This window comes from Natrix helvetica (genome assembly GCF_964273705.1).
Source record: "Natrix helvetica genome assembly, chromosome: 1".
In the NCBI taxonomy this organism is placed as follows: domain Eukaryota; kingdom Metazoa; phylum Chordata; class Lepidosauria; order Squamata; family Natricidae; genus Natrix; species Natrix helvetica.
In genome coordinates, this window is record NC_138548.1 from 287,897,863 (window position 1) to 287,969,951 (window position 72,089).

The 72,089-nt window shown below is 37.3% G+C and overlaps 2 protein-coding genes across 5 annotated transcripts; one reads left to right on the top strand and one right to left on the bottom strand.

The window, feature by feature from the left end:
• Positions 1-8,797: 8,797 nt before the first annotated feature.
• Positions 8,798-30,646, bottom strand: FAM114A2 (family with sequence similarity 114 member A2). 4 transcript variants are annotated; one of them, XM_081934964.1, is made up of 15 exons: positions 30,612-30,646; positions 30,038-30,146; positions 26,881-27,089; positions 25,847-25,946; positions 24,373-24,468; positions 23,816-23,928; positions 20,732-20,866; positions 20,393-20,551; positions 19,306-19,435; positions 17,846-17,925; positions 14,603-14,737; positions 14,260-14,399; positions 13,050-13,122; positions 11,881-11,934; positions 8,798-10,610 (listed from the first exon to the last, which is right to left on the bottom strand). In XM_081934964.1, the coding sequence occupies exons 3-15, from the start codon at positions 27,073-27,075 to the stop codon at positions 10,509-10,511; spliced, it is 1,512 nt and encodes a 503-aa protein (XP_081791090.1). In that variant the 5' UTR covers positions 27,076-27,089; positions 30,038-30,146; positions 30,612-30,646; the 3' UTR covers positions 8,798-10,508. The 4 variants fall into 4 exon arrangements, with proteins under 4 accessions (XP_081791090.1, XP_081791091.1, XP_081791088.1 ...); XM_081934965.1 differs by having other exon boundaries at positions 26,881-27,249; XM_081934962.1 differs by having other exon boundaries at positions 30,494-30,618.
• On the top strand, positions 30,614-39,484 carry MFAP3 (microfibril associated protein 3). The gene is made up of 3 exons (XM_081934966.1): positions 30,614-30,747; positions 33,066-33,479; positions 35,880-39,484. The coding sequence occupies exons 2-3, from the start codon at positions 33,197-33,199 to the stop codon at positions 36,635-36,637; spliced, it is 1,041 nt and encodes a 346-aa protein (XP_081791092.1). The 5' UTR covers positions 30,614-30,747; positions 33,066-33,196; the 3' UTR covers positions 36,638-39,484.
• The last annotated feature ends 32,605 nt before the right edge of the window (positions 39,485-72,089 follow it).

Here is a 72,089-nt window from a genome sequence, read left to right on the forward strand (position 1 = left end):
CCAAAGAACAAAGAATGCTTACCAACAGGAAATATGCATGTGTAAAGCTTGTAGCAATTATGGGTAGCTAGAAAGCTGATAAAAAGTAACAAGAATTAGACAACTTGCAGACCTCAGCTAGGAAGTTAGGAACAGAGAAGGCCTGCAGCAAATGAAATGTCTATTAGATAACTCCTGGGGCATTCATTAGCCAAGGCTTAGGAATGGGACACCTATAGACCAATAGAACAAATTGTAGAATTATTGCTAAAAAGTGTATTAGATGATATTTCTTACTATTTCACCTTGTCCCGCCTTCTCCTTTAGTGAAAGCTTTCTTAAGCCTTTGTTCTTGGCCTTTTGACCAGGAACCCTTTTTCTTAGAGTACTCCAATAAAAAGCAATTAGAAAACCTGCACCTCGTGTCAGGTGTCCATCATTGGCTTCAGCACCAGGCTGAGACCCGAATTGGGGACAACAATACAAAATTTGAATTTACATTTTCATTCTTAGTGCAATACTGTAACCTATACATCACACTAGAATGAAAAGAGATAAAGAGCTCAATTAGGTCTACAGAAAATGTTATGCATTATAAGGTCACCCTCAAAAAGTGATGGAAGGCATGGACATTTTTTTTAATCTGAAGCCATTTCTATTCTTCCATTCTCATCTTACCTTTTTCTCCTTTTTCTCTTTTTTCTTTTTCTTGTCCTTTTTGTCTCCATCCTTATGGTCTTTGTGTTCTTTTCCTTTGTCCTTTTCATCCTTCTTGTCTTTGTCTTCTCGCCCAAATACTAAGAATGACAATGAGATTTCAGGATATGGGAAAATCAGCTGGGATATTCACAGATCAGAAAAGTAGAGAACAAAGGGAATAATCTATCCTATGCCTTGATTTCCTACAAGGACACTTTCAAAGGTTTTTTTTTTCAGTGCAAGCCAACGTTTTCCTGCATGCTTTGTGTTGTAGTGCTGACTAGCTATTCAAACTTCATAGGAAAGATAGAGCTTTGAGGACAGAAGACCAACAACTATGATTGATTAGGTAGATGTGTTTTGTTTAACTATTGCTTGTGGGAAACAGGTTAGTGCCAATTGAAATGAAAGAAAGATTACTCTTTAATGGAAAAATAAGTTTTACCTAAGATTTCCAGTTAGGCCCTGCATTAGATAGTTGCACAAAATCATTTTTACGTTGCACAAAAATGCTTTCTCCACGTGCAATACGATCTCATGCATTAGAATAGCTTTATAGTCCATACAGATAGGTTGTTTAAAGGGCCACAGTCTCCTATTTTCATGGACTTACAAAAAGGTAAATTTGCACTACATTGGAGACTAGTCTAGGTGAAGAATATGGCATCAGCCATTCCTTATTTCAACACTAATTCTGTTTCCCCACCCTTCCATCTGAGAGGATTATGTCATTCTACCGAGTAAAGACACAGCCCTGAAACTGATGTATGAAAGGTGTTCAGTACCATTAACTATGCAGCTGAAATTATCTCAAAAGTCCTTACCTTCTCTAATGACTCCTATTCCAAAGACTAAAGTTAGGTAACCCTGCTGAGGACCAAGCAAGAACCTGGCCAAACTTGGCTAAGTTATATTCAGCATGAAAGCAGCCTATAGCTTTATGGTCAGAGTCTGAATATCTCTGAGTACTTTTGCCCTGAGTCGAATATGCTCCACTGGTAACAAAAGGTGCTTGTTGAAGGTCCCAGTACTAAAGGAAGGCCATCTTTATGGACGCTTGATCCTTCTCATTAGAATTATTTACTTCCTGGATATTCGATGGCCTCTCTCCAAGAAAGAGAGCAGAGAGTGTAATAACATGGCTCCACAGAAAGGCATTCCTTGGGTCTATGGATTAACCTACTGCAAATGTATTTATGTATTTAAAATATTTGTATAGCCATTCATCTTGAAACAACTCTGGGAGGCTTATAACCGGTAAAACAATTAAAATAATATAAACAGTAACAACCAAGAGCAATCAAACCAAAACAGAAAAACCTGGCACCATAACCACACTTCCCTGATGCACCTGTATTCTTATCCCACCCTGACCTTAGCCCAATGCCTGAGGCAAGAGCCAGGTTTTAAGTGTTCTCCAAAAAGATGGAAGACTGGGGGCCTTTCAAATCTGTGATGGGGGTGTTCTCCGGGGCAGGGGCTTCCACAGAAAAGGCAAACTTCTGAGAACCCACAAGTTGGCAATGTTTAAGGGAAGGGATCTGAAGCATGCCCAACCTATCCATTCTGGTGGGACAGAGAGATGTTATCAGGGAGAGGCAGTCCCAGAGATACCCTGGTCCCCTGCCATACAGAACTTTAAACATAAAAATTAGCACCTTGAATTATACACAGAAGATAATTAGGAACCAATGGAAGGTAACCAATGCAACAGGCATATATTATAAGCAAACTTAGAGATGCCCAACACTGCATAATGCTGCATTCAGAACCAATTGTAAATTCTGGGGCAGCCCCAGATAAGTACATGGCAATCATCCAAATGGCAAGTGTCTGCGGTACAGAGTTACTATGATCAAGGCTACCCAGCCCAAGAAGGAAAGAGCAAAATTGGTGCGCAAGACAAATGTGTGCAAAGGCCCCCTAGCCATAGTAGTTCACCAGATTGATTGGTTATTGTTCTATTAATTGGTTTAGGTTTTTAATCCTATTATATTAAACTGGTGAGACATTTAGAATTAATAGAGTGGCATATAAGATAAATGAATAAATAATATAAAAACTAAAGCGTTAACAGGAAGAAATGAATTCTTTGTTTTGTTTTTCTGCAAGGATCTAGATTAAAAGCAAAAAGAAGCTAGTGCAACAGAAGTTAACCTGTTGTAAGAAGTGAATTACTAGTGGCTCCATAAGGTCAAATGTAACTATATCTTCATCTCTAGCCCTTTTTGTTGGTTGATTGGTGGGTTGGGTTTATGAATCTCATTACTTTTTATACTGAGGATAAGCTTATTTCATATAGAATAGGTTACACCTCACTTTCTCTAAGAACCTTGCCTTCTCTAAGAACCAATTCCAGTGCCTGTGCATTCTGAGAATATTATAGTAACAAAAATTAAATTTAAAAAATAAAGGAACAGAGCCTCAAAAAAGGTGCAGCAAAGTATTCCTTTGTATATTTATGGGATTTTCTGGACACATAAAAGACACCTTTATTTTAGCCTTGAAATTTCCACAATCCTTCCTTGGGAAAGAAAAAAAATGGATAAAATGATGGAAAAACATAGGAAGGTTATAAATCACTGGACAATAAAATCAGTGAATCAAAACTAAAGTAACTATTGTTTAACCTTTACTACTATTACTCTTTTATCTGTTAATTGCTGAAGTTCAGTGTAATGATTAACTTTGTTTTTTATCTATAAAGAAATTACAGCATTCTGATGAAGAGACTGAATTTCTACTGAAAGTAGTGTCATTCACTAATGATTTGGGAAGAATGTTAAAACCAGCTTATCAGTAGAAAAACATAGATACTCAGAGGTGGTTATTCAGCCAGTTCTGACAGGTTCTGGAGAACTGATAGCGGAAATTTTGAGTAGTTTGGAGAACTGGCAAATAGGCTGGCCCTAGCCCCACTGCTGCCTCCCAGCTGATCTTCTTTTGTTGCCCTGAACAAGAGAACGGAGCTGAGGCAGGTTAGTGGGGTGGGGAGGGAATGGGCATTTTGCAGTATTCTTCCCCTGCCATGCCCACAAAGCCACGCCCACAAAGCCATGCCCACAAAACTAGTAGTAAAAATTTTGAATCACACCACTGGATACATCAAAATGGAACACAAAACTAAAGTGAAGAAAAGAAAAAGTATTTGCTCCAAATACAGTACTCTTTTCTCTTATGTAATATTCTAATTGATGATTTCTTAAATATAATTACATTTGTATTATCAATACTTAATCGAGTATTAAATGTTGCTGCAAAATTTGATCTCTGACATCTTTTTTCCTGACAAAGTGCACAGGAAGTGCACGAGTCCCTTTGGGGAGAGGGGGCGGTATAAAAATCGAAAATAAAAGTAAAGGTAAAGGTAAAGGGACATCCCTTGGAATATTTCTTCATTTCTTCTTAAAAAGACAAGAAAATAGAAGATGACTTTTAAGTCGAAACTATGTGGGACTCCCAAGATTATGTGATACAGAAATAGCTAAAATGAGATAGGAAGGAACTGAGGAATTCAAATCAGAAAACTCCCCTGAATAATGATACTATTTTTATTCTTTAGAAACATTCACGTTAACAACTGCCCATTTTCAGCATGTCATATAGTAGTTCATGCATAGCTAGATATGCAGAATGCAAGACAAGAGAAAACATAATAAATTCAGTATCAGTGCTAAGAAATAAAGGGATTATTTATTTACATCTCATATGACACAAACATATGGTGATTTGTTTTCTTTTCTTTTTCCAAATGAAAAAAGAAACCTACCTTTTAAGATTGAAGACATTGTTCAGTAAGAGTACAGTTATTACAAAATATATAATTAATTTGTCAAGGCTCCACACTAAGTTTCTTAGGTCAGATCAGTATAAATTAAGTTGAATCTAAGCAGGACTGGAAGATACCTAGGATAAAAGGAGTAAAAATGGTTATGGATTTATTTGTTGTCTATAAAGAAGTTGCAAAAAATCTTGACATGAAGTAAATACAGAGTAGCTTTAAAAAGAACTCACAAGTCTTGCTTTAGAAGATCAAATAAATAGATAATTCAGATTTCTAAACCTCTGTTTAAGAATCTGGTTTTACCAGTTTCCATTTTGCCTCACCCATCTTCAGCCCCATAACAAACAATACAGAGAATTTGTAAAGGTTCTCCATGCTTAGGTTCTTTATGCAGAAAATTCAAATATGATAAATATGATTCTCTAATTATGAGACTTTAATGGAAAGAGTTTGGTTTCTCATTCATCTTCCTTAATTACGGAGCAAATAAGCACTCATACCGCTTCTACAGATTTATAAACTGCCTGAGTTTTCACAGCCACTATTCATGCACCAAATAAAATTTGACAAGCCCTAACGTTGATTTCTCCTATGGACTTGCTCTTCCTGAGTTTTAAGCATTACTGAAATAATTGCTTGCTTTCCTGAAAACTGAAGAGATTAAACATCAAAGCAAAATATCTTCACTCTGATTCATGCAGAACCCAATCAAGACACAGTCTTCTAAAGTGCTTTCTATCTATAATACCAACTGGGGTAGAAAAAAAAATAATCCACCGAAAAGAAAAAAGGTACAATATACAAGAAAGCCCTCTCACCTGGGGAAGTAGAAAGAAAAGCAAGCCTTTCAATGCAGACTTGACTAGCAGAAATGTAGCTCCTGCCGCGGAGATTCCTCCCCTTTTATCAACTGGGAAAGAAGAAAAACTGGTTCCAGCCAGCATCAGCCTTATATGACCAACATAAAATGAATGGGCAGTATGTATACAGTTGCTCAGACTAACTTCATTCTTAAATCTTGATTATTCCAGCCAGTTTTGACAGGTTGTCTTTATTTGGCCAGCTTACTTCACAAACGGTTATTAAATCCTATAATCTCATTGAGAATATAATGGCTATTAAATCCTATAATCTCACTGAGAATAATTCAATGTAGAATTTGCGGTGCAGCACAATATGTTGATCGAGAACTTATCAAGTGCAATTATACTAAAAATTGCCTAAATTATTTTACCATCTAAGGCAGGGGTGTCAAACTCAAGGCCTGGGGGCTGAATGCGGCCTGCAGAGTACTGGAAACAATGAAGGACCGGCCTTCCCGAGCTCCGTTTTTGCTGGCAGAGGGTTGCAGGACACTGTTGCAGGTAAAATTGGAGCTCGGGAGCCCGTTTTCACTGGCAGAGCCCTCGGGCCTCTACAGGCACTGCCGACGTGAGTTACTTAGACCTGGCCACATCCACCATGGCCATGCCCACCTTGTCCCTCCCCAAGGTCAAACACAATCCTGATGCAGTCCTCAATGAAATCGAGTTTGATACAGCTGATCTAAGGGGGGGGGGAATCCAGCAAATTCCTCTTTGGGAGTAATATATATATCATTCATAATCATAGCCTCAGTTATGATTGTCATGTTCCTGACACCTAAAGTCATACCTTATTTACTTTTTGCAATATGACCAAAATAGTTTTCACTCAAAACTGAATATAGATTGATTTGGGAACTAGTACTATTTTGCCAAATGTCTCACTCACCATTCTATTTTTACCTCTTTTTTTTTTTGCAAGAGATTTGACCAGAAAAGAAAGAAAACAACAGAGGTTACTTGATATGTCTATTTCAGCAATCATTCAAAATGTCAGCAAGACTTAGCAAGTAAAACATTTCTACACACATATCTTGAAAGCAACTAATTTTGTAATTGAGATTCTTCCACAGCTTAGAAGATAGGATTAATGGGCTATTGTTACTTTAAGAGAAACTTATATTATGATTGTTGGGAGGTGAGGGGGTACAATATGTGAATCAGTAATCTACTTTAAGACAGGGGGGAGGGGAGGGGGTAAAGTATTTGGTATAATATTTGAATGAGAAATTTTTGGGGGGTTGGGGGGAGGGGAGGGGGCATAGTATCTGTATGTGATTTACATTGTATGGTGGGGGGGAGGTTAAAAGGGGGAAAATTTGTTTGTATAAAACTTTTTCAATTAAAAAAAAGAGAGATTCTTCCACAGAGATAAGAATGAGTTGAGTCAGTATTGAAGAAGTGTCTTGAAGAAATCTAAATATACACATGTGCAAAGTTACATATCACATTGAGATCAGAGTAAGTCTTCTGGAGTAAATAATAATCAATTTCTTATATAACTATTTGATTGATCCTATTAGTATTTCAAATTAAGCTATTTGATTATTTTTATCAGAAGTACTTGAAATATACCTCATACTATAAAGAATAGTACAATAATTGAGAACCAGTTCATACTTATGTAGAATGATCAAGGTGAAAATAAAAGTATAAATAGGAAAAGCCCAATATTAGAGTTATGTTGTTTTATGATAATTTAGTCATTAATTTCCCAGAGCATCCATGAAGATTCTTAATTATTCAGGTCATGGTTGTTCCAAAGATGTTTTTTAAAAGACAACTGGACTTTCTTGGTTTTTTTCCTTTAAAAAGTTTCACTTTTTCACTTCACTTTAGAACTGAAGAAACTTCTTGGATGAGCAGTAAAACATTTTCGAGGGAAAGAAACCACCAAGAAATTCCAGTTGCCTATTGAAAAGCATTTTTGAGACACTTGCCTGTTAAAAAGCACCTTTGGGACACCTCCCAGAGCTGATTTCTATTTTTTTAAAAGAATAATCATGCTTTTCATTTTTAGTATTAAAATTTACATATCTGACATGCCAAAGACGAGGTTTGAAAGGATTGCTGCCCATTTTCAGCCCCAAACATGTTGCTAGAAGCCAAGATGGAGACCGATGATCATGCTGTTAGTATATATTTGAAGTGGGCAACTTGTACCTCTATTGGTCTTGCAATTATTCCTATAATAATTTGTGCAATTGGCTTCTTCTGCTACATTTTGTATGCTTATCAAGTCTACTTCATAAAACCTGTTTAATTGTATTGTTTTTGAGCAGTTATTTGAACAAGAAGTGATGGGCTTTCTCTTTCCTCATTAAAAATTTATACAAATGTTTAAAAAAAAAACTTAAAAGTTCATTCAGTTCAACCTTTACTTCTGTTGAAACCATCAGATCTCTAACAATTGGCTTGAAGCTGAGAATTTGCCTTGCAAACTATTTCCTTAGATACAGAGTTGTTTTTTATTCTGTATAATCCAAATATGTCAATGTTATTTGCAGAAGCACAAAACCATGTGAGAATTTAACTGTAACTAATCTCATCCCTTTCTAAAATACCACAATGGAAGATGATCAATGGGTTTTAAAGCAATGTTTTCCAATCTTGAAAATTCTAAGAGATGTGGACTTCAACTCCCAGAATTCCTCATCTAGCATGCTCCAAAGCCTTATACTATGGAAAAATAGTGCAAGACAAAAACAGTAAGGGGAATTAGAATGGCAAAAGAGATTAAGCTAGGCATAGGTACTGAAGACATAATCCACTTAAATTTAGTTAATTGTACTTAGCATTTAAACATTTATATTTCCAAGTAAGTTTGCTTATTGGGAGTACATTTGGAACTTGATTCCAAAACAAAAAAAGGGCAGAAGGATGCATAACAAGTTGTTCCGGCTTTTTTTTCTTTTGAATTTAAGTTTAATCATAATATTCTTAAAAACCCAAACCTGTAGCCACTTTGTTTGAAGACTTGGTTTGTTTGTTCAACATACTGCCCTACAAATCCACTACATTTCTAATGTTACCTTCAGGTCATTGTTATTAATTGGAAGTGCCATTTCTCTGTAGTCTATAGCACGACTTCTATAACCAAATGCGAAGTATTTCACAAAGTCTATGACTCATTTGAAACAAGGGCTGTTTCAAACTATTGGAGAAAATACACAATTGTTCCATTTGAACAGATAGCTATTGTCTTCCATTAGAGTAAAGCAATATTGTGGAATCTGCATGTTAAATTTAAGCTTAAACTTTACAGAGGTAGACAAATAAAATGCATGTATTCTTCCCAATATACTGTATATTAACCACGTATGCTATCACTTTATTTAAACAATGCAGATTTCTTCCATACATGAATAAGCAAGAAAATATAGGAAAGCAGCACATGGCAAAATATTGTTGTGTTGACCTGAACATTAGTAACTGTAGATATTCAATGGTCAACCTACTTAATAAGCAGCCATTTTCTTATTGCATCATAAGACATTTATTCTCTGTATACAATATACACATACATACAGTATTTAGAATAGATAAAATAGATTCTTTGCTAGAAATTAAAAAGCCTAATTTATTTGTAAAGTTAAGGGGTATTTTTTACTGAATGTGTATATGTATGTACGTACGCATATATGTGTTTACACATTTTAAAATACACACACACACACACAACATACACACGCATGTATGCATATGTATATAATGCATTGTTCCAACATTCCTTGCAAATGCTATAATATGGTAATAAAGTAACTTAGTAACTCTAAGGCCATCAAGCAACCAGATGGAAATTAGAATCACAGTTAAAACAAAGAAATGCTAATAAAGGTAAAAGCAAGGACATTCACTAAAGTAAAACAAGTTGCAATTCAACTCTTTTTTCTTTGCTGAAGTGATATTTGAGTCATTTTAATCATAGAAAGCTGCTTGTTCAAAACATAAAACTTAGTAGAATTTCCCTGAGCAGATTCTAGGAAGGAACAAGTAAACAAATATATACATTACGGGACAAGATAAAATTGTACAATGTAACAATTGGACAAAAAAGACAAGAGTCTTTGGAATTATGATATGAAGAATTAAATCACAATTTGGGAATTCAGGCAAAGTTCCAGAACCTGAAAAATTATTTTCATAGAAATATCCAGAGTCATGAAATGGGGCTAATGAGTCATGAGATGCTGCATCCAAGTTCTAAACTCCCCTTGGTAGCTTCATTTTATTTATTTATTTATAAAATGTATAAACCGCCCATCTTACCTCAAGGCATTTATCAAAAGCCTTACTTTTCTTTAAATCAGGTCAACTCCTTCTGGCTCCTTTTATTTACTGCTAAGGAAGTAGGACACTGAAGATCTATTGACTAAGTAAGATCTAGCAAAATGTGTTTATTTAAACGTCAGATGTTATTACATAAAAAGTGTTTCTTTAACAAAACAACCCAAGCCTATCTCTAAATTAGCACTAGTAGAGAATGTCCATCAATAAAAGGCCAGACCATTAATTTGTCTAAAACCTTTTCACACCTGAAGCATAAAGCTTACTGGGGAGCAAGTCAAAATATATAAGTGGCCCCTTTTTCTCCTTTCAAATAACCCTTAAAGCTACAACCTTAGCCGTTCTTATAAAGTTTGTTTTTCCTTTTGGGATCTCCAGATCTTAGAATAGACAATTGAAATATCACTCACATGTCCTGAAACAAATCTTATTTTCTCAGCATCTCTTTGGAGTACTGGGCATTTTTTACTTAAAATAGCATTTCAACGTGAGTATAATGCAATTGCAGCAGTTACTGACTCTAATAATCTAAGGTCTCATGCCATGAACATTATTATGCTATGCGCCCCTTGCGCTGTAAGTCTTTCCTTAATAACGCTCTTATCTCAAGGAGTGTAATGCAGAAGACTAAAGAGCAGAAGCAGATAGAACATTATCCAGCAAAATGACAAAGATAAATTGCATTACAAACTTCCTATGCTGCCTATGCTGCCATCTTGTCTACATAGGTAGGTGGCTACATCATGGCCTTTCAGCATCTTATTCTGGTTGGTGGAAAATCACAAGTCAACATATATGTCTTAATTTATATTAAGATGCTCTCATCTTCTTAAGGAACGAGGGAACTTCCATTCAGGTGCATTGGAAGTGATGTTCCAGTCTAGTCAGACTTTGATTTATTGCTGAGATAACTCTTTCTGAGACTGGATGTGCGAGATCTGCAGCACTGGCAAGAGTAGTTGGAAGGCATCTTGGATATAAGAGGCACTGTTGGAAGCCTATAAAAGAGAATGAAAAGGCTTGTCAGGTGAATAAAGAACATTCATACATTCTAACGATCAGAGTTTGGTTGGCATCTGTCTCTAATTAATTGTTTTAGTAAAATAAATAGTGACGAATAGGTATATCAAATATAAGTAATTTGAATGGAACCTGGGCATATTACATAAACAAGTTGTTTCGTATTCACTTAAAGCCATCCATCCGTTTCTTAAAACCCTTTTTACGTTATTTCAGTTTTGATCTAATCTATGGGAATTAATTATATAATTTGGCCAGTTGGATATAGATTGGAGAATGGAATATTAATCTTCATTGTTATGTATTTAGTCTGCATAAAGTTATGCTATGAAGAAGAGGAAGTGTTTTGAAGCCCTAACCAGAGCCCTTTGCATAAAAGCTCTATATTGCTCATAATCCTTAGGATTTAGGGCAATAAATCATGTGACACCAGGGTATTTTCATAGAAATATGCAAAGTGTTTCAACTCTGAACTGCCATTTTGAATGTTTGAGCAAAGAGTCCAGATCACATGTTCCACGACATTTGTCTGTCTGAGTTCAGAATAAAATGTGACTGTTTTAAACTGCAAGAACTGTTTTGATCACAGAAGAGAATTCTAAAGTGGATCATTCGAACCTAAGCTGTGTTATATGTTTCAAATGTTTTCTTTCTTTGATTTGTTCATCCCAAATTGGATAGGATTGTTTTGTCCTGAGCAAAAGAACATCCCAAAACATTTGCCATTTTATGTACTCCCCTTCTCTCTACACAACAAAAGTTCAGAAACAGGTACTATGAACCAAATACAGGTAAGTCCTCAACTAACAACCTTTTATTTAGTGACCATATGAAGTTACAATGGCACCAAAAAAAAGTTTATGGTCAGTTTTCACACTTACAATCATTGCAGCACCCCCAAGGTCACAGGATCAAAATTTGGGTGCTTAGCTTGGCTGGCATGTATTTATGACAACTGCTCTGTCCCAGAGTCATATGATCAGTATTTATAATCTTAAAAGATGGCTTCCAATAAGCAAAGTTAATGGGAGATTTGCTTAACAACTGTAGCAAAAAAGATTGTAAAATGTGGCACGACTTACTTAACAACTATCTTGCTTAGCAACAGATATTTTGGGCTCAATTGTGGTCATACGTCAAGGACTACCTGTACCAGTTTCACAGCTATATCAAGCCAGATATCAGGCCAGGGGTCAAAATGTTTTCCTCAGAATCCATCCCTCACAAGCATTTATATATGCAACTGACCTCCAAAAACACTCCCGTGATTAAAGGGTTGAGCACATCAGCCTTTTCCTCCACCTGAAAAGATTGGACATATTAAGTTGCATTTGAAAACCAAGCCAAAATAAGAAAAATCTTGAAGAGAATACAGGTTGCGTATATCTAAAATTAAATCAAAATTTTTGATTTTTGATCAGTTAAATAATTTATTCACCATGCTACAGAAATGAATATGTGTAATATTCAGATCCAAGGTGGCATGGATCCTCTCATACAAGTAACCTGAGCATCTAAAGCAGGAGTGTAAGGCCCGCAGGTTGGATCTGGCCCATGGGCTGGAAATAGCGAAGGACCGGCCCACGATGCCTCTGCTAGCAAAAACAGGGTACAGGGAGCCATGAGTCCCGCCCTGCGCATCCTGTTTTGGCTACCAGAGTGCTGCAGGAGGCCATCCAGGCAAAAAATGGGGCGTGGGGGGATACACATTTTGCCCCATTTTGGCTGCCAGTGGGCTATCAAAACTAAAAACAAAGCGAAAGGAGAAATCTTTCCCCTTTTGCATTTGAGCATGCAAGGGCCACGAAAGAGGAAAGACAAAGAAAAAAGATGGGAAGAGAGCAAGAAAGGAAAAATAAGGGAATTGGGGAGGGACGAAGAAATTAGAATAAAGAGGGAAGGAAAAAGAAGGAAAGGAAGGAAGATAGGTTGGTTATAATGGGCGAGGAAGGGTCTCAAGGAAGTCCTGCCTTAGCACCTGGCCACCACAGGAGCCCCCTAGACACAAGTCACCCCCACCATGACCACGCCCACCATGGCCATGCCTCAGCCCCTCCCCTCAGCCCTCCAAGGTCGAACACAATCCTGATGTGGCCCTCAATGAAATTGAGTTTGACACCCCTGATCTAAAGCAAAATAGAGGAAACATCTGACATGAAGAAATCTATGAAAAAGTCCAACCCTTGTAACCATTTCTGATTTATCTGGAAAAAAAATCTTTTAAAAATGGTGAACTCTAACGTCTTATTAATAAAATGAAGTAAAATACTTTGCTGATCATAGAAGTTACAGGAAATAGCAGGCTACCCTTCTTTGAAATAGCATAAAACAAAAACAGTAATATGTGTCCTGGAGGCTGAATCTTTCTATTTTCTCATGAAAAGCTTTTTAGCATTAGAGATCATACAGCATCTTACCCCTGCAGTTGTTAAGCATGTGGCAAATTCTTTAGAGAGAGATGACAATTGTTTGCACAGCATAATGGTCATTCTAAAAAACAAAAAGAACAATACATCATAAATAAAATATATATCTTTTTTGTTTCTTTTAGCAGGTATAGGATTAAGGATGATCTACAAGCTTTTAGTCAGTGAGTCTCTAAATATCCCACATAATTTGCAACTGGTGTGCCTGGGAACCTCTGATTTTGCCATAATGAGCTGATTTGAAAAACACATGAATAGAAAAGCAAGGCTTTCTAAAGCAGGTTCTTGGTGGTTTGAAGGGATATGAAAACACAGATTCCAATTAACTTGCAAATATTTCTTTTAGCTCTGTATGGAAAAAAAATAAGAAAAAAAGGCAGTGAGGACAGGTTTAGCACAGTCAATTCTTTCAGCAGGGTTATTAAATTGATACACTTTCTGGGAGAGATGTTGAAAAAAGGATGGTGCAACATTGCTGCATTATTTAGTGCTCTTTGGGGGAGGGAGTGTCCCTTGGTTTATCTGAATCAGATAGTAGCCAGTGAACTTAGCAGTGTCTCTCTCTGTCCCTCTGTGTCTCTCTCTCGTGTTCATTTAGCAACCATTTCACATAATGACTTTTGGAATGGAACACTAATCAATAAATGAGGAGAGGGTATACTCTTCTTAATTTCCAGTGATAGATAGTAAGACATGGAGGCTGATTACTGTATCAAAATTTTAGATTCAGAAGGTGATTAGAACTGGGAACTCTCTAACTGCTAACCAGGCTGTATTTCAGGCTGTGTGCTCAATTCTACATGCCCCTTTCTCATCTCATTTATTCATTATTTTGACCAATAAGTTCCATTACTAAAGAGAAATAAGAAGGTTCAACTGAAGGAAAACATTCAAAATGTGCCTCGAAAGAACTCCTTAGCCTCTTGGAGCCATAAGCAGCAGAACGCGGCCTATAAACATGGTAGTAAGAACAATTCCTAGAGGAAGTACTGGAATGCTTATAAACCTAAGACTTTTCATGGCATTGTGTTATACCAGATATGGACATACAGAAGTAAGGAATTGCGTAGGAGAATCTTTGGGCTTTTATTCCACTACCCTAAACAAAGACTGGTTAGCAGGAACCAGGTATTTGTTAATCTTCTTACATTTTTTCAGAAGAAGGGAAAGAAATAGAGAGGACAGGCATGATTAATCTTACTGGGAAAGGGCTTTAGCTCGTATTATAGCCAACACGTCTTCTTTTTCCCCATGAAGAACCAATGCTGCAGTTTTGTGGAACATTTCAATGGAATAAGCCGTCAACTCAGCCAGGCTTCTGATTGCAGCCATGTGAATATCCTGCAAAGTTAAAAATGGATATTATTCTATTTTCTTTAAAAGAAGAAGCCATGACATTAGTTTCACATCCAACTCACATTCCACCTCCCACCCCTCCAAGACTTCATTCAGAGATCATAACTTGAGGATAAAGGGATATGGTGATAGCTCTTCAATGGATAAATCCGTTTAAACGGCAGCGTTCTTTCGATTACAATTATTACCTCCACTGACTTTTTATTCTCTTGCTCAGTATCTCCTGAGCCCACTTCCTGGTCTCCTTCTCCTTCATGTTGTTCTGCTTCCTTGACCACTTGCACGTTGAGGTTTTTAACTAATTCATGAGCAGAGTTCCTTGCCTGCCCAAGGGAGAAAAAAAAGAGATACATCAACCAATTGCTGGTCAGGAGAATGCCGCTATCCAGTCTCTGCAGAGAAAAAGTAAAAGATCCCAATTCATAATTTTTTCCCAAGTGATGGTGATAACAAAATATCAAAGGCCTGCTTCATGGCAAGGAGACTGATTTCTTTAAAGAAATACATCATTTTCCTTACAGAGGTATGGGGAGGCGGCTGAATTACCAGCATCCCCCAGCCAATATGACCAGTGACAATAGATGCCAGAGAGAATAATATCTATAAGGCTTCATGTTCTCCATTCCCAATTTGCAGCAAAATCTCAAGCTAGCATCATGTCCATGAGGAGAGTGCAAACGGTGTATCTCCATCACAACACATCTCCCTATAAGTAAGTGGTCACCATTCATTGATTACATGAATTGCTCCCTGCCTTCCCAATCCTAGTCACTGGAAATCAAAACTGGTTCTATCTGTGCAATGCTATTATGGTTCTTCAGACTGGTATAGAATGAAGCATTGGAAAATAGATGTGTAAATGCTGCACATAATTCTGAAGTCTGTAATCTTTCCCATTCAAGACTGAAACAGCTCAGTCCCATTTTTCTTTCTTTTTGTTTGTTGGGGGAATGGTACAGTGCAGTGATTGGGTAAACATGTAATATATAAATATAAGCCATTGTTTGGATTAAGATATAATTATAGATATAATTTTATTCATGTGGCCTGGGAAACTTCACTCGCTCACCCAACCAACCCAAGATGTTTCATACATCTAAAAATGTATATGAGCATGTAATCTCATGTATAAGTATGTGCAAGATAATTATAAAGATGTATATATGTACAAGCTTTCCAAACCAGAGGAATACACCAGTTTTTTTAAAATCAGACAAATAACAATGAATGACAATTGAGTCACAGAGATTTATCCGAAGTGGGAGGTTTACAGAAAAAGCTCTAATCTCCAAACTGAACAGACAATATAGATCATACTATTCAACTGCTTCAATATGATGATTCTAACCAAATTGGCAATTACAGATCAGAGCCAATCTGTATAGCTCTGCTATAAGCACAAACAGTTTGAATTAATGAAAACTTTTACGAATCAAGAAAATATGAATTGCTTTTAGCTAATGAATGTTTTAAAAACAGTATTTTTTTTCTTTTAGCAATTAACACCATACAATACAACCCAGAAATTGGAATTTTGTTATTCTCTCCTGGAAAACAGCGCCACTTACTGTTTGTACACATTACTACAAGGAAATGTGTCTTTTAATTTTGAAATATTCTGATTGGAAAAAATCTCTTTTTCAAGAATTTTAAGACTGAATAAAATCTGGTCATTTTGAATTGCGCCATTTGAAATATTTCAAGCACCACAATTCTACTTCTGTTTTGTGCTTGGGGTGACAAATGCATGAACTACAATCCCCTTTATTTCTCTGGCCCTCTTGTAAAACACAAGGGAGCAGGAGCTGGCCCTCAGCATTATTTCCTATGGATGAAATAAAAATATTTCAGGGGTTGTTGTTTTTTTTAGAACACTTGAACAATTCTGACTTGTATTGCAGGATAGAATAGAGCAGAATACTCATATGAAAGTTCAGATGCAGCTGTTTTGTTTGAAACTCAAAACAAAATATATTTTCATTCTACTTCTATTAACCCATGTCAGGTACTGAGGATTTAATACCTGCCAGCTGATGTAAGATTGTAAACTATAATTTGTAAGCTGAAGCAAAGGTTGAGGCAAGGAGAAGAAATCATTGCATGGGAAGTGTGTGTGTGTGTGTGTGTGTGTGTGTGTGTGGTTATTAGAGGGTCTCTCTCTCATCGTGTATTTCATTTCTCTACTTGTGTCTGAGCTAAATGGTAAGGGATTTTATTTAACCACATGTACTGTATGTCTGTATATTTCTGTATATATAAACTACTGTTAATTGTGTAAAGGCTCTGTGTGCTATGCTCATAATACTAGTTTATCTCATAATACTAGTCACGCTGCCAAAACTCTGACAACCTATCTCCTGAAAGAAAAAATATTTTGATTATTTCCTTAAGCTACTCTTTAAACTTTACCATATAAAACATATAAAAGGTAACAAGCCAATGCCCAAAAATTAAGTTTAGTTAGCTTAGATTCTGGATATTTTAAAGAGCTGCAACAATATGACTGCTAACAGAGCCACCTTGAAACATTTATTTATTTATTTGGCTTGTTTGCCACTCATCTTGCCTACAGGTATTAGAAAAAGATGTCATATCGAAGCAATATCGAAAAGGCTCAGGTTGCAAAAATAAATATATCTGAAATATTATTGTAATTGTTGATATACTAGATATACTAGAAAGTGACAAAGAAAGAGATGATTGAACACATGGTTGACATAAAGTAAGAATTCTGTTTATGCTTATTGTTTATGTTATTTTTAAAATTGTAGAAGTGTGAGATTTGGAGGGATTTCTACTACTAACATGGGAGCTACCAAAATTTTCTATGTACCCTTTTACCTTTTTCCCATAAATGTTTTAAAACCAATAATTTTTTTACAAAAAAAAGGAAAAAAAAGATGTCCATTACTGAAAAGCACTTCTAATATTTGATAGTCTCTCTTCTTCTTCTTGTGCCATATCTGCCATTGGATCAATCATGTTGGTGATCCTATTCTTATCAACAGCTGCACAAAAAAGTGCTGCTGAGTTTTGCCCAAGCCAGTCCCTTAGATTCTGAATCCATGATGTTCTTCTTCTGCCTGGACCTCATTTGCCTTCAATCCTTCCCTGGAAGATTAAGTGAAGGATGCCGTATTTTTCCAGGTGACGCACCACATGTCCAAAATATTCTAACTTTCACTTTTGTATGGTTTTGACGATTTTCCTTGGTTTTCCCAGGCAGAAAGTCTCTTAAGTTACAAAATTCCTTTACTTTTAAAGTACTGTTGTACATCACTAATTATTAATCCATTTAATATAAACTAATAAAAATAAAAATTTAAAAGTTAATCTAGTTAGAACAAGTTACTACAAATTTCAGAAGCCCAAACTGCATCCAAAACAACTCTATACATAATCTTAAAAGCTAAAAACAAGTATTTACTCACTTGGAGCAATTTAGCTGGTTTTAGACAGATGCGCAGCTGTGAAAAGAGTATGCCCACTTCAGTTGTGAAATCTTCGTCTTCTAAAAACAACAGGATGTAGATTGTGTATTTTCAATATAATTACATAAAGGCTTGTTTGGTGTTTTTCATTACTTAGGTGGGCCATATCTCTGTTCTTTACAACATGAGCACACTTTTTAATAATTTTTGTGATCAAAAGATAGGGGCTGTAGATGCTTTCTAAAGGTAATAGGTCGGGGGGCTTCAAAAATGTTAGCAACAGGTTCCCTGCCCAGTTGCTCAATGGGCATGGCCATGATGGGTTGCTGGGTGGGCTCCTGAAAAATGGTGGAGGGGGGCGTTTTCATCCTCCCCGGACCCCGGAGGCTTTTCTTGAGCCGCCGGGAGGGCGAAAACAGTTTCCCCCGGGTTCCGGAGGCCCATTTTTCACCCTCCTCGAGCCTCCGTGCGGACCCTTGTACTTACTTGGCATCCCAAATGGGTCGCGTGGGGACTCCTTTGAGGGGTGGGGCAGGGTGGGGTGAGGCCAGCCAGGGGTGGGATTTGCAGGTTCTCCGAACTGGGCAGATTCTTAGCTAGAGGTTCTTCTGAACCCGTGAGAACCCGCAACAGCCCAACCCCTGTAATAGGTACATGTCAACAGCTGTGCAACCAACACAATACTAGCAACATAATGGAACAAGCATGAGTGGTTTTGTCTTCTTCTTTTTCACCTACAAGTTGCCTGATTTATAGACACAGGAGCCATTATGAGTCTCCTCCCTAAGGTCCCAATCAGCCACTGTGACTACCGGGATTCTCTCTACATTATGTTAGTTAAGGAAGTCCCATGCTATTATTTGGTCATTCATTTATATGTACACTAATTATCTAGTACTCGGAAGAACTGAGCCTTAAAATACAGGTAGTTCTCAACTTACAATTATTCATTTAGTCACCATTTGAAATTACAGCAACACTGAAAAAAGCGACTTATGGCTGTTTTTCACACACTCACTACAGCATTCCCACAGTCATATGATAAAAATTTGAATGCCTGGCAACTGGCATGTATTTATGATGGTTGCAGGACCACGGGGTCACATTTGCAACCTTCTGACAAGCAAAGTCAATGTGGAAAGCCATATTCACTTAACAACCATCTTACTAACAACTGCAGTGATTCACTTAACAGGTGTGGCAAGAAAAGTCATAAAATGAGACAAAACTGTCTTGCTAGCAACAGAAATTTGGGGCTCCATTGGGGTCACAAGTCCAGGCCTACCTGGAGGTGGAATAGTTTTAATAACTATTATTTATTTCACTTGATTATAATGAAAAGCTAGAGCCTCTAAAATATAAGCATTAAAGACTGAATGCTACAGAATGTTAGAAAGCTACCTCACCCACATCAAGAAGTCTTTAAATACTATTGCACGGCCAGGATTCTGCCAAATTACCTCTTTTTTCTTCTTCTTCATCTTCATCATCATCAAATTCAGCTAATGAAAATGCTTCTTTCAGCTTTTCCAGCTCTTCCTTTAAAGTAGCAAACTCCTCACCAGAAAGTGTACCTATAACAGATTTCACCTGTTTGAAAGATACAATGAGAACTGTGGATCCGGTAGTTTCATATCTGATATGAGAAATACAGCAGGAGTATTAAAAAAAATAGACTGCGTGTTCTGTCCCGTGATTCTAATGAATATGCAGACACAGGCTTGGCTGTCTACCATGACTAATTACGGAGATAAAACCACCCCTTGGCTAGGAGCCTAGAACTCCATCTTCAAGAAACCAAGATTAGACTTACGGAATGCGTTCTCAACGGCTAGTAAAGTGGTCTGTTATTTCCTGCAAAGATTCCCCTCCCGTTGCTCCACCTATAAGTTCTTTGGGAGGGGCCACAACAGTAGCCACCTGTCCCGATTTCCTTCTATGACGTCTTCTCCACAGCTGCTCCCTTCTCTTCTCAGCGCTACGCACATGCATATCAGGGACAACCTCCCTCTGTTCCTCCTCACTGCTCCCTGACTCAGATGCCACCTGGTGGCCAACAGGCCTCTCTAGTCCCTGCTCTGACTCCAAACACCCTCCAGAGTCTTCTTCATCCTCCAGAGCAGTCCCATAATGGTCATCGCTGTCAGAGTCCACCAACAGCTTAGCCGGCCGCTGCTAGGCCACAACACTGAGTAACAAAAAAAAAAAGCTTTTTGGAAAATGGGAGCAAAAAGCGTTTCCATATGCTTGTGCTTCCATATTATATAATGGAACTGATTTTCTTTGGAGCATCCTAGTTAGATAACAACACTTGGAAATAAAAACCCTTTTTAGGCCTCTTACTTAAAAACACATTGACCCACCTGAAGCAGAGAGAAGGAATTGGTGACCACAGGAAATCTTTTCTCCTGCTTTGATTGGCTTTTATTTACTGGTGCTGCAAAGAATCTGTAAATGGATTCATCTCCCAGAGTTTATATAGATCCCTATTTTATTCTTCCTCAATTGTAAAAATAAAAAATATATATATTGCTTAAGGTCATTTACCTTTGATTCACTCTCTCTGGAAAGCATCTCTAAGGCTTCCAAATGAGAAAGCCCCTGGAACTCATCAAAAAGCAATCCATAATGTGCTTTCTTCTCTGTAGTCATGGAAACCTCAGCAGCTGTCCTCTGTTGTTCTCTTTCCTTGGCCTCTCGCAAGACCTACAAATAAAGAAGCTGAAGTGTGACAACAGCAGCATTTTTTTAAAAAAAGCATGCACAGAGAAAAAGTCACCGGCTATAAATATGGTGCTAGGCCATGAACTATTCTGTTGATTGATAATTTGTCAATGAGAGGATCAGAAATTAATCGCTCCCAGGTTTTGTGTGGAAAACCTATACCTGAGATAGTGTGGAATTTCTATTCATCAAGCCTTTTGTTTTCTTAAATCCAGGGTCACCTTCAGCTATCACGTCCATTGTCTTTTTACCAATGTATTCTAATGCATCCAGACTTCCACTTATAACTGTTTTCCCCTAAAAAAAAGAGAGAGAGATTTGCATTTTTTAAGATATGGCTTTGAAAGAAAGAAACGGTTTTATGTTAGAGATATACTGTGCCCATTTGAATTTCTGGAAGCCAAATGTTCAAAATACAGGATTGATTTATATCGTTTTCCTTGGGAAACAAGGTAGCAAAATGGGAAAATTGTTGAATTGGCTACATTAAAAGAAAGCTCAGCTATGAGTGTATATTAAGGTTATCAAACTCGTGGGCTAGATGCATCACGTGCCGGCTCCGCCTGTTTTGCAAAGGGGGAGAAAGTCCTGATATGTCACATCACACCGTGAAGATGCGAATTTGACATCCCTGGTGTATACTAACACTCAATTTTACTCTGCCTCATTTCAGATTAGTCTGTTCTGACCTAGGCTTCCCCAAAAAGCACGAAGCAGATTCCTGGTTCCGACAAAACCCCTTTTATTAAACGAATGTGTATTCCTCTCATTCATATTCAGCAAAGGCCTGGTAAATAGTCTTTCAAAGGTGAAGTTATGACCACAGACCTTATCTAGCTTGGAAAGCTGCCATGTAAATATTTTCCAAACGCACTGTTGTACAGGGAAAGACTTGGCACAGAGTCTCTGGGATTCACGGACAAATCTTCACACTCCTGAAATGAACTAACAAACGAACAAACAAATTGTTTCCTGCAAAAGCCCACTCCCCTTTTGCTCCTCTTTTATTTCCTATGGGATCGGCCACTCACCATCCACATGTGGCTTTACTCCCAAGTTGACCCTGATTTCTTAGCTGTTCTTTTCTTCTGGCAGCTCTGCGCATGCACACACTGGGAACAGGCTCCAGCTGTTCCTCTGCCTTACTGCTGTCTAGCTCCGAAGGCAACTGAGAACTGCCAAACAGCCTTGGCCCCATCTCTGCCTCACAGAGATGGGGCCAGAGACACAGAGCCCTCATCCGAGCCTTCCCCAGCCTCCAGGACTGGCCCATGTTCCTCCCCAACCTCCTCACTGTCCGACTCTGCTGCCAGCTCTGCTGCTCGCTGGCCGGCCACAACACAGTATAGCAAAGAACAACGTATCTTGAGTTTCCTCATTGTGTGGATTATTATGATGCATTCTATATGGGGTTTGAAGACTACCATAAAGTTTCAGCTGCTACAGAATACAAGTCTTCTTCTACACAGCATAGGGCCTTGTAATTTGAAGGGCTATCTCTCATTGTTTCTTCTCATCCTGTAATATCAGCCAGAGTTGTCGTCTCTGGATGCCATCCATTAAACAATGCAATCTGATATGATCTGTGAATAAGAGTTGTGGTGGGGCACATGGATAGAATGCAATATTGCAGGCTGACTCTGCTGACTGCCAAGAGTTCGATTCTAACCAGCTCAAGGTTGACTCAGCCTTCCATCCTTCCGAGGTCGGTAAAGTGAGGAGCCAGATTGTTGAGGACAATATGCTGACTCCGTAAACCGCTTAGAGAGGGCTGTAAAAGCACTGTGACATAAGTCTAAGTGCTATCGCTATTGCTACCCACTAGATAAGATTTACTACAGTACTTATTCAGAGAGCAGCATTCCCCCAGAGATTCAAATGGAACCATCCCTGTTTTCTTTAAAAACGAGTCTCGCGGGATCTAACTTATTTCTCAGATTTGGGCTATGGTGGGTTGTCAACTGGTTTTTTTCTGCCGTTGACTTATCTTGCATTATTTCTTTCATTTTCAATTTGTATGCTACTCAGACTCATTGAGAGGAGGGGTGGTGGTGCAAAGATACAATAAACAAATGGGCTACTTTTTATAAGTATTTTATCCCATTCTTTATTTTAATGATTTATGATTATTACATCTTCAGTATATCTTGACATTTTAAATTAAGATATATTTTGCTTCATGAGAATGTCTGCTCAGAAAACCAAGTTATAAAATAACATGGAATTATAACAACATTCAAACACCAATGCTTTGTAAATACATTACATCTTCATCAATTGAAGAATTTGCTAAAGTTCAAATGGCCAGGATTAGTCTAATTCTTTATGATAGGAAAAAAGCTTGTAATTCAAGACCCCTAAACAGGTCACAAATAATTTACTGGCTATAATCAAAGCAATTATTAAAGATAAAAATAAGAAAAGAACTGTACCCCTGATTGACAATGTAATGCACCTTCACAGAGCCATGGAGAAGGTTGGAGAAAGAATCCAAAGACTATCAGGGAAGCACCAGATGCAGAAGAATATCTGCTAAATGGATGGATAAGGTTACAAAGAGACTCAACCTCCCCACCCCCCCACCATTGTCTGGGATGTAAGAGGGAAGGAAGGAAAAACACAGGCAGACTAGCAAGGTTCTATTATTATAGCCAATCTCAAATATGTATAGTTGTAGTCTTTGGTGCCATCTATTTCCTGATCTGGTCTACTTTAAAGGACTGACGGCATAAACTGAGGACATAGCAAATTCAAACTAAGACATACTGTATTTTTCCGTCTATAAGATGCCCCTATTTATAGGATGTCCCCCACTTTTCTTACCAAAAATTCAGAAATCAATATTGTAAACATGAAACAGAAAACATTTATTTTGCAAAGTAAGACATTCGCTTAGAAGTACTGATATTTATTTTATTTTGTTTTCTGACATTTTAATGGACTTACAACACTCCAACATTATCGCTCCCTGTCTCAGCTGGGCACCGGTTACACACTCTCCGCAGCATCAGCTGATGTCAATTAAATAAGGCTCATGATTGGAGGAAACCTGTTAGCTTGTCTCTGCAATTGGAAGTTTCACTCATGAGGCTAGTTTGCAGAGATAAGGTTATCGGTAGTCTCGCAACCACAATTCTCTTCTCAGCCCCTCAGCCCATTCTTGTGTAAAAGACGCCCCTCCATTTTTAGGTAAACATTTTAAAGAAAAAGTATCATCTTATACATAACTCTTTCAATCTCACTCACTGTGCTCTGAACAGCAGAAGAAATGGTGGAAAACATTCCAAAAGCACCACTGAGAGGTGAGGGATTTTCAGTCTCTTTCTTCTCCTCACTTACTTCTTCAGAATTGTGGCTTTCTAAAACAAAAGCATTCATTTAATGGTTAAAACTGTCTTTGAATATTTCAAAGTACCCTAACCCTCCGTAGGCATAAAAAACTAAAAAGAGCAATTCTCTGAACCTAACCAGTAGTTCCTGCTGTCAGTTATAAACATCCATTTCTATCTAGACTGGTATCAAAAACTGCAACTCTGCCATCTTCACACTGTACAAAATCAAAGATTTACTCAAACGCTGACATAAATTTTATATCCTGAACAAAGTACAGCAATACAAAGGTTGCAGGTGCTTCAGGATATATACATTTCTAAGATACCAGCAACACCAATATTTCTAAGTCTTGTTATTTGGCAGTAATGACAGCCTAAGGCTCAGCCTATCAGCCACAGAGTACAGATCCCTTCAAAGGTAACAAAGGTCATTATATATGAAATATTTTATGTACTAAAATAAGATCTGACCTTTTATTGCATCTCTGGCATCAGATGGTAAGTTAGTAGGGTTGGGGATCCCTAGGGATGTTTCTGCTTTTTCAATAACATTTGAGATTCCATGACCTAGAGAAAGAAGACATAATGTTAACCCTGAAGAAAAAAAATAAGATGAATTGCCCAAGCAAAATAAAAATCAATAGGTTGCAAAGAGACAATTTTTTTTGGAGGGGGGGGGGGCAGAGGTTATTTTATTAACAGTCTTAAACCAGTACAAGTAATGGGCCTATAAGGAATCTATTAGCACCAACAACTCAATCTTAAGGAACTACTTTAGTAAATAAAATTTGAGACAAAATTAAAATAAGAGTACATTGTGAAATTAAAACATCCAGACTAGAACCCGCCAGTAGGACCCAAAAGAAACAATCAATGACAGCTATAAATGAGATAGTTACTAAAATTACATAAAATGTAACATGTAAAATTACAAAAATGCGATTTCTAAAATTTACATGGAGTGCGATAATATCTAAAGTTGTATACAATTTGGTAATATCTAACATAACTTCTTTGGAGCAGGAGCTTGACCTATCAAGGTCCAGATCTTCCATGCTGCTATCCAAACCTAGCCATATGCACTGCAATAAATGGCAGCTCATCTAGGCATGGGCCAAGACAGAGCAATCAGGATTACTAATCAGAGGAAGAATATATCCGGCTTGAATGGCTCTACAAAAGGAGTAATAAAGAACGTGTTCTGGGGTTCCACGGTGTGGCAATGATTAGAATGCAGTATTGCAGGCTAACTTTGCCCACTGCCAAGAGTTCAATCCTTGACTCAACCTTCCATCCTTCTAAGGTCAGTAAAATGAGAACCCAGATTGGTAGGGTCAATATGCTGGCATTGTAAACTGCCCAGAGTGTGCTCTAAAGTACTACGGGGCGGTATATAAGTCTAAGTGCTATTGCTATTTCAGCTCTCCTGAACCACACTTGCACTATTTTATGTTTGCCATCCAACACCGCAAAGAGAAGGGCATGACAAGAGAGAAAAATCCTATGATTGTGTGACAATGCATTATTGATGCATCTATTGATGAGAGGAAGGCTGGGGGTCCTCTTAGATTTGCCTGTATTATCCAAGCAAGCAAAATAAAAGTCAATAAGATGCATTCTACTGTTTCGCTCAGTCTAGCCACTAGCTTAATCTCAATTTTATATGGTTCCTCTGTATTTTCAATTAGAGATAACATATAAACCTTTAAATGCCTGCTGTAAAGGCTATGTAGGATTGAATTGGTTGAGTGATGCATAATCAAAAGACCAAGATATATTTACTGTTCTACAAATACATATTTTTTAAAAAAATCTTTTGATCTTGCTCTATATTTTCCTTTACTTTTCATAGGGTATTTTTATGGTTGCCCCCATTAACCTCTAAAAGAAAAAAAGAACTAGAAAAGAAAGTGCATTGGATTTGTAAAGTTTTAGCTATTCTTACCAACAGTGGCCACTGTAGCAGAAGCACTTGAAAGCAAGGATTTCCCCCAGTTTCCCCAATATCCCCATCCTGTTTGCGTCTTCTCAATGGGACCTGAGACCTTAGCAAAAGGGAACAAGATAAGCAGTTATTTATTCCTTTTAAAATAACCAAACTATTAAAACTAATTTCTAGCAAAGGAAATATATGGGAAAAAATAAATAATACATTTTTACATCACTATTTTACAGAACATTCTTTTCTTTCAGTTAGAAAACTTAGATGCTTAAAGGGGAAAGAGCTGATAGACATTCAAATAAAAAAACAACGTTCTGTTCTACAGAAAAAGGCATTCTTATTAATATAATATAAAAACTCATGAGCTTAAATGGACTCCAGAGTATGGTAGTGGACAGGAACATTGTCCATGGTGTCGTGATGGGTTGGACATGACTTCGCAATTAACAACTACATTAATATAATCTGAAGCGTTGTTTAAAAACATTAAAGATACAGTGGTACACAATCCTCAAATTTCTTCATAGTATGAGAAAAACTATTTGTATTTGTTAACTATATTGTGTTAATACAACAATTCATCTTGTATGAATCAATTTGGTCAAGAATAGGAAAATAAATAAACTGTGTATTTATGTCTATTTTTCAGCAGTTACAGTTACTGTATAGTCACCTATGCAAGCAGATCTACAGTAACAGAATGGATACAAATTGCTTTCAAATTAATGCCATAAAAAGTAAGGATATATATTTCAATTATATTATTATTCTGACCTAAGATCCTAAAGTAACATGTAATTAACTTGATTGCACATGATATATTTATCTTTCTTAAGAACTCAGGAGATACAATCCAACTGCAGATTGAAATTCATAGGTTCCGTTTAAATTACAGAATTATAATAACTGACTTTTGTAGCCAGCACGCGCCCCCCCCCCCCCAATGTTTCACTTCGGAAGATAGAAAAAGTGAGTATTTTGAGATAAAACTGAAAATTATTGACAAGTTTTAGCATAAATACTAATATATTTTGCACCTGTGGCTCTTGTGCTCCACTGAGCTCAGTGACTGTGGCTTCTGGACTTTTGGCTTCTGGACTTTTCTGGGTCATAAACGTAGCTTCGGCTTCCTCGCCATTGTTCTTGGTCACATCTTCCTCCACTGACTTCTGCACATTTTCATCAGGTTCACCCACATCTTCCGTCAGTGACTCATTTTCCATTTGGGACATGACCAAAGCATATCCTTGTTTTATAAGTAATTATTATAATTATTTATTTTAGCTTAATGTGACATATATTTTTAACTTAAATAAAGTGTATCAGTACAGCAAAACAGTTTACTACTAATTATGTAAAAATCAAATCTGCATTTGGAGAATGCAAAAAAAAGTAATACAATTTACCTGAAAAATGAGATTGAGAGAAACTAGTTTATTACTTGCTAGATTACCCAGACAATTATAAATATTAAAACACATATATAACACAATCCTATGCATGTTTACTCAGAAGTAAGCATCTCTGATTCAGTGGTTTGCATAGGGATATCACTCAAGCAAGATGAAAAATAATAGGCATGTAAGAATAATTATTAGTTATTTCAACTCCTTTGAGAAAATATAACTATTTTATTGAGACTCTCTAGATTCATCATTCTATTCTTAAATAGCTAACTACTTTACTCTCTGTTAAGCCAGCAGGCAGAGGAGAATTATAAGAAGTCCTTTGTTTGACTAGATAGATAGATAGATAGATAGATAGATAGATAGATAGATAGATAGATAGATAGATAGATAGATAGATAGATAGATAGATAGATAGATGATAGATAGATGATAGATAGATGATAGATAGATAGATAGATAGATAGATAGATAGATAGATAGATAGATAGATATTTAGAATGGCTTTGAAATTGATTGCAAAGCAATTAGATAATAAATAGATTGTGTCTTTTACAGGTATGTTTTTAACAACACAAATGACCTCAAATGAAACATAGAGCTTCCCACATTTAAGAGAGCTTCGCAACTCTTAAACTCTACACACTTTTCTAAAACTGAAGAGTATTGTGAACAGCTAAGTCATATTAGATATAATTATTCTTCCTAGTTTTGATCCTGCATACATGTGTGTGGCTATGGATAGAAATGTCTTTGTCCAATTTAGTCTACAGTAGCAGTTCCAAATGTTCCTAACCATGGTGATTTATAATTGGATCATGACAAGTCATTCCACATGAAACTGAATATTTTCAATGCCCAGAGGTTTTAGCCCATAGTGGCAAGAAAGCTATTAAACCAAAATTTGATTCTAAAAACAGATCATTATATTGCTGAAACAATGGCTTCATAGTTCTTTCAAAGCCTATATTGGTTACAGTATCTATTTTTATGTATTTAATTATTTAATTATAATATGCCTTATAGCCATGATGGCGAACCTATGGCATGCTTGCCACAGGTGGCATGCGGAGCCATATTTGCCAGCATAGCAACGTTCAGCATGTACGGGCTGGACAACTGATTTTCAGCCTTCCGGAGGGCCGGGGGAGGCCATTTTCACCCTCCCCAGGCTTCAGGAAAGCCTCTGGAGCATGGGGAAGGCGAAAACTCCCCCCCACACACACATGGGGGGAGCTGCGCACATGTGTAGGGGGAGGGGCGCATGCACATACGGTGGGTGGGCATGCAGGCATGCACAATAGTGTGCATGCACAGTTTTGGCACACCTTTAGAAAAGGGTTAGCCATCACTGACTTATAGGATTCAGGACCAAGGTATCTTAATGTATTCCACTTTTTTTTATTTAAATTGACTACACAAGTTCTGCTATTGGTTCCATGTTTAATTAAATACATTTATTCAGAATAATAAAAACAAATTATTTGCATGGAACTTGTCTATGTCACACAGACTTTGAAAATCCTTTCATTAAGAGAACTATCTTGTTCCTAGTTGGCTTTCTACCATATTTAAATTGATATGAGATTTTATTGTTACACATTCCGCACTTATTAGGCTGTTGTTTTTTGTTTTGTGTTGACTATCCAAAAATGGAAGAATATAAATAACTTGCATAATAGACAACTACTCTATGGCCCTTGGGACAAGTTTCATACAGCTTTCATTTAATATATGGATGATTTCATCATCCCAAGGGATATGCCAAGTTGTTTTAATACAACCTACATGACAAGAGTGGGAAAGTGTCAGAAGCATCAGCATTAGATCAACTGAAATGAAAGGCTAAGGATAGGCTAATTATATTGTTGTGACTGTTGCTTTTGTACATCGCCCCGAGTCCCTGGGGGGAGAGGGGGCGACTAAGAAGTCAAATTAAATAAATAAAATAAAATAAAATAAATAAATAGGCTACATTATCATTTCAAGAAATACAAAAGTAAAAACATGAAACAGTATTCTGGTTTAAGTAGAAAAATAATGTGCTTCTAATGTATCAAAAAGTGTGAAAAACCTTGGTCTATTTTGAAAGATAGTAAATGAACTGATATTTCAAGGTAATTTATATATCAGATTCCTATGTTCTTTCCTGCTTTTGCCCTCCCCCCCCCAAAAAACTGCAGGATAGGCAGACATATGTAAGTGTAAATGAGAGATGAATAATAATTTCAAAGAAATAATTGCCTTTGTTCATTTGATACAGCGAGAATTACCTGTTTAGTGCCTTGCGATTAACATATGAAATCATGCCAGAATTTTGTGTTTTATACAGAAAATCGGAGTTAATACAATAAGTTGGTGCCCCCCACCAACCACCCCTCACTTTTTTTTTGTATTTCCTTCAGACAATCTTCCAGCATAGCATATGATGCCTACCTTATTTTCCAAGCCTGTGCTGTTATTATGCATGCTTACTCATAGAGTATCCCACTTATCCAAGTGACCTTTCAGCCAACTGTTGATATTTAGAGTATTACATCAGTGTTGCATAAGGTTCAAAAACTTTAGTCATACAACTTTATATAAGAAAGAGAGAGAAAGAAGAAGAAAACAATGTGGAGAAGGGGATAAAGTTAAGTTTATTAAATGAGGCAATCAAGAGGGAGGGGGAAGGAAAGAATACAGAGTAAGCAAAATGTGTAAGTAGGAGTAAGTAAAGTTTTAGCTACAAAAGCCACTTTTGTTCCAAGATGCAACCTTTGGTATGAGAAAGAAGAGAGACACCTACCTGAATTTAGAGGATGGACTCCAGCCAAACTGTAATTACCAGTCCAAACTCAGCTACTTCTGTCGGATCTAAAAGATCAAGATCTAAAACGAAAGGATCCTCTGAAAATCTGTGGGTAGGGCAAGTAAATACAAAAGTCTTTGATTACTCTCTTTCTCTGACACATCAACACTCCAGCAAATCAACGTCTTGTAGAAACACTGGACAAACATTGAAAACTGCAACTATCATTCTCCTAGCCAGAAGCCCACTGGGAGCTGTAGTCCAACCTGGTAGGGAAGGGGGAGGGGGGGGTCGGAATATATCCAAACAGAAGGAAGGGAAGATTTATTCCACTCAACTCGCGTGGATTTTAACTGGCATCATCACTAATGGAAATTGATGGGAATAAATGTTCCTAACCAGAGCAAAGCAGCAAAGGCATAAAAAAGGCATTTCCAAGTAAGAAAAATGCACCTTGTTATCGAAACAAACTCGAAGCGCAGGAACTGTCCTCTCCGGATTCTGCAGCACTGAAATATCACACCAGAAACAGCCACGTCTCTATGGCCCCCAGCACTCTAGATTACTGTACCTCAACCATGGAGAGGAGGAAAGAGCGTCACTAAGCCTGGAGTCAGGTGACCTCGCTCTTTTCTTTTCTTTTTTTTTCGTTACCGGATATGACGAATTTGCAGGAAAAGTTACCGACCGGCTGGGTAGTTCGACAGGTAAGGCTGGTTATCTTCGCGGTGGGCGAGGAGGATGGATAGAGGGCCCGAGAAGGGAATTCGCCGGCGACGCTCCTCGCGGCGATCAAGCGCGATGGGGGTGGGGGGGGATGACGCTGTTGGCGCTGTCGGGACGTCATGTTGTGTTAAGAGTCTTTGAACCCCGGAGCTCTGTTGGTAGGAACACTGCCCGCCAGGAGTATTGCCCCGCGGAGGGCTAGGCCAGGTTGTTACTGTTCCGACTGTGTATCGGAGAAGTAATGCAGATACAGTAATTGAGTTAGATACCCTAATGAGATACCCTAACTCAGGGGTGGAGAACGATGGCCCTTTTATGACTTGTGGACTTCAACTCCCAGAATTCCCGAGCCTAGTATGGCTGGCTCAGGAACTTTGGGAGTTGAAGTCCACAAGTCATAAAAGGGCCATCGTTCCCCCTCCTCTGGCCTAACTCAAGAGGGTCGGAGAAGGAGCCCGCGTGCGGCTGTCTCCCTCAGTCTGGTCCCTCGAGATGAGGCACAGGTTCTCCAGGCAATTTTAACTCGAGGCAGTCTCTCCTTGCCCCTTGATGGAGTAGCAATTATCATAGTAGTAAACTCAGAAGCATGGAGCCAGTTTGGTGTTGTAGTGGTTAAGGCACCAGGCTAGAACCTGGGAAGCCGGCACTTTTAGTCCAGGCTTAAATATGAAGCCAGCTGAGTGACCTCGGGCCTGTCATTCTTTCTCCCAGCCTTAGGAAGAAGGCAAGGGCAAACTACTTCAGAAAAACCTTGCCAAGAAAACTGCAAGGATAGGCACAAACAAAGTCTCCAGGTGCTTAAAGTCACCCTAAATAAATGAGAGCATCAGTCTACAATTGGACAAGCATTCCAAAAATTTACTAGAGATTTCAGAAGCATCTGCATCCTGATCTCTATCTGTCTCCCTCCCTCCCTCTCTCACTCTCTCTCAGACATACACACACACACACACCTCTTGATTTCCCTAAATATTGTCTGTGCCTACCTGTGGATTATTTCAGCAAGATGAAATATGAGTATCCAGTGATATCTTTGCTGAATTATATTCCAGAGTTGTTCGATTATGTTGAATTGCCTGAATAATTTTCTTAGCTATTATGAAAGCTGATGTTGTGAAGCAGTTAATCTTAGTAATTATAGCTAATAATTCTTAAGAAATCTTTGGGGATTGGATGTAAAATGTCAAGCACAGCTCTTGGTTGCTTCATGTACATATTTGTTGCCTTCAAAGATATTTTTCATTTAATCCAAAGATTAATTGAAAAGTATGTTTTTCAATTAATTGTCTTTTATATTAGTTGTTAACTAACATGTAATGATTTAATGATTAATGTCTTACAAAATGATTTAGTAGTGAGGGATTCAGTTTGTAAACAGGTATAGAAAATAGCAGTAGTTACAGGATTAGAAAAGATAGCAAACAAAGTCTGAAGAATAATGGAAAAATTAGTAGCATTCAAAGCTATTGTGTATTATGCAAACTTGGGTCCATATCTTAGGGAGCATATACAATTGGTGCATATAATTACCCTGAGCTTTTGAAAGCTGGTTATTTTCTTAGTTATAAATAAGGGACTTATTATCACCTCTGATAAGATACTATGAGGTTTTATGAAAATAATAAATAAAACTAGGGAAGAAGTTTATTAAATACTCAACACTTCTTAAAATTAGTAACTCAAGCATCATATAAGTTTTTGGTTTTTTAAAATATTAGAATCATTTTAGACTGAGATTGGTTACCAGTTCTGCTAACTTATCTGTTATTTCCATTTAGCAAATAATAAAATACAAATAGAAACTATATTTGTATTATATTTTTGAACTATGTTATTTCCCCCAAAAAATGTTGAAGGAAGACCTTTAACATTTAAAACATGTTAAAATGTAATGTGACCTAATCAGTTCTATGGAGTTGATCAGGGAAGAATCCATGGCAAATAAGCTACTAAGAAAGCTCAGGTAGGGAAATGGAGAAGATTCTTTTGTTAGTGGAATTTGCTTTTTTGATGCCAACTTCCACAGATAGAAGGTATTGCCCCATTGATGGTAGAAATTCTATATTCAGTCCTATAATATAGGAATGAAAATGGGTCATGTTGCCATCACAAAGCAGTTCTGAAGGAAAAAGATCGTTGCTTTTCTTTCTTTCTTTTTGTACTAATATGTACACTAGTTGCAATTATGGTGGTTCTAGCTCCTTTTCATAAATTTAACAAATCTATACAGCTATTTTTAATAATTCACATTCATGTTTTTTAGTATTTTAGTTGGGTTTCTCATGTACTTGCTTTTTAGGCATCTTCAAAGACAATGGTTGATGCATCCCTCAATATCTTCTCTGGTGATCAAGATAATGCATATTGTTTCAGTGCTATCTTTCTTCAGTAATTAAATTCAACAAAAGAAGCCCTTAATTTTAAGCTTCCATGAAGTTCAGCTGCTGCCTGTTGATTCTCGTTCTTAACCTCGGTGTTTTTGCTCAAGAAAATGTTACTTCCAACCTGACATTTACTGTGGGATCAAGGTCTCTGCCTATCAACATATCACTTCTCCCTATCTTTCAAGCTTTGAAAAAATATCCAGTTCCTCAGAATATCATAGCAAAAGAAGGTACCTGTGTTTTCATTGAATGTAATTTGAACGTTAGCCAGCAGGACATCATACTCTGGTACAACTCAAAGGGGCATCTTCTGGAGCAAGGTGGAAGAGGTAAGACACATATTTGTCTAAACTTACAATAAGCTTGACTCAATATATAATGCTCATAGAGGTTTTCTTGTCACATTCCGTAAAAAGCACAAAGCAGAAAAAAATAACATATATGCAATCACAGTGCCTAAAGGTACCTATATTACAATGTACTACAGATTTCTCTTAAATTACAACAATGGACATCTATTTGCATAGTTAAGAATTTATATATAACATATTTTTCGGAGTATAAGACACACCTTCCCCCCCCCCCTAAAAGAACATGTAAATGTTGGTGCATTTTATACACTGAATACAGCCATTTTTGGCCACCCAAAGCCCCGCCCCCGAGTCCCATTTTTGCGAAAAAGGAGCCATTTTTTGCAAAAACTGAGTTGTTTTTCCTTTCCCCCAGCCCTGCTAAAGCCTGCAGAGTGCTCCTGGGGGCCAGAGAGGACCAAAACTTCTTTTTCTTGCTTACCTCTTCAAAATCTTGGTCCGTCTTATGCACCAGTGTGTCTTATAATCTGAAAAATACAGTAGATATATAATATATTTATATAGAGAGATATAATTTAATGATCAATAAATAGGTTGTTCAGTCAAATTGCTTTAACATTATCATTTGGCATTTTGGGTTAAAATAATCTGCAGGCAAATCTTGGAATGCCTGTCTGAACAACAGCATTTTCTGAAGCAGTCTTATTTAAAGGATTGTTCATCTGACTTTACAACAGCTGCAAGGAAGATTGGATTTGCAGCAGCAGAATTCTTTCTCTAAGAAAGAACAAGTTAAAGAAACCCCAATCAGATCCTGAATTTGGTTATTTGAATCCCATCTGTACAAATTAAATTTATATTGTATAGACCAGGGCTGTCAAACCCATGGCCCATAGATTGGATGTGTCACACGCTGGCCACCCCCACCCATTTTAGCAAAGGCGGGAAAAGTCCTGATATGTTATGCAACGATACTGTGACAATGTGAGTTTGACACCCCTGGTATAGACAGTTTTCAAGAAAATTAGAAGCCTAAACTAAAGTTGCTGCAATGATTTAATGCATCATTTAAAGATCACTGTTTTGAAAAAGCCCCATTGCATGCAGGCGTTAAAATATTTTATCCAAGTATCTACTTTCTGTTATTCTCTATAGCAGTGATGGTGAACCTATGGCACGCGTGCCACAGGTAGCACGCGGAGCCATTTGTCAGGACACGCGAGGCGCTGCCCTGTCAGCTGGCCAGCGCGCATGCGCGTGCTGGCCAGCTAAGTTCACCCCTTTTTAAAGCCATTTTTCGCCCTCCCCAGGCTCCAGAGGCTTTATAGGAGCCTGGGGAGGGCGAAAAGAGCCTCCCCCCCCCGGAGGCCCTCCGGAGGCTTCATGAGCTTCCGTGAAGCCTCCAGAGCATAAAAAACCGGTCATAGGGCAAACTGGAAGTTCGGGAACGGACTTCCTGTTTGCTCAAAGGGTCGTTTTGAGCATTCCAAAGGCATCTGGGAGGCCTCCGGACGGTCCCTGAAGCCTTCGGAGTGCTCAAAACGACCCTCCGAGCAAACCGGAAGTCACTTCCGGTTTGCTCGGAGGGTCGTTTTGACTGCTCCGAAGGCTTCAGGGAAGTCTCCTGAATGTCCCTGAAGCCTCCAGAGGGGGGGGGGGGGGGGAGGCTGTTTTCGCCCTCCCCAGGCTCCTATAAAGCCACTGGAGCCTGGGGAGGGCGAAAAAAGCCTGTAAAAATGGGGAGCGCCTGTAGTGCGCGCATGCGCACTGGGGAGGGTCATGCATTGCATTATGGATGTGGCACACCTGCACATGACCCCCCGGCGCTCCCCCCACTTATGGCACGCGAGCCAAAAAAGGTTCGCCATCGCTGCTCTATCGGATATAACTACAATTGCTGTGAATGTATTCATAATTAGATATTTTCATGGGGATGAAAAAGAAAATAAATGAATAACATTAACCCAAAATAAAAGGTAATGGTAGGCAATCTGGTACAAAATATTTTTTCCTGCTAAACTTCGTGTGGTTTATGCTTATTCTAGAGCACGGGTGTCAAATTTACATCACGGTGACATCGCGTGATGTATAAGGACTTCCTCCCCCCTTCACTAAAATGGAGATGGGGGTGGCCAGCGCGTGACACATCCGACCTGTTGGCCGGGAGTTTGACAGCCCTGTTCTAGAGCAACAGTTTTTAAAATTCAGAATAGCTAACAGAATTAAAGCCAGATTAGAATAAAATAATATTTATAATCAATTTATAAATAATTAAACAGAAATTCTGGGCATATATTCATTGGGAGAAGGTACCACAACTGAAATGGCCGCATCTTCCGTGCATGCTAACCTGAGAAATATGAAAGCATCATTTGATCTTGCAGTGTTTAAAAAAAAAATTTCTATTTGTGTCTTTAGATGGAAGACTGGTGATCTCTGACAATATCCTCAATATCACAGGTGTAATATTTGCTGACCGGGGACGATATACTTGCAGTGTCACAAATGAAAATGGCACTTCTTATTATTCAGTCACCCTCAGAGTGGTCTCCACCTCTGGAGACATGGGCATTTATTACATGATTGTCTGCCTAGTTGCTTTTACCATCATCCTAATCTTAAATATTACACGTCTGTGCATGATGAGCAGCCATCTTCGTAAAACAGAGAAGGCCATCAATGAGTTCTTCAGAACTGAAGGGGCTGAGAAGCTACAGAAGGCTTTTGAAATAGCCAAACGCATTCCTATTATTACCTCTGCCAAAACTCTAGAGCTGGCCAAAGTCACCCAGTTTAAAACCATGGAATTTGCTCGCTACATTGAAGAACTTGCCAGAAGTATCCCTCTGCCACCTCTAATCCTTAACTGCAAGGCCTTTATGGAAGAAATATTTGAAGCAGTGCATGTTGATGACCCTGATGAAGTAGGAGATGGAGTGAAACAGACCCAAGCACTTGGTCCCCAAGAGGCACTCTATCCCTTAAACCCAGAAATAAAGCGCAGTAATTCACCAGCAGGAGATTCAGATGATGGTTCACTGAATGACCACGGCAAAGAAATAGCTGTGGAGGTATCTGTCCACCTTCAGTCAGAGGCACAAAGCATTGATACTGTTTCTCATGATAGTGTCCCCTCCCTGCCGTCAGAGGATGGTGCGAGGGCTGAATCCAAATAGAATTGCAAAGCTACTTGTGTAACGTTCCTCCTGATCTGGAAGAACACTCTCAAACAAAAAAGGGAAAATGCCACCATAGTCTCAGATGCATGATCCCTGTTTGTTTTTTTGTTTTAAATTTTGTTAGGTGACTGTAAAATCAGCATAGATGAAACTATTTTAAAAGTCTTCTTATAACTAATCTTAGAAGTATTTTGCAGCAGAATCCTTTCTATCAATTATTGATTATTCCAGTTACAATTGAGTAGACAAACTTTTTGTTGGCTGGTGTAGTACAGTTTATTTATTATTATTTTTGTGAGAGAAAGATTGCAGCAAATAGGGCACCAATGGCATGTTATGAAAAATAATTGGAGACTTTGTTGCATTCCCCCCCCCCCCCACTTTTCAGTGAGCTAAGACTGAAAGACGCACACACCTTTGCTTGCCCCCTAAAAACTAAAATGAAGGCTGGTGAGCGATCTGTTCATGAGATAAAACAAAATAATACATTGATATAACTAGTTTTTGTCATGTCTACCCAGAAACTTAAATTCTTATATGTGGTCAGTTCTTTTATTACAGTTCACAAGTGTACTGTACAAGAAATTATAATGTGGCAGGTCTTTTTTTTTTAATGCTATAAGGAGACTGATCGTTACAACGAAAAACTGAAAAACTTATGAAATATTCAGAGATTCAATTGTATGCATGTATGTATGTATGTTCCTATTCAGTATTTGCATTAGAAAATAGGAACCCAAGTGCAACCTTTGCATTGCAGCCAAGGACAGACCTCTTAAAATATTCTGCCAAATTTTTGCCAAATATTTTAATAAATGAGGTTCTTTTCACGGTGTTACTCATAATATCAACTTTTAGAATATTATTTCATTTCATTGCAGTGGTGAACGGACAAAATCTTCAAGTTCTCTTAGTGTTACTATGATAAAAACAGTGACAAGTTCGTTACTAGTGACTATTTTGAAGTGTCTGCAGTAATCTCATAACTTCAGCCTTCTTCTTCGGGTAGTATGTTCTTAATTGTTAATATTAAGTGTCCAATGTTGAGGACAATGTGATTCGATAGCAGTTATAAGTGTTCCATGAAAATCACCTAGTGGAAGCTGTTAACATGAGTCAATGATCATTTGGGTGAAAAAGATGCACAGTTAGAACAGTAGGTTGAGAATTGTTATCTACGGAGTAACATTTGGCCCCAATAAAAAACCTGGGGAAACCTCAAAGAACACCACCATTATACAATAAACAACTCTAATACAGACATTTGGTTGATTCATGTTCAACAGTAGTGTAATTGCCTACTAGAGCTGTGGTGGCACAGTGGTTAGAATGCAGTACTGCAGGCTAATTCTGCCAGTTGCCAGGAGTTCACTCCTGACCAGCTCAAAATTGACTCAGCCTTCCATCCTTTCAAGGTCGATAAAATGAGGACCCAGATTGTTGGGGGCAATATGTTGACTCGGTAATCCACTTCAAGGGGGCTATAAAGCACTATGAAGTGGTATATAAGTCTAAGTGCTATTGCTACTGCTTCAGGCTACAGATATGAAATAATACAGTTAAATTTCACATTAAAAAAAGACACTTTGTAAATTCAAATTTAAATTGTTGAGGATTTAGTTTGGTCAGTTGTTGCCTGTTGTTACCCTCACATACCTTTACTTCACATAACTGAAGTGATGCAATCCACTATATCATCATCTCCCACTATAAGCAGATCTGTCCTTATGCTATGAGGTCACATTTGCTAATGAAATAACATTTTCCTTTCTCTTCCAGCCATTTGAATTGTCCCAGTTCATGCAAGCTTTTTTTTCCCACATGGGGTGGGGAGGGGGGGCAGGACAGCTCAACGCGTAGTTTCCTTCTTAGCTTTAAAATGAAATGACAAATTGACCCATAACGTAGAAAGTTAAAATAATGCAAGTCTAAATTTATGATATGAAATGCCTTTTGCTCTAGCAAAAGTTGAAGAAATATGATTTTTGAAGGAATCTTATGTTTATAGCACAAGTGGGTGGCAAGCAGTAGTAGTAATGGCACCTGGGAATTGGAGTCATTGGCAATAATGCCCATCTGTTTAACAGATTGTTTAAGAAAACATTTACCTCACAATATTTAGCTTAATTTTCTTAAAATTTGTTTCTGTTTCTAAAGCAAAATAGATCATGCAAGCTTAAGCTTGGCAAAGGGATATATTTGTAAATATAGGAGGGTATTTCTCTCTGCCCTTCTATAAATCATTTTTATGTATCACCTGTAAAAAGAGGATCTTGGTTTGCTTTATTTTCTTTCGTGGAACAAAGGCAGGACAGAGATGAGCAATTCATTTAGATGGATTAGATGTAAAAATCATGCATGGTCAATATTGTGCAGTGTGGATGGTTTTTTTAAAGCATATATTTTTACCAAATATTCTTGTAGTGTGATGAACATATTTGGAGAACTACTGTGCGTGGTATGTACTTTGTTAAAAAATTAATGTAACCTTATTGAAAAAGAAGAACGCAAGACTTCTAAAATGTCCAATAGATTTTAATGAATAAGTGGTGCAAAAGCCCAGCCGTAAAGGTAATATTACCTAACGCTAATTGGAAGTTCAGTTCTGCCTGTGTACTTTTTGTGTGTGTGTAAGCTAACTTACGTTAGTAGACATGAGGTTGTGTTCTTATTTCTTTAGCTGTAGTGTTTTGTGAAAGTATTAGAAAATTTAACTCTGTTCACCAAAATATGGTTTCAGCATTACATTTGTAGCTTGGGAGTTGCCACAGTTGTATTTCATACTTTTATACAAAAATATATTGGCTTTCTTCCAATAATAAAACCTACTATTAAATGCCTGAACTGTGTTTCTGGTTTTATGTATTATTATCTGTATGCTATTTTAATGCCTTTAAGCCCTGCAGCCATATGCAATCATTTACATACAGTATATTATCTATGCAAGTGATTGTCGGCTTCTGCAATTTTTGCCAGTTGGTCCTCTGATATATATGCATTATTGATTTATTTTCTAACTGGTTACGTGGAAAATAAGAAAAGAAACCATTATGTATAAATCAGCTTTTGAAATATTTAATAATAATAATAATAATAATAATAATAATTTTATTTGATTAGCCGCAACCCTCTCCCGAAGGACTCGGGGCGGCGTACAATCAAAACGGATAAAAATACACATAAGACAAAAATATATACAAAAAGAACAGAGACATATACATATGTGCACGGAGGAGAGTTGACTTATAAGTGAAAGACAATTAAAAACACAATTTAAAATCCCCTTAAATAAAATTACTAAATTAAAAAACCCATCAGGAGCATTAAGCATTACATGCACATAGCAATGGGGCTTTAAAATGCAAAAATAATCAACGAATAGCTTGCCTGAATTCTGCTTTAGTGTGTTCATATCAAAACAGCTGCAAAAAATAGAAACTATAGCAGCAGCAACATTCTGGTTTATCTCAATGTCTATCATCCACTGATCCTCTGTCTGATATCTTCCAGACATATTGAACTAAAGTTTCCATTATAATTGAGTAGAAAACCATTGTATGACCTCCTTCTCAGAGATCACAGTGGAGCCTCAAGTACTGTGCTGCTTCTCTGCTTTAAACTTCCCTTCCATTTCTTTCATAGTACTCCTATGTGGCTTCTGAGTATTGATCACTGAGGAGCACACGATTGTTTCCTTGTCATCTTATTCCTGTTTTGAAAGCCCTTGCAGCCCTTTCCTCTTTATGCAGCCTCTCCATACAGTTCTCAGGTGAAAGCTTTCATGGGTTCTTTCTGTAGGATTTGTTTCTTTAGCAAAATCCTTTACCCTAGCTTCATTACTTTTTTATCATCCATAACGCTCAGCCCTTAGCTTGAATTTGCTAAGCACTTTATTATATTCAGGAAACTCCTACTTATTCTCCGTTCCTAAATCAAGACGTAGACCAATCAGCAGTAAGAGAAGGGTTGCTCATTGGAGGAAACTTTATCAAAATAAAGTGCTGTAAATACACACAATTTGCCCATCCTTGGATAAGCCAACTCTCTTTTTTTTTTACCAAAATACTGTGAAAAATGTGCCACTTGTGATAAGCTGACCCTCAAAATTTATATACATTTAAATCTTCACGATTGACTTATCTGTGGGTGGCACATTTTTCACGGTATTTGGGTTAAAAATTCAAGGGTTGGCTTATCCAAGGAGGAGCTTAACTGTGACTACATACAGGTACTTTAAAATAGTATTATTGTTTGTCTGCTTTCATTCCACTCACCGTTTTATCATCTAATACAATTCAAGAGGGGACAATTATATATAATGGTTGACAATTCTAAACAAGCCAGTAGAATGTATAATCCTTATATGTAATACGAATTACTAAATAATAGGGTAAATTCACAGTTCTTGCATAATAGCAAAATCAAAGGAAAATTTAGTTGGCTTAGAGCACCATTAAACATATAAATCCATCCAACCTAAGAAAAATATCTGTATAAAGCATTTGTGTCTATCTTTTTTGGGTTATCTGTACATACTGTATATATTGGAAGGCACTACGTATTTGGATTTCATTTACTTTTGTGGGGCTTATTTTCAGCTAAATTAAACTAACTAATCCATTACCTTATAAGGAGTCATTGTTGAGTCAGCCAATGATGGAACCTTGCTGGCAATCATATATTTATTTTTGGTTCTGCCTTCCTTAAATGTAAGGTTTTTTTTAAAAAAAAATGTAATTATATGCATTTAACACTAGAGGCAGCTGTTGTTTTGAAGAACATGGAGATAATATCAAGTCTGCCAAAAGAGATCTGTTTAAAAAAAAAACTAGCAACCTTGAACTATTTCACTTAGCTGGATAAGCATTCAAATTTATTATATGTTCAAAAGATGATTTTGTTTGATATTGGTTTTCATACTATTGTTATATATCTTACAACTGTCGTATATAATTTTGGTTTAGATAAACTAAAATTAGTAGCATTACCATTTCAGACATGACAGGAAACTAAAATTAGTTGAAGATCAAAACAAATCCTTCTCTCTTCTTCATATAGGTATGCCTAGGATCCCAGGTTTATCCCCATCAGGCTGATCAAAGTGTTAGCTTTATGTCCTAGTGCTGCCAGAGAGACATAAAAGAAAGAGAAAGAGAGAGAAATACGAGGAGATCATGATATGGATTAGGACTGTATTAGGATCGTAAACCAGACGATCTGACACGACTGACTGTGCCAGACTGACTGACACGTCAGTCATGTTTTCTAAGCAGAAAGGGCACACACATCGCCCAAAACACACATGCCTAATGCCGATGGTCCAGGCATTAGTTGGATGGTGAAGAGGATGGATGATCAATGTTAATCTGGATTCATCATGCTGCCAAATCAATTGCTATTGATGTTTTGTTCACACCAGGCGTATTTACTGTTCAGTTAACACATGTGCCTACAGAATCTATCCACATACAGGGATCTAGTTAGTTCAGACACATGCCAAGTACATAGGCCAGCAATAGCATACAGGTTTTGTATATACATAGCACTGCAGAGTCCCAAATGAAGGATATTGAAGTGTGGCTCACTGCTTACCGATCACAGAGTGAAATTTACATTCTATGATATCCAGATATAAATGCCACAGCCTTTCTTTCTGAATTCAGGCCCTGGTTCCAAAATGCCACCATCTGTGCATAAGGGAGAGCTATCATAAAACTTGAAACAAAAAATTCAAAGGTATCTGTGTGAAAGTCAAACGTGTTATATGGGGGGAAAGAGGGACAGGAAGGTAGAAACTGGGGACCTTTCAGATGTTGCTGAACTGCGGCTCCCAGCATCTCACATCATCAGACAGGTTCGCTGGGACTCTAGTACTCAGTGTCAGAATAAAAACTTCAGCATTGAACGTGACATTAGCCTGACAGTTTGGCTTATGCAAAAGTGACTTGCAGGACATCCCTTGGGGCTTTCAACAGCAAAGGGTTAGCTATCATTTACAGCTGTAAAAGGAAGTGGAGATGGCCAAAGATAGTGAAGCAAAGTCACCATTACAGTATAGGGTAGGGCTGTGAGGAATGATGGTGAATGTAAGAAGAATGCTAGGATGATACACATCCTGGACTATAAAGGTCAAGCTCACTATACTCTAGTTTAGAGACCTAGCAATAGGAAACGCTAAGAATGACAATATTGGTAGACCTCTCCTATGTTCTCCAATCTGGTGTTCTCTAAATGTGCTGAAATATAAATCCCATTATTCATAGCTACCATAGCAAATAGCCACATCAGCCAAAGATGATCACACTGAATTATGGATACTTGGTGTGATTACAGTTGGGGGTGTAAGGGTCTGTGACGGGGATGATGGGAATTAGCAATTCTTGGCATCTTCATACTGCAGAACGACTGCCAATCTATCTGCTTCTTTCACCCTTTTAGATTTCAAAATGCTTACAGCTTGAGAATGCTCTCATAAAAGAGGTAATCTGCAAACTGCATCATACATAAATAGGCTGGAGGATGCAACACTGGACTCATTTCAAAAAGTAAAAGGAATCATTGTTTGGGGCTTGTTCGCTAGCCTTCCCGCCCCTTCCACCCTGCCTCCTTCTTCGATTTGTGCAGCATTTCAGATGCGAGTAGAACTGCCAGCATATATAAAATATCAGCTACAAAGGCCATAAAAGCTAAAAAGAGAAAATGCCTGAAAAAACACCTACTGAGATCCAGAGTGAGACAGGCATGGAATATACTGTATATAAAGGAATACAGAATATTGCCAGCCATTCTGAAAGCACAATGGGAACACAGGAATTGTGAAAGCATTAAATGGCCTTGGATTTAATCACCCATCCATGCAAGATATCACAGAGAAATAATACTGTTTCAGATCTGTAATTGGATCTGCAGTATCATGGTAAGCCAGTTGAATAAGTCAACAACCACATAATTTCAGCACCACTGCCTAAGAACAACTGAACTAGCATATTAGCTCAACATTGTTTGCTTGCTTGAGTAAAATGGCCCCTTGGTTCCTATTAAAATCTTGGCTTCTAGTTCTAGGCAATGCATTTCTCTCTATGTGAGACGCTGGCCAAATTGCCATTGTGCAATGACTAGAATTTCCAAAACATTAAGATGAATATGTTCCCTTTGGCTGTAATCCTCTGTCCAGTCATGTCCTCCTATAGTCATCTATTTCAGTAGCCATTAAGCATACATAAATATGGGCATCTGAACCAGAAATCAACGATGTCACTTCATCATAACCTGATGCAGAGGGAAATCTACAATTGCCATTTCAATGGGAAGCTGCAGTCAGTCACGCCTCTCAGTAAGCATGCCTGAATGATATACATATTTGCTGTTTTCATATTTTCAGATGACAGTCTAAACAAGGAGCAGTCAGACTTGTGACCCAAAAGGAACACTTTCAAAAAGCTAAAATCAAATCATTTCTCTTTGTGAAAAGCAAAACTTAGAAACCACTTTTGGTCTACAGCTATTCCTTCCTTCCTTCCTTCCTTCCTTCCTTCCTTCCTTCCTTCCTTCCTTCCTTCCTTCCTTCCTTCCTTCCTTCCTTCCTTCCTTCCTCTCCCTTCCTTCCCTCTATTATCACTTGCTAGAGCACTGCAGGATGATGATCATATTATTGATGATCCATGGCAAGGTCACATGGGCTCATCCCAGCTCCATTTCTTATGTATTGACATATTTCTTTGGAAAATCACAGGAATTCAAATATGTACCCTTCAAATAGCTTTTCTCATTTATCTCCAATTACATGTAAATTAATGCAGTGATTCTCAACAAGGTTCATCCCCCTCAACACACACACACACACACACACACACACACACACACACACACAGAGCAGTATCAAGATAATGGATGATATGTGCATGTCAATAGGCTTTTCTAGCAAATCCTCTCAAGGCAGCATACCCAGTTTGATGCAAAAAATATGACTACAAAGCAAGGTTTCCAGAGTTTGTGTGTTTGTGTTGTTGTTTTAATTTGCCTTTGTCCTTCAGAGAAAAGGTCTGCAAACCTCTGATTTGTTTCTCTCTCTACAGAGGGAATTACAAACTGTGGGAAAGAGAGAAAGGGCTGTTAAACTGCAGTGAGGATGGGATTACAAGAGAGGGGAAAAGGTTTAGAAGTATCAAGCTTGTAGAAATGAGGGAGGAAGCTTAGTGTAGCTGCATTGGGAAAGAGTCCCAAAAACAATTTACAGCCTGCCTATGTTTTGCAAACAGCGGGAATTTAAAAGCAGTTTAAAAGAAGCTGACTTGAGCCACAGGGACACTGTTATGTCTGGTACCCAATATTTTAAAAAACATTCCTCACTTAGGAGAGCAAAAATAACAGTATACCATAAAGAAGTGGAGGGTAGGGATATTTTGCTAAGTAAATGGAACAATGGTCTGCCTTCTAGCTGCATGGCAAAATAACCAACTCCTAATAAAAAAAAACATAGTTGAAATGTGATTTCCTTGTTTTTACTTTCCCTCAGTGACATAGTTTTAGAACATTCGAAGACTCTAGTGTAACTCTTGAAGGCACCAGGCTAAAAACAAGATGACTGTGGGTTCTAGTCCTTGCTTAGGCACCAAGCCAGCTGGACAGCTTTGGTCAATTACAGTATTTTCTCTCAGCCCCAGAAAGAAAGAAAAATGGCAAACCACTTCTAAAAATGTTGCCAAGAAAACCTTGTCCACACAGTGATTAGGAATCAAGACACAAATAAAAGTTCTAAGATTGCTTTTTTATTTGGAGAAATAGATTAAAATGTAATTAATAAAAGTAAATTGTATGTTTACTTCTTGTCCAGCCCTAATGCCAAAGAAATCATTATTAGTTTTCTAGTTTTTTTTTTAAATGCATTTAAAAAATGTATAAAATATGAAGAAATGGGGGAGAAGACATTTGAGGGAAAGGAAAAAGAGGGAGAAAAAACAAATAAGGGGTGGCAGTCGAACAGGAAAAGAGCTATGAAAGAAATTAATTTCCAACTTTGTTCAGTGCAGACACAAGCATAACATGCAATAATTTTTGAACTACGTTGTATCATAATGGACAATACTTCTACAATCAATGAACAAGTCTAGTCATCAAATCCCAAAGTTACATTTTCATTTCTTTCCACTTCATGCAAATGTACAAGGATGGTTTCCAAGTAAAGCTAAACCTAAATCAAGTCTTTTTAATATAACCAAATCAGTCAATTCTGAGTAAGAGTAAGGTTCTACATTTAGGCAACAAAAACTAAATGCACAGGTACGGTATAGGTGGTACCTTGCTCAACAGTAGTAACTGTGAAAGGGATCTTGGAGTCCTAGTGTACAACCATTTAAATATGAGCCAGCAGTGTGCAGCAGCCGCCAAAAAAGCCAACACAGTTCTAGGCTACATCAACAGAGGGATAGAATCAAGATCACGTGAAGTGTTAATACCACTTTATAATGCCTTGGTAAGGCCACACTTGGAATACTGCATTCAGTTCTGGTCGCCACAATGTAAAAAAGATGTGGAGACTCTAGAAAGAGTGCAGAGAAGAGCAACAAAGATGATTAAAACATATGAAGAACGGATACAGGAACTGGTTATGTCTAGTTTGATGAAAAGAAGGACTAGGGGAGACATGATAGCAGTATTCCAATATCTCAGGGGTTGCCACAAAGAAGAGGAAGTCAAACTATTCTCCAAGGCACCTGAGGGTAGAACAAGAAGCAATGGGTGGAAACTAATCAAGGAGAGAAGCAACTTAGAACTGAGGAGAAATTTCCTGACAGTTAGAACAATTAATCAGTGGAACAGCTTGCCTCCAGAAGTTGTGAATGCCCCAGCACTGGAAGTCTATAAGAAGATGTTGGATAGCCATTTGCCTGAAACGGTATAGGGTTTCCTGCCTAGGCAGGGGGTTGGACTAGAAGACCTCCAAGGTCCCTTACAACTCTGCTATTGTATTGTATTATTGTAATTCTGTCATCTCCATCAACTCCATTAGTTTTACCATCCATTTTTCCATTTTGGGTTCTTGTGAGTCTTTCCATTGCTGCACATAAAGAAGTCTGATACTTCAGTTATGATGCATAAAAATAAAGTTTCATATTTTTTGATCTGTTTGTCCACCAGATCTAAAAATAAAGCCTCTGGCTTCATTTGTACATTCCAGCTTAAGAATTCACTGAATTAAAATACAAATCAGATTTCAGTACTTCTTAGTTTCTTACATGCCCATGAGAGATGATAAAAAATGCCTTCAGATTGTTTAGATTTCCAACATTTGGTGCATCAGATATAATATTTTTAGTTGTTAGGTACCAATAATATGTAATCTTTTAAAATGTATTCTTCAAATTCTAATTTAATGTAAATTTCTGTCTTTTGCTACTCATAATGTCATCTTGATCCTATATTATATCATAATCAAAATTGCCTAGTCAAATTTGCTTGCCCATTTAATCATACAATCTTTGACATATTCCTCTTTGGCATTCATTTTCCAGCAGTTTGTACAATTTAACAATCACACAATCAGCAATAACATATATGTCTAACTCAAAGTCAGTTTCCTCATTGGTAAATACGTAACTCTTCTTATCCAGTTTAAACCTCTCTATTAATTGAGCATAAGCAAACCATTATTATTATTATTTTTATAAGAGAAGAGGAAATGCACAAATTCATAAGTTTGAGAATCCTGGGATTAAGTATTTTGGCCTAAAATTTACAATGTTTTGAATTGACTGCATTGCAAAATTTGGAGGGGTTGAAAATAGGAAGTATAAGTGATATTAAATAATTTTCTCAGACAAAGTGGTTTTACTTTCATACCAGTCTGAATCAAACATCTCTAAACAAAAACTTAAATCTTAATATTTTGGTTTGAATTTTGATTATCTCCAAATATAAATAGTTGATCCTTATGTGTATGTAGTAATACAATACAATACAATACAATAGTAGAGTTGGAAGGGACCTTGGAGGTCTTCTAGTCCAACCCCCTGCCTAGGCAGGAAACCCTATACCGTTTCAGACAAATAGCTATCCAACATCTTCTTAAAGACTTCCAGTGTTGGGGCATTCACAACTTCTGGAGGCAAGCTGTTCCACTGATTAATTGTTCTCACTGTCAGGAAATTCCTCCTCAGTTCTAAATTGCTTCTCTCCTTGATTAGTTTCCACCCATTGCTTCTTGTTCTACCCTCAGGTGCTTTGGAGAATAGTTTGACTCCCTCTTCTTTGTGGCAACCTCTGAGATATTGGAATAATGCTATCATGTCTCCCCTAGTCCTTCTTTCTCTTAAGCTAAACATACCCAGTTCCTGCAACCGTTCTTCATATGTTTTAGTCTCCAGTCCCCTAATCATCTTTGTTGCTCTTCTCTGCACTCTTTCTAGAGTCTCCACATCTTTTTTACATCGTGGCGACCAGAACTGAATGCAGTATTCCAAGTGTGGCCTTACCAAGGCATTATAAAGTGGTATTAACACTTCACGTGATCTTGATTCTAGCCCTCTGTTGATGCAGCCTAGAACTGTGTTGGCTTTTTTGGCAGCTGCTGCACACTGCTGGCTCATATTTAAATGGTTGTCCACTAGGACTCCAAGATCCCTTTCACAGTTACTACTACTGAGTATGGTATCACCTATACTGTACCTGTGCATTCCGTTTTTGTTGCCTAAATGTAGAACCTTACTCTTTTCACCATTGAATTTCATTTTATTAGATAGTGCCCAATGTTCAAGTTTGTCAAGATCCTTCTGTATCTTAAGCCTATCTTCTGGAGTGTTGGCTATTCCTGCCAGCTTGGTATCATCTGCAAATTTGATGAGTTCCCCATTTATTCCCTCATCCAAATCATTGATGAAGATGTTGAAGAGTACTGGGCCTAAAACAGAGCCTTGGGGTACTCCACTGCATACTTCCCTCCATGTAGATGCAGTTCCATTGAGAACTACACGTTGAGTGCGGTTGGTCAGCCAGTTACCAATCCATCTGGTGGTGATGCTGTCTAACCCACATTCTTCTACTTTATCTAGTAGTAGGTTATGGTCTACCTTATCAAAAGCCTTACTGAAGTCCAAGTAAACTATATCAACGGCATTCCTCTGGTCCACTAATTTTGTCACATTATCAAAGAATGCAATAAGATTAGTCTGGCATGATCTGTTTTTGACAAATCCATGTTGGCTTTTGGCTATTACTTTGTTTGCTTCTAGGTGTTCGCAAATTCGTTGCTTGATTATTTTTTCCAGAATCTTTCCTGGTATTGAGGTTAGGCTGATAGGTCTGTAGTTTCCTGGATCTAATTTTTTCCCTTTTTTGAAGATGGGAACCACATCAGCTCTTTTCCAGTCCTCTGGTAGTTCCCCGGTGTTCCAGGGTCTCTGAAAGATATAATTCAGTGGTTCTGAGATCTCGTCTGCTAGTTCCTTCAGAACTCTGGGGTGTAATCCATCCGGTCCTGGTGATTTGAACTCATCTAGGGTAGACAGGTGCTCACTTACCATTTTCTTCCCTATTTCAATTTGTGTTCCTAATTTTGTGGTGCTGCTTTTGATAGGTTGGACTGTTTTATCCCTTTGTGTAAAGACAGATGCAAAACATGAGTTAAATAGTTCTGCTTTCTCCCTGTTGCTTGTCGCCTTCTTGCCACTTTCTCCTAGCAATGGACCAATTGTTTCCTTAACTTTTTTCTTGTTTTTAACATGTTGGAAGAAGCTTTTTTTGTTAATTTTTACTTTTGTGGCAAGCCTTTCTTCATTGTGAGCCTTAGCTTTCCTCACTTCATCTTTACAGGCTCGGGCTATTTGCTGATATTCTGCCTTAGTTATGTCCCCCTCCTTCCACTTTTTATACTTACTTTTTTTGTCTTTCAGTTTGTCAGATAGTTGTTTATGCAGCCATGCTGGTTTCTTTTGGGAGCTGTTGTTTTTCTTCTTCATTGGTATTGTGTTAGACTGGGCTTTTCTAATCTCATTTTTCAAAATTTCCCAAGCTTCTTGAGTTGTTTTCCCCTCGAGGATTCTCATCCATGGAATTTTTCCCAAGCTCTCTCTAAGTTTATTGAAATTAGCTTTCTTAAAGTCCAAGACTCTAGTTTGACTTTGTTCTACTACTTGTGTTTGGATAATGTTGAATTCCAATATTGCATGGTCACTTGCCCCCAGGGTTCCTATGGCTTCAACACCTTCTATCATTTCCTCTCTGTTAGTGAGAATTAAGTCCAGTATGGCTGATCCCCTTGTTTCCTTCTCTACTTTTTGGAAAACAAAGTTGTCTGCTAGGTTTGTTAGGAACCTGTTGGATCTTCCACTTGGTGCAGAGTTTGTTTCCCAGTTGATGTCAGGGTAGTTAAAATCTCCCATTACTATTGTGGTGTGCTTCCTACATACCTTAGTTAGCTGACTAGCAAAAAGTTCATCTTCTTCCTCTGCTTGGTTGGGTGGCCTGTAGTATAGACCTACGGCAATGTCATTTCCCCCACAACCTTTAATATTGACCCAAATGCATTCAAGATAGTTCTCATTATTGTTGTGCTCTATTTCTGTAGAGACATAGTTATTTCTTATATATAGTGCAACTCCACCTCCTCTTTTATTTGGTCTATTTCTTTTAAATAATTTAAATCCTTCTAGCTGTATGTTCCATTTGTCAGTTTCATCCCACCAAGTTTCTGTAATGGCAATAATATCATATCTGCCCTCTTTTACTTGAATTTCTAATTCTCCCTGTTTATTCCTCATACTCTGTGCATTGGTATATAGACATTTGAGTCCATAGTGATGGGAACCCATTAACATTTAAACAAATCAAACATTTGAAGCTGTAAAGGTGTATTACCAATGCATCTCCTCTATCAGTTCTTACCAGCCATATTTCATATCATAGCATGTCAGCTATGAAATGCTTCTAAATATAAAACAACATTGCTGATCAAGTATTGCACTGCAATGAAATAATAATTCTCTACTGTATTCATTCTCAAGCTGAGTGCCAGGATAAATTAACATGATGTCAGAGTAAGACAAGAAATTGTAAACAAATAATTAAAGTTATCCTGCTAACTCTGGATACACTTTTGTTTTCTCATCAGGCTATCTTTGTATCTTTAGGAAGAGGCTTTCTTTTTTAATCTTAGAAGGTTGTGATACTTGGCCCATCTGGTCTGAGTTCAGAAGGTAAATATACCTGTAGGAGAGATCTGAAATGAATAACAGGGCTGTAGACTAGACTAAGGGGAGACAGACAGACAGAAAGACAGAGACAGAGAGAAAGAGAATGCAAACTACTTGCACACTGCCCGCAAGAAAACTGCATAGGTGAGTGTAAGAAGTTTAAGGAAATTTTAATTATCTTACTTGACATTTGATTTGCCTGTATTTCATATGGAGCTAAAACTCTTCCAAGATTTTATTTGTGGAGATCTTGGTACTCTTGTGACCTTGTTGGTTTGCTTGCAAATATTTTATTACCCAAGTAGGCAATATCAGCGCTTGATAGTTTGGATTTATTTTCATATAAAAACAGCACTGTACCTTCAGTTTTAATCTAGAAGAACTGTATTTGGAAATATGACAATACCACTTAATAATTACCCAACATTGATTGCTCTCTGCCTAATTTTGTATGCTAAAAAGTGCTCCAAACTTTATGACTGTCAAGTTTATTTGCAACTACAAGTACTCTTGCAATTTGATAATTATTAGTTATCCTAATTAAGCAACCAATAAATGGGTGCTGATATCATAGGGATTGGCCTCTTAGGCATTGGTTAGACAGCCTGAAGAGACCATCACAAAGACAAGGCAGATAGCCCTCAGTCAAATAGTGACTTTAAAGGAATACTGAAATCTTTGGGAATGCTGCAGAATTGCCAGTCAAACAGAAAACATAACAATGCAGGCATAGATACAGTCTGGAAGGAACATCTAGCAGAAGAACAAGATGGAGTTCTGAGAGAAAAAATAGTGATCTTCCTCTTCTATCATTCTCAGATAGCCTAATCATCTTGTCTTTGAGACTTAGAAATGGTCCTATAGTCATGTGAAAGAGATAATCAGTGTACTTCTGGGTTTAAGCAAATTGCTCCCCCAATGGAGTTCCCAATATAAAATACTTATTCAGATGTAGAAAGAGAAGTAAATTCTTCCATGCATTGCATAACTGAACCAAAGTTGGTGCCCTTCTTGCATTATTCAGTGGTATCAGTTTCTTTGCAGTCACAAAGATGAGCATTATCCATTCCCATTGTACTCTTAGCTCCCAAACTATTGGCATAGACTAGAGCCTGTCAGTATCAATAAAAAACCAATGAGTCTTCCAGAATAACATGAATACTTGAGATGATTTCTGCTCCATAGAGACCTATACTAGCATATGACCATATCACATGATCTACTCAACTGCTGTAATGCTGCAGTTGGCACAAAATATCCCCAGTATTTAACTGAACTCTTCATGAAAAAGTACATAAGTGTTTTATAATATTTTTCTGAATGCATCAAAATTTGGAATGAATAGAAACATGACATACAGGACATTCCATGCTGTCCTATATTTGAACATCTAATTTAGTGCATTCAACAAATGTTTATAATGAATTGTTACACTTTTTTTTATTCCACTGATGCTCTTGAATGTTTTTTTTTCCTAATTGTTATAATGGCACTATATTTTATCTTTGCCTGGAATTGCTTCTACTTCATGCCAATTTGGAAATTGCCTTACTAAAATGTTTACAATAAATGAATCAGTGAATATTTCGACATTCATTTCATGCATGGCTATATTGGTAGAAAAATGAATATTCATTGCAATCCAATTGTACTCACTGGAGTGTAAACTGCACTGAATTCAGTGGGGCATAATTTGGAATAAATAAGCCTAGGGTTAGATTACACATTTGTTTTCTGGGTACAACTCAAATTTTAATGAAAATGATCATAGTAACCTGGCCAGATTCAGAATGACTTTTTCCCCCTGACCTTAATTTCCCCTTTAAATAAAATGTGTAATTGATAGGATAAACCAAGTAGGATGGATTATTTCTTTGCTCAGGGTGGCTTTTAAGTAACATGAAGCTGCTGTTAATTCTCTAATTATTTCATAGCTATAGGCATTTGTGTTGCCTTCTTTTAGACATTTCCTCTTGATTCATCTGACATTAAGCACTTGTCTTACAGTAAAAGGAGTGAGGAAATCCAATTTAGAGCCACTTACAGAATTTGATTTCAGGAACACCACAGCATAAATAGATGAACATTCATCAAGCTGAGTGAAACATTGATGTCGGAAATTAAAACTCAAGTGTTTGATTTCTGATGATGCCTTCCTCCATGCAAAATGTGAATTAGGGATCAACATGGATATTTACTTAAATAATAATCTGCAGCTGATGGCATTTAGAAAAAAAGCATGGCCTTCAATTTCCTTACTTGTGTGTGTGTGTGTGTGTGTGTGTGTCCTAAGGACATCAATATGATTTTTTTTACCTCCTCTTCCTGGTACAATCTTGGTTTTTTAGCAGGGGCGCGCAGTGGTAAAGTCAAGGTCAATGTGAGGTTCAGTATAAATTTTCTCATACAGCCACAAGATGCAGCTACTCATTAGAGGATATCCAGAGCTCTTACTTCAAACTTAACCTTTCCTAGCAGCAATTCTGTTTTCCACATCAACATGGGACTATAGCTTCACCAACAGAACTACAAGCATAATCTGGCATTTCCCCTATTCTTTGTGTCAATCATCCCAGCCCAGCTTGGTCCAAGAGATCTTGGAGCTCAATTCTCATAATTTCCAACCAGTATGACTGAAGGAAGGAGCAAGATTTGGTATTAAGGATTTAATATGTTGCTTACATCCCTTCCTATTTTTCTTCAATTTATATGCTTAATGCTCGTTATAAGGTAGATCAGCATAGCAAATTCAAAAGATTTATTCTGGAGCCTAGAATGCCACCTGGGACAATAGCATAACTCCGACACTTTTAGGTGGGGAAGGGAAAAGGCAAACTTCCTGCTCTGTATTATTTTTTAAAAGATACTTTTAACTTTAAAAATAAATGGAAAGCTAACTGCTGCAAAGCAAAGCATGTGCCTGAATAATAACTTTCTTCCAAAAAGTGCTGGATGCTAGATGCATCTTAGGAAGAAGAGCAGAGAACAGTACTCCAATGCATTGTATGATTAGTATTGGCCATACCCATTATGGCATTTTGCCAATGGGCTGGTAACATGATCTCAAGATTTCAGACATCTTCACTGGCACAAAAGGGTTGAGGGTTCAGGCTTCATGAATTGATTTTTTGGCCAACTGTAATGTATCATTCATTCTCCTCCCCCTCATAAATCATTTATCAGAAATGAATCACTGTTTATTTTATTGCTGTGCTTCCCAGTATTGTGACTGTTGTTGGGTCTTTATTCAAGTTTTATATGTTTGCAGGCTATTTTTGTGGATAAATTTAGCATAAAAATATTGAAAAGTTGAATGCAGAGCTATATTCTGAAGCTGGGAGGCCTGTGAGTGGTCACTGAAAAGTTTCTCCTGAAGGGGTCCTCAAGATAGGGCAGCCTGAGCTTCATTAGTGAGGTGCTAAGACCAGGAGGCATGATATGGGATGGCAAAATAAAAACAGGTCTGCATTTTTAAACCCTGTTACAGTGCTGAAGTTAACTTTCTACAGCAAAAATGAAGATTCGGTTATGAGAAAAACAGTCTATGCACAAGGTTGAGAATGCAGTCACATCTACTGATGTTGCTCTAAGCATCCAGAGTTCCCAGCAATACCAGCATTGGGTATTATGGAATAATTCTCCATTTTGAATACTTTGATATCAGCTCATCATTTTAGCCATTGTCTATCCACTGCAGGATGAAGACCTCTTCTGCGTGTTTCCAACCAATTGGTTTTGCCAATTGGGCCCACAATCAATCCATCTTGTTTTGTGTCTCTTTCGTGGATGCTTTCAAATGGGATCCATTCTATGACTGCCTTGGTCCACCTGCCATCAGTTCTTCTTGCTATGTGATCAGCCCATTTCCACTGAAAGTCTTTTATTCTCTTGATGATATTGCACACTTTCATATGTTTTCTAATCCATGTGCAGGTCTTTCTATCTTGTCTTGTGATGCCAAGCATGAATCTTTCCTTGGCTCTTTGCACCACTTGTAGCTTTTGTATTGATTGTGAGGTTAGTGTCCATGTTTCTCCAGCATATGTTAAAGCAGGTAGCAACTACTGATCAAAAACCTTTCTCTTCAGGCATAGGGGAAAGTTGTTCTTGAAAATTATACTTCGTATGCCAAATTCCTGCCAACCACTTTTAACACACTATTCAGTGTCCTTTATTGTATCACCTTCCATCTGTTGGCTGAGGTATATGTAGTGGTCTACTATGTCTAGTTGTTCTCCAGATATATATGTGTGTGTGTGTGTATGTGTGTGTGTATGTGTGTGTGTGTTGTATTTGTGCTGATAAATAAATAAAGGAATATATATATTCCTTTGGTAAATATTTATTAAACATAATCTGGCTCTTTTCGGGTTTATTTTTAAGCCAAATAATTCTCCTGCTTTGTGCAGTTCTTGTATGTGTCTTTGTAGTTCTTCTGGGTCTTGTGAGAAGAGAACAACATCATCTGCAAATCTTAAGTAATTTAAATAGGTTTGACTGATTTTTATCTTTTGCCCAATCTAGTTTGCGAAATATTTCTTCAAGGCAGATGGACAAAAGGATAGGTGATATTGTATCGCCTTGTCATACACCTCATTCTATGTTGATTTCCACTTTAAAATCATTAAGGCAAATGGTCACCATTTTTTCATATATTGATTGTAGTAAGTTTATGTAAGCGGTGTCTATGCCTTGGTTGAGTAATGCATTAATTATTGCTTGCTGGAATATTGAGTCAAACACCATTTCGTAGTCAATGAAAGCCATGCAGAGAGGTATGGTGAACTTGTGCTTTTCAATGTCTTGCTGAACAACCTGGATGTGATCCACTTCTGAACTCTGCCTGCTCCTTTTGTTGTGCATCATTTAATGTTCCCAATATTAATTTCGCTAATATTCTGGTGAAAATCTTGTAGATGACTGAAAGAAGGCTTATTGCGCAATAGTTCTTTAAAGCATCTTGGGGCCTTTTCTTGTGTATAAGAATCACGTCGGCATTTTTCCATGCATTGGGTATTTTTTCTTCTCTGGGGCATCTTGAATATTAGTTTTGCTAGTATCTTGTGTAAACTATGACTGCAGTATTTCAACTGTAACACAGTCATTTCCTGAAGCTTTGCCATTTTTGATTGATTTTATGGCACTTGATACTTCCTCCACTAGGATGTCTGGCATTTTCTCTTTTGTGGGTGTTGTTACTTTTGCATGATCTTGATCTTTGCATAATTCTGAATAGAATTTTCCAATTATTTCTAACATTTCTAACTATCTTGTTCTACACACAAAGCCACCTTTGTGTGTAGAATGTTTTGATGTGTTCATGCAAAAACCTTCTTTTTTGTATTCATAAGATTGCATTTTGCTGTAGTAATTCCTTTGTTTTCTTCAATTTCCTTTTTCACAAACTTCATGTTAAACTGAAGCATTTCTTCTTGGATATGTTTTCTTAGGGTCTTGCAAAGTTTAATGCATTCCAGTTTATTAGTGAAACTTCTGGTATTCTTCATTGTCCATCATTTTTCCATTAAATCATCAGAAATTATTTATTGTAAAAAAAAAAGTGTTTTTCCAGTGGTGCTATAGATGTAGCAGATTCAAGGACATTTTTGACTAGGTGAGAACTATGACACTATTTCCTTAACATATCAAAAACTTTACTAGAAATACAGTTATGGAATAAAAGGAGAATCATGAATCAATCTGGTTTAAATGGATCAGGAGATGAAGTGATACTATTCAGGATGGATTATTGTTTCAAGGCAAATGTTCTAGAATATTTGAACTGAAGGCCAAAGTATGGTTGAATAGAGGAAACGTCTTGAGGAGAACCATTATTTAATCCAAGAACAGTTGATTAGAAAGCCATGTGACTTTGAGGTGGAAGAGTGGAATGCCTCTGAGACACAGAAGTGGACACATATATAAGTTGATTGCCAGAAGTGAAATTTGTGATAAAAAATAGGAATAGAGGAGGGCCAAGAAAAACATCAGCTATAAAAACTTCACCAAACCTCATTCAAGCTGCATGAATTAAATTAACATACATCAGTGTTCCTTAAAGATATGGTTATCCTTTTATCTTGGCATTTGGATTGATTTTATGACTTCTGTTCCTAATTTAGCTCTTGATTCCAGCTTTCTCTTAATCTATTCATTTAGTCTTCTGACTTTGACCTTCAAATAAAATGTCTGACTACTGCAATGCCCTTTCTGCATTTGTTGTGAAATTTAAATTTCATGCAGCATACTGTAGAGTCAATCCTTCTTTCTCATCCATGTTCAACAGAGAAAGGAAAAAATGCCAAACACATTATTTTTCTGCTAGCAAAGCTAGAGATTACACTGGTCCAGCTACCAATGAAATCATTGCAAACATCCAAAGTAGGTAATCTATTTCAGATAACTGTCATATTGCACCATGGGATTTTATATCAAATGCCATCTGGAACTGCTACAGTGTTGAGAAGCTTTCAGAGGAATAAGTATTTCTCATCATTATATTCTATGAGGATTGAGAAATGAATTTGCCAGCACTTGCCACCAGATGTCTAGAGTTCACAGGAGCTTTTCCAGCAATCAGAAGCATAAAGGACTAGATTAACTGTGAAATACACAGTAGAGTTTGTATCAAATTATTTCAACCCCTGGTGAAGGATTATTTAAGAGTTGCCCAAGATGAGGAGTATGGTATCTGGAGGTTTGCATAGACCTTTAAAAAAATAGAGTAACTCAGAATATACCAATATAATTTCTTCACAAAAAAGTAATGCAATATAATATACTCATAGAGGCTAATCAAAGAGCAATTAAGGCGTCAAACACCCCCCTGTCAATGCAGGTTATATAGGAAGCTGTTGTAATAATAAGGTGACCAATTTTTTTACAATGAAAAGGAGGACAAATAAATTGGGGAAAAATATCGTAAATAAAAGAAATATTTTATTCATTGCAACAATAATACACTAAAGTATGATATATGCATAATAAAAATTATTTGTAACATTTTATATTGTAATTATGCTTACATGCCTGTTAATTATTATTTAAATGAGTACTTTTCCATTGAATTAATATTTTTTGTCAATGTATCATCTTCTAACAATATATTGGAAATATCTGAACAAGAAATAACCTTCATATTGAATTTTATGGCAAGTGCTGCAGCTAGAGTATCAACATTCAATCTCAATCTCAGTCTACTGCGTGCGTATGTGCCGTGTCGTGTTTCGGTAAGAAGTAAACAAAGCCACTTGCACGCGACGCTCTCTCTCAAGGTCTCCCATGCGAAGCGCATGCGTCTCATAATCACATCTTATACTGCACTATACCGAGCCTTGACGAATTGTCATGTCAAATACAAATACGTCACATAACGCGCAACAGATTAGTCTTCAAATATCGAAAAGGAGGACATGTAGGAGGACACTTTTTGAGGGAGGACAAAACCTACAAAAGAAGGACTGTCCTCCCTAAAGGAGGACGGTTGGTCACCTTAGTAATAATAGACGTCTTCACATAGTCCAAGCACAATTTTGCTTAAGCCACAATGTTTACATATGTAAATGACTAAGCCAGAGCACAACTAGGGTTGAAACCTAGAAAATGAAAGACAACCCTACTTCCTATTTCTGTTGGTTCCTGCACATTGACTATCAGTGTGATATGGAAGCGATGTGGAACCAACAGAAATAGGAACCATAATGTTATTTCATGTAGCACACAAGCAAGTGGGAAACACAGCAGGATTCAACATAGGACTACAAAGCGAGAAAGTTCTTCAAAATGAAGGGGCTGATGAAAAAGACTGAAAAAGAAAGAAGGCTAAGTCATAATACTGCAATTATTTGGGGAGGGGGGCAAAGAGAACTGGTAGCTACTTGTAAGAATGGCACGCCACGACATTTGTTCTTTTCCTGACCCTGCTCCTTTGATAATTTTAGCCATTCAGATCTGGCTGGAATCCTGCTAAGTGATAAGGCTAAGTAAAAAAAGATATCTTAAAAAGGAACTTCACAAAGAGGCAGAGGAATTAAAGCTTATATAGACAAACCAATACAGCGGGAGCAGCACTTCCTGTCTCAAGAGGATGCTCAAAAATTATGCGCAGCCCTGGGAAAGGTTTAGATTTTGATTCAATAAAAGATAAGCTTTAGCAACTTAAGAAAAGCTAAAAGTCAGCTAAAGAGATGTGAAAGGATTTGGTGGGTATGGTTGAACAAATTAATAAACAACTGAAATGAATGTCTTATCAAATATCAAAGGTCACTCAGATGACTGGTAAAGCATCTGACACTGCTATGAAAAATGAGCTTGATATTGGAAAACTTCCCCTCAAAACGACAGACATTAAATTAGATTTGATAGATGTCTAGGGCCAGAATAGAATAAATAATTTGAGATTTAAAGGCATCCAAGAAAATGCAGAAATTCTGACTTAATTGGATAACTTATCTCCAAGATTAATGCCCTTTGCTAGACTTTCAGCTTTCAGATAAAGCTGTGCAAGGTAAAGCTGGGTTTTTTCTCCCTAGGTTCGCCGGAATGCAAACCCAGAGAAATGGCATAATAAGATGTGTGAAACCCCATGTAAGAAACAAGAAAGTGCAAAGAGCTTATGACATGGAAGAGATAAAGTGGAACAGAGATACAAGGCTGTTTTTAAATGTGTTAGCCCTGTTAAATTATAGGGAAGGAAAGCATTTAAACTTCTTACCAAAGAATTTTTTTTTTAACAAAACCCAAAAATATTGCTTGAATGACTAATAAAATACAACCTTGGACTTCCAAAATCTTGTACTTTGTAACTCTCCAAAAGATAATAAGATAAAAGAACGTTTTGTGGCTGCGGAAATATAAGAAGATTCAGAAGTCTTACAGAATAAGCGCTCAATGTTAGTTGGGAAATGTGAGGGAAAAAATAGCTAGGTATTTTATAGAAGGTAATAGAGAAGCAAAAATTAGGCTAGGGCAATGATGGCGAACCTTTTTGGCAGTGAGTGCCCAAACCGGAATACGCATGCATGTGCACGCACTACAGCGCTGGAAACCCAAAGACCAGTTGGCCGGCGTGCACATGCCTGTTTTTTGGCTGTTTTCGGGCTGTTTTTGGCAATTTTAAAGCTGCTTTCCAGTGCTCTGGCACCTGCAAAGATTAGCTGGCTGGCATGCCAAAAAGTAGCTGGCGATGGCGTGCGTGCCCACAGAGAGGGCTCTGCGTGCCACCTCAGGCACATATGCCATAGGTTCGCCATCACGGGGCTAGGGAGTGGGAAGACCTGAGCTCAAGATAGCATTTCTCCTTTTAGACAAAGTGGAGGATTTATTTAATCCCCTAACTAAAACAATCTGGAATGATTTCCCCAGCCCCAGTTGGCCTTCATTTTGGGAAGTGGGGGGGAGAGCTTTAAGGCCAGGATGATTGGAGTTCCTATCCAGAAGTAGATACAAACTATGGGTCTCTGATTATCTGTTAATGGTTGATTGGATTTAAATTGAAATGTTCTTTTTTTGGGGGGGGTGTTGGATCTATTGTATGCTGCCCAGAGTCGTGATGTTTGAGTTGGGCAGCCATATTACTTAAATAAAGAAATGAAAATAAGTTAAGAAGTAGCTATTCACACATTGCATAAGGAAATGGTGGAGCAGGGTAGAGAGATGGGTTTGGAAGATGGGATAAGAATAGAGAAGGAATAGTGTTTTGAAGGAGGATAGTTAGTCAGAAAATAATCCCTATATTTTTCTATTGGAAACCTATTTGCTTGTATAATAGATTTATCTAGAATCAAAGAGACTGTGAGTTCTAGTCCCACCTTAGACATGAAAGCCAGATCTCAAAGGATCTAGTAGTGCTTTTTCCAATTAACACATTTTATTAAAAGTGTAAATGTGGTGTAATGGTTAAGGTGCTGAGCTAGAAACCAGGAGACCGTGAATTCTAGTCCTGCTTTAGGCATAAAAGCCAGCTGGATGACTTTGGGCCAGTCACTGTCTGTCAGCTCAACCTGTGAGGTGGCATAGGTTTATTATTGAGGAGGAAGGAGTATTAGGTATGTTCGCTGTCTTGAGTTATAAATATAAATAATAAAGGCTGAATTTTTAAAAAAATCTAGATAAAATCTAAGAAATAAATGAAAAAATAAAATATTTCTGATAAGCAAGACAGGAAGAAAATATACTATAAAATGGAGGAAGAACAGATGATTGCTTCTTTGAACCAGTGATTAGCATAAAGACATTTATTTCAGCTCTTTCAATCCCTCTGTAATTATATTACAGGAAATATCTAAATTAGAAAGGATCAAGAGCAAATAATTTGGATGATAATTTTTTGAAGAAAGCACTGATAAGTCAAGAATACTGACCATTTTATTCAAGGCTAACAAAACCAAAGAGAGAGAAAATTCTGAAAGATAGAGAGGAGAAATTTATTTTTATTGAAGTTTTAAAATAAAATTGTAACACTGATTTCTGTAAATGAACCAAGCCAGAATTAAACTGAATACATGCTGAAAGTCATTAAAGATTTGAGTACATTTGGCAGGAAAAATTAGATTCTAAAGAAATATTTCAACAGTAATGCATTTATATGGTTTTTCATAAAAAATAGAAGACAACTTTTAGTATTTGAAAAACTGTAAAGCTTATGCAGATATATAGACTCATTGGTATTTGGGGAGCTATGTATTCCTTAATGAAAGGATTTACATATTACTCAGGCAGGCATCAATCTCATTCAAGGCTGTTTTGTATTTTTTTTGCCTGAATCAACTGCAGCAAACAGAAATTGTTCCAATGAATATTTCAGGTCATGCTCCATTGATTTTGGAGTGTTCCTGAAATGGAGGCATCCCATTTTCTCATTTGAATTCCAGCCAAGGGAAACAATATTAAGCTGAGGTTTTGACATTAAAAAACAAACAAAAAGAAACAAAAATGCTGAGAAGCAAACATTGTTAACAGCAAGATAGGTCACTGTGAAGACAGTGATAAGAGGTGAATATATAAACCAAATGATCAGGATTAAAAAGAATATTTATACAAGTGACAAATGTATTACATTCAGGAACTAAAAGCATATGGGTAGAATGTAACATAACAATATCAGTAAATGTACTATATAAAAACAATAAAAGAGTTTGGAATTTTAGAAACAGCTAAATTTTCTAGTTTATTTTTATTTTTAAAGCAGAAATATGAAGTTGATAAGAATTCAGGACTAATAACAAAGAATTAAAAAGCAAATGACAGAAGGCTTGTAAAGATAGTAAAACTTACTAAATGTAATATATTAATAAATATTTTCTCACTTTTTTTCAAACAGTTATATATTGTATGCCTACAAATCCAACCATGGAAAAAGTGTTTAACATTTTCTTGGTATGATTGATCAAATTTATAGTGTTACTAATTATGATTCAGAATGATTCTTAATCTTGAGTGGCATAAACAGATTGCTCATTATCTCATTTATTGTTTAATCTTGTTACTGAAATATTAGCAGCAGCACACTGTGGCAAAGATTGCAAGAGCGAAAAAGGAGATTAAAAATAAATATTTATTAAACCTATTTGCAGACTATGTAATATTTACTTTTTCTTCTAGCCTTTCAGTCAAATACATTATGAAAGAGTTGAATGAATTGCAAAAATGCCAGGCTTAACTGTGAATTTTAAAAAATCATAGACAAAATTTTATATAATCCTCCCAAAATAATATTTATGCCCAAATATATTTTACAATTTAGATTCAGAAACATGTATACAATTTTGAAAATATATCTGAACATAAATATTATGAAAATATTACTAAATTTGTTCACAAATTTATTCCAGTATGAAGAAAGATTTTTAAAAAATGAAAATTTGAAAATAAATATCTGAACATAAATACAGGGTTAGATTGTGGCAGTAAAATGATAGCTCATTCAAATGTGGATGTTTTTTTAAAAATCAATCTCTTCCAGTAAAAATTCCAAATAAAATATGTGATGATGATGTTATCCATTCAGTCATGTCCAATTCTTGGGGATTCTATGGGTCAGATCACAACAGAACCGGTAGTGATATGGTGGCCGGGGTCATTGGATCCAGCAGGGACCCTGGCCTGCCATGCCCCCAAACTGGTTTTCCGGTTGGCGCCTATGGCACCACCATCTTCTTTTTTGCTTCTGCACATGTACAGAGCAATTTTATTGCTCTGCGCATGCACGCACGGCACACATCAAGCGCATGCAGCGCATCCATGAGCGAACCAGCAATAGAGACTGCCAGAAACCCCCCCTGGGCCAGGTGTCTTCATGTCTTCCAGTCTTGCTCTACTTCTTTGAATTGTTCTGTGCTCTGGTGCAGGGATGTTAAGCTCATCTGGCCCACGGGTACTTAGATTTCGCCTGCGGGGCCACTTTAGAAACAGCAAAGGGCTAGTCTGCTGTGCCTAAGTCAGCAAAAATGGAGCTTGGGATGGCCTCTTTCAGCCCTCTGCCACTGAAAACGGAGCCCAAGATCCATTTTCACTGGCAGAGGGTTACAGGAGGCTGTCACAGCCGAAAACAGAGCCTCAATGAATGACATCGAGCTGGCCACATCCCCCCTGCCCCCCCCAAGATCAAACACAACCCTGATGCATCAATGAATTTAAGTTTGACACCCCTGCTCTGGTGACTATCAGGTTTGATGGTGTCCAGCCACTGTGTTCTTTGGCAGCCTGATTTCCTTTTACCACTAACTCCTCCAATCATAATTGCTTCCTGCAATGAATTCCCCCCCACATGACAAGGACCAAATAAGTGAGACACAGTTTTGTGATAAAATATGCATAGTATGGCAAAGAAAAATTAATACCTTTTACTTCTCAAAAATTAAGGGTTAATAGAAATATTCTTTATTTGACTCAGAAACAGGATGAAGGTATCCCAGACTTGCCTGAATTGCGAGGTAAGGAGCAAATCAATTTGATAAATAAATAAATTTTTATATTACCAAACAGCAAATCTGGAATATATTATTATTCCATTTACATGGGAAGATTGCATAAAATAGGGAAAGACACATAGAATACATACAAGGGTTAGATAAAACTATAAGACAAATGAGAGATTCTGCTTTTTTCTTCCTAACGAACTTATTTTAAAAAGTTAATCTAGAGAATAGAATTCCAAAAACTAAGTTTCAGACTTGGAGAAATCAACATCCAGCGTTGATAAAAGATATCTCCCCTTCCATCTAAATATTCTTAATGGGATCTCCAGAAATTAATGAGCAATATAGAATTGCCCAAATTGACATCATGGAGTGATGATAGCTTTGTATGTTTCTATAAGGAAGACAGTGAGTCACATAAACTGTGTGTGGGTTTCTTTAATAAATACAATAAACAGGATTCTGTTGGTTAACATAGCTACAACTTAAATCTTTTTTTCAATAAAAAAGACAGTCAACATCTTATTGTCTTTAGACTTTGAAAAGTTAATAATTAGTTACTTCTCACAGCCTAAAGGAGTAATCTCAAATATATGTTTGTGCATAGTATAGTCTTTATTGTCATTGTACAAAATAAATGCAACAAAATTGGTTATGTTTGTTATTATTGAAAAACATAAGATCTCCCTGTATATTTAAAAAAGAAAACCTTAGAGTACAGGCCTATGGAAACAAATCAGTCATATGAAATGGTATTAATTACCAAGGATTAAAAGGATTAGCCAGTGACATCACCCAGGGGACGCCTGATGGGTCTCCTTTCATGTGCCCAGTATTTTCCCACTGAAGTGGTACCTATTTATCTACACGCCTTTGCATGCTTTCAAACTGCTAAGTTGGCAGAAGCTGGAACAAATTAACAGGAGCTCATTCTGTCACACAGCTTGCACTCTCACATTTTCAATTTCCAATGGTGCTCATCCAGTGCTCTCAATGGTCTTTTGACTCAGCATCCCAACCACATGAAATCCTGTAGCCTCATATCCAGTGGTGGAATTCAATTTTTTTTATTACTGGTTCTGTGAGCGTTGCTTGGTGGACGTGGCAGGGGAAGGATATTGCAAAATCTCCATTCCCTCCCCACTCTTGGGCCAGTCAGAGGTGGTATTTGCCGGTTCTCCATGCTACTCAAAATTTCCGCTACCGGTTTGCCAGAACCTGTCAGAACCTGCTGAATTTCACCCCTGCTCATATCCTGAAATGGTAAACAATAATGAGAAATCAAAAGGATGTTTATCAACTTTGCTAAACCTAGTTTATCAGCTATGCAAGAACTGTGATGGAAGAGAGAACAGCCATGGCAGTTAACTCCATCTAGCATAATGCAATTATCTTACAGCTTACAAAATGTTGGTGGGGTTGTTAACAGAATGGAACATTTTTTAATATACAATATATAAGAAATATGTGAAAAACTAATACCATTGTGGAAGAAAATACTGGAAGAAGTAAGGGTTATAACTAAGCAAAGAGTAGAATGTGTTCCAGAGTTTGAACTATTACATAATTTCAAAGGAATTAATGCTCAATTACATAATAGAGAACTTATCTTTTTTTTACTTCTAGCTGATAAATTAATAACTGCTCAACAGTGAAAATTCCTTGCTAATTTAGGAATTGAAAAAAAATGCATAGCATACTAAAATATGCTCAATTTCCTTTCTTGAAAAAGCTACTGATAAAATTCTAGTAATAGGTTTATAGAGAGATGAATTACATTTTTATAAGGTCTGAAAAGAATGTATGTGCATATGTGTTAATAAGAATAATAGCTCAGATTTATTGGAGACCGAGATTTATGGTAATTACAGATTTATGGGAGTTATGAATTCATGGGAAACCTGTGATTTATGGGAACAATGAATGAATTCTGATATGTGCTACCGCTGAATGATAACATTTTATACATACATACAGTACATGCATACATTTTCCATGCATATATGGAAATTCAGAAGCAGACACAATTAGAAGATCAACATGTTTTCAAGAAAGCCTGGGGACTGAGTTGTGACACACACACACACACATCTTTTTGTGATATTTCTTTGATCCTTTTCCCAACATCAGCTCTTTGTTTATATCCTATTGTTAGATTTCAAACTATTTTTCTAATATACTGTTGTCTGCTGCCCAAGTTGAAAACTAAATTTAAAAGAAATAAATATTTTCTTAAAAAAATAATAATAACCCTAAAAACCTCGAAGACTAAGGCTCAGTTGGATGGCATTTTATAATGTAAGAAAGAATCTACTTGCCTGTTACTACGGGTGTCCAAGCAGCTTTAAAGATGTAAAAGGCTCCCTTCACAAAATAGGAAAACTGTCTTAATGAGATGAATAAAAAAAGAACATGCACTCTTGCAGAAAAATAATGAAGGGTGACAACAAGGAATTTTTTAAAAGGATACATCTGTCTGTGGCAAAGCATAAATTATTATTATTATTATTATTATTATTATTATTATTATTATTATTATTATTATTTACTTTATTCATTAAACATGAAACTCAGCCAACTGAACATTCAAAAATGCATTACAAATACCAGTGTCTAGTGCTAATGGTTGATATGATTTGCTGTCAGCGTCCTAGGTATCAACCAAGTACATTATTATTATTATTATTATTATTATTATTATTATTATTATTATTATTATTATTATTATTATTATTATTATTATTTACTTTATTCATTAAACATGAAACTCAGCCAACTGAACATTCAAAAATGCATTACAAATACCAGTGTCTAGTGCTAATGGTTGATATGATTTGCTGTCAGCGTCCTAGGTATCAACCAAGTACATTATTATTATTATTATTATTATTATTATTATTATTATTATTATTATTATTATTACTGTTATTATTATTATTATTATCATCATCATCATCATCATCATCATCATCATCATCATCATCATTGTATCACAGCGGCCAGTTGTTTCGCCAGATTTGGCATTGATTACTAGTCGGGCCCCACCCAGGGGCCTAGTACGTCGTAACATATTTTCGTAATATGTGTGCGGATCCAAGCAGTGCGACCTTTTGCATTTGACTGATGGTGATTTTGTCAAATTGTAACTGTTTTAAATGTCATTCCAGTGCTTTTGGAATAGCACCCGGTGTGCCGATTACCACTGGAATTACCACTGCTGGCTTGTGCCATAATCGTTGGATTTCGATTTTTAAGTCCTGGTATTTCGCGTTTTTTTTCATATTCCTTCTCGGCGACCCTGCTATCACCTGGTATTGCGATGTTTATGATTGTAACCTTATTTTTCTCAACCAGTGTGATGTCTGGTGTATTATGCGGCAGTATTTTATCTGTTTGTATGCGAAAATCCCACAAGATCTTGACCATCTGACCCTCGACGACTTTTTCAGGCTTATGCTCCCACCAGTTTGTTGCTGTTTTAATATTATAATTTTTGCACAAATTCCAGTGGATCATTTGTGCCACTGAATTGTGCCGCATTATTATTATTATTATTATTATTATTATTATTATTATTATTATTATTATTATTATTATTATTATTATTATTATTATTATTATTATTATTATTATTATTATTATTATTATTATTATTATTATTATTATTATTATACGATTGTATCACAGCCGCCAGTTGTTTCGCCGGATTTGGCATTGATTACCAGTCGGGCCCCACCCAGGGGCCTAGGACGTTGTAACATATTTTCGTAATATACGTACAGATCCAAGCAGTGCAGCCTTTTGCATTTGACTGATGGTGATTTTGTCAAGTTTTAACTGTTTTAAATGTAATTCCAGTGCTTTTGGAATAGCACCCAGTGTGCCGATTACCACTGGAATTACCACTGCTGGTTTGTGCCATAATCGTTGAATTTCAATTTTTAAGTCCTGGTATTTCACGACTTTTTCATGTTATTATTCATGTTATTATTCATGTTATTATTTATATTCATATTCATATTCATATTCATATTCATATTCATATTCATATTCGCATTCACATTATTATTATTATTATTATTATTATTATTATTATTATTATTATTATTATTATTATTATTATTATTCGATTGTATCACAGCGGCCAGTTGATTCGCCGGATTTGGCATTGATTACTAGTCGGGCCCCACCCAGGGGCCTAGGACGTCATAGCGTATTTTCTTAATATACGTGCAGATCCAAGCAGTGCGGCCTTTTGCATTTGACTGATGGTGATTTTGTCAAGTTTTAACTGTTTTAAATGTAATTCCAGTGCTTTTGGAATATCACCCAGTGTGCCGATTACCACTGGAATTACCACTGCTGGTTTGTGCCATAAACGTTGGATTTCATTTTTTTTTTTTTTGACAAAATTTTTTATTGGTTTTTCAACATTTATAGGGAAAAGGGTAAATGGACAGGTATACAAATTATGGCAGTTGCAAAGTGTGACAGGCGCCCCTCTCTCCATACTCATAGTATACATTTATATATAATGCATTGGTATATAATTGATTACAATCAGCATATTAGTTCTGTTACTAAATTCAATCAGATTAAACATTACAATATAAAATCCAGATATAATTCCATTATCACTTTCGGTCAGTTTATAATAATATGATTTTCTTGTTTATTTTTGTGATCTGAGTCTTCTTGCTATTGCCCCATCTCCCTCCACTGGCAGAGCTCTGGCCCCTCCCGTGTCCTGCGTGTCCGCTGTAGTGTCTCGTGTTTTTTCTAGGAGTGTTCTATTTTTTTCCATAAAGGCCTGCGCCTCTATGGGTGAATTGATTCTAATTCTTGTCTCCTCCCAGAATATCAGCATACCTTCAGGCATCAACCATCTAAACCACACCCCTTTCTGGTATAATTTATTCGCTAATTGCGAATAATTTTTCCTTTTTTCTCTAATCTTCTTAGGGATCTGCTTCAGAATGGTTATCTCCATATCATGGTATGTCAATGCTTGCCCCCTTTGTACACCCAGAATTTCATCTCTTGTGCTTTTTCTAAGAAATTTAATGTGAACCTCCCTGGGTACATTGTGAGTTCTAGCATAAGCTGAGTTCACTCTATAAACCAGGTCTATTTCCCACCCCATCTGTTGTTTTTCTTTATGTGTGTAGTCAGCCAGGATGTTTATCATGATGTCCCTTATGTTTTCCCCATCTTCTTCTATAACATTTTGAAATCTAAGGTAATAGGACATTCTCTCAAATTCTATTTTCATCTGTTGGATGTCAAGATCTTTGTTCCCTTTCTGCACAGCCTCTACCCCCCCTTCACCTCCTCCACCCCCCCTTCCACAAGATTCAGTCTTTGTGAGTTCTTATATATTTGGGCTTGATTTTCTTTAATTTCATCTTTCATTTCCCTTAGCTGTTTCTTGATTTCCTCCTGGCCCTGTAAAATTTGTTGAAGCATTTGTTGAAAGTCCATCTCTGTAGTCTTATGTTGCATCAGTTCTGTTATCTTTGACTGTGTGGCTGGACTGGATGTTGCGGATGTTGGAGCAGAAGTGGCAAAGCCAGGTTTTCCAGGAGGAGGTCTTTTGGATGCCATCCTTTATAACGTTAGAAGTTCAGTCCAAATATAAAGTAAACAGTTAGAAAAGAAGGGTAGCCAGGTGAATCCGGGAGCAGAAGAACCAGGCAGAAGAGAGTCTCTCCAATAAGTCTGGCAATAGATAGAAAATTTCCCCTAGAAGGTTTAAAAAATACCAATCCACAAGAGATTCCTCTGGGAGACACGGAGACAAAGACCGGAAGCCTGAATTTTAAAGGTGGAGTCAGGTTTCAGAGTTCATAAAGACAACGGAAGTGTGCCATCTTGCCCTGCCAGTTTTGGGCACAGAGGCATAACAAAGTTTTAAAAAGTTCCAAAAGTCCTCAAATCATTGTAATATGTAGGATTAAATTAAAAAGAAAATCATCTCAGCCTAAGTGAGGCTTCATTCGTTGGCTCTCCCCCCTCCTCCCCGTGGGCTGAGAGCAAAATTGTTCCTCGCCGCTTGTCCAAGGGGGGGGAAACCCCCCTCCCTCCAGCCGCACCTCCAAAATGCTCCGAAAGTTTAAAGTTTTAAAAGGCTGAGTAAATCTTCATGCAAAATAAGGGATGAAGAGAGAAGCAACCTCACCGCACTGCAGCTGCTTCCTTCAATTGTTGCATTCTCCAGTCGGCTTGTAGCGAGGCGCGAGGCGTAGGCACGCGAAGCGCCCTCCGAGCTTGCTCCCCGGTGCCTTGGGCGCGCGCGAGACCTCCCGCCGGCCGCCGCCGCTGCAGGAGTCCTCTGCGATGCCGCCCCTCCGGCAGGACCCCTCTGCGGGGTGTCCTGTGCCCCCCAAGGAGTGGGGAAGCCCACCGGGGAGCCAGAGCGGGCAAAAAGCTGCCCGTTGCCGCCGCCGCCGGAATCGGAACTCGGATTTCAATTTTTAAGTCCTGGTATTTCGCGACTTTTTCATGTTCCTTCTCCTCAACCCTGCTATCACCTGGTATTGCGATGTCTATGATTGTAACCTTCTTTTTCTCAACCAGTGTGATGTCTGGTGTATTATGCGCCAGTATTTTATCCATTTGTATGCGAAAATCCCACAAGATCTTGACCATCTGACCCTCGACGACTTTTTCAGGCTTATGTTCCCACCAGTTTGTTGCTGTTTTAATGTTATAATTTTTGCACAAATTCCAGTGGATCATTTGTGCCACTGAATTGTGCCGCATTTTATAGTCAGTATTATTATTATTATTATTATTATTATTATTATTATTATTATTATTATTATTATTATTATCATCATCATCATTATCATTATCATTATCATTATCATTATCATCATTATCATTATTATTTAAATTGATATGCTGTCTGATTTTCAGTGTCTTTGGGCAGTTAAAGGAAGTAATCAGCCAAGGGTGTTGTTGGGCTGTTGGTAACAAGGGATTAAAATAAATTATCTAGTAGCATAAACAGATTATTGTGAGAGCCATAGCAAAAGCAAGCAGCCTGTTATAAAAAACATGGAATAAGTGGGAGCTATCCTTCAAACACACAAACACACACACACACACACACACAGAGAGAGAGAGAGAGAGAGAGAGAGGGAGGGAGGGAGGGAGGGAGGGAAGGAGAGTTTCAAGTCCGACACAGCATATGTGCAGGTAAACAGGCCCAATAAAAACCTTGACGTCTTTCTAAATAGGACTTGCATTTGATAGCAAGCAATAGCTGGCACTCTTTTGTAATGGCTTCATTGGCTGTTCTGCAATAAATCTCCTTATTAGATAGAGCTTTCTGTCCTTTCCTGCCTATTTCTAGCCTAACTCTCAAAAGAAATCTGAAAGAGAAACAGAATGAATTCTTTGCATCTTTTTTTTTAACTACTGAAGGTCTAGGAAGATATCTGAGTCTGTATTGACTTTCTCAAGAAGAAATCCAAAAACAAAGCAATTGAGAAAACAACAACAACAGCAAAAATAATCTAGGACTGGGGTCCCCATTCACTGGGCTGAAGACGAGTATCGGTAAAGCACATCTGTGCATGTGCAGGATCTAGATTGCATATGAAACCACACATAGACACACACAGACACACACACACGCCTGTAGAAGACAATTTTTCTTCTGAAACTGGTCCCTGGTGTCAGAAAGATTGAGGACTGCTGCTCTAACACATCTTGAAAGATGACACTTAACAAATCACTGAGTTCTGATGCATCCACAAAGAGTTTTTAAAGGACTCTAACATAAAATTGCTGAATTCTTAGTAAAAAAAGATGCAATTTGTCCCTCAAATTAGGCTCAATGCCAGAAGACTAGAATACCAGTTTTTTTAAAAAAAGAAAAAGAAAATCCAAGACACATCTAGGAAATTATAGGTTGCTCAGCTTAATTTCTATTCTAAGCAAATTGGTGAAAACAGTGGTAAAGAAGGGGAAAAAAGCCTAAGTACTTAAAGGAACAAAATTTGCAGGAAGAAAACCAGCATGGATTCTACAATTATGAATTCTGTCTTATCAATCTTCTAGAGTTTTCTGAGCGTCAGCAGGTATGTGGACCAAGGTAACATTGCATATTTGGATTTTCAAAGAACATTTAGTGGTGGTCCCCTGCCAAGCAGCTCTTGAGTAAGCATAAGACAGAGGTATTTATGAGATGGTGTTGAAAGAAATGTCTTTCTGGGTTCAGTTCCAAGTGGGGAGAAAGACACTGGAAACATGGAAGCTGCTTGGAAAGATGGTTTAATGGTGGATAGGACCACATGGTTTGAGGTCCTGGGCAAAAGAAAAAGCACATGGAGTGAAGAG

Coding starts and splice junctions, on each gene's coding strand:
- FAM114A2 (XM_081934964.1), bottom strand. CDS start 27,075: ATGTCCCAAATGGAAAATGAGTCACTGACGGAAGATGTGGGTGAACCT. Junction 20,552..20,731: donor GAAATTCCACACTATCTCAG/GTATAGGTTTTC, acceptor CTTTATTTGTAG/GTCTTGCGAGAGGCCAAGGA. Junction 14,738..17,845: donor AACCAGCTAAATTGCTCCAA/GTGAGTAAATAC, acceptor TCCCTTGGGCAG/GCAAGGAACTCTGCTCATGA.
- MFAP3 (XM_081934966.1), top strand. CDS start 33,197: ATGAAGTTCAGCTGCTGCCTGTTGATTCTCGTTCTTAACCTCGGTGTT. Junction 33,480..35,879: donor TCTGGAGCAAGGTGGAAGAG/GTAAGACACATA, acceptor TTGTGTCTTTAG/ATGGAAGACTGGTGATCTCT.